This window comes from Balaenoptera acutorostrata, chromosome 15 (assembly GCF_949987535.1).
Source record: "Balaenoptera acutorostrata chromosome 15, mBalAcu1.1, whole genome shotgun sequence".
Taxonomy (NCBI): Eukaryota; Metazoa; Chordata; class Mammalia; order Artiodactyla; family Balaenopteridae; genus Balaenoptera; species Balaenoptera acutorostrata.
In genome coordinates, this window is record NC_080078.1 from 76,843,644 (window position 1) to 76,915,085 (window position 71,442).

At 50.0% G+C, this 71,442-nt stretch overlaps 1 long non-coding RNA gene across 2 annotated transcripts; it reads right to left on the reverse strand.

Moving 5' to 3' along the window:
• Positions 1-247: 247 nt before the first annotated feature.
• Positions 248-22,838, reverse strand: LOC130704812 (uncharacterized). 2 transcript variants are annotated; one of them, XR_009005287.1, is made up of 4 exons: positions 21,547-22,838; positions 19,263-20,712; positions 14,017-14,088; positions 248-1,962 (listed from the first exon to the last, which is right to left on the reverse strand). It is a non-coding gene; the product is annotated as an uncharacterized LOC130704812 (long non-coding RNA). The 2 variants fall into 2 exon arrangements; XR_009005288.1 differs by having other exon boundaries at positions 19,263-21,101.
• Between the last annotated feature and the right edge of the window lie 48,604 nt (positions 22,839-71,442).

Consider the following 71,442-nt stretch of genomic DNA (forward strand, 5'->3'; position numbering starts at 1 on the left):
ATTGTGGGAGTGTAAAATGGTACAACCACTTTGACAAACTCTTTGGAAGTTTAAAAAAATTACCTGTACCTCTGTCCCCGACCCAGTAATTCCACTCCTATGTATGATACAAGAGAAATGAAAACACAAAAAGATGTGAACAAGAATACTTATAGCAGCTTCATTCATAATAGCCCCAAATAGAAACACTCCAAGTGTCCATCAACAGGTAAATGAATAAACAAACCATAGGATATTAGTACAATGGAATACTACTCAGCTATAAAAAGGGACCCACTACTGACGCACGCCACAACGTGGATAAGGGCTATTATTAATTAGAAGTCTTGCTTTCAGAAGTACCAAAGTTCAGAAGCCATCAAAAGTGGTTGATCCCGGATGTGGACTGAAAGTCAGGAGGCGGGACCAAGGACAAGTTGCTACATTTTCAGCCTTTCTGTACTTTTGGTAATTTGAAAAATCATGTACTATTTAATTTACTCACACTAAAAGGGTCTGTTTCCTCTCTCTGCCCATGGACCCTCAGTCAAAGTTTGGTTAAGGAACTGGAAGCTCCACTCACTCAAGTTCAGCTTGGAAATTTTGAGTCCAGTTTGGAAAAGATGGAGATCAAATATGTAGAATTGCAAAACTCAGTTCAAAGCCAAGGACATTCATCATCTAAGTGACCAGGACTTGGTGGCTCTATTCCAAGAGAGGCTCGGCAGAGATGGCTCATTTCTGGGAGGGACAAGCTGGGGGCATCTCACGGGAGAACGGCCTTGAGAATGAAGCCCACCCCCACAGGTCGTGTGTGCCCCCTGAAGGATGCTACTATCAGCCTTGACAGAGCCCCAGCCTGGAGCCTGTAAATGAACTAAAAAAGAGGAGTAGAGGACGTGTGCTGTCTTTCATAAATGAAGGACCCTCTAAGCAAATTGTTCCGCATGCTGATGGGCACTGCGGTGTCTGAAGGACTTCAAAATGCAAATGAAAACAAACTTTGCTGAACCAGGGCTCTCCGCTTTTGGAAAGCTTCAGATAGTGAATCCAGAACTTAACAAGAAAAGAGACCGAAAAAAAAAAAAAATAGGGGTTTGCCATTCACATTACATAAGTATTTATCATTTTACAAAGAAGCAGACCTTAGGATGTGATTTGTTTTACACAAATTCTATTTAGACACCTCCTTCCATAAATATCCTAAGGCCTGTCTGCAGGATTTAACCTGCCCGTTGTCTGTGTCCAGCCCACATCCTGGAGGGGGATGGGGTCCTCCCCTGGTTGGTCACTGTTTTATCCCCACTGCTCAGGCAGGGCCTGCCACATACAGGAGTCCAGCAGATGATTCTTGTGTGAAAGAATGAATGAAAGGGTTTTTTTTTTTTTTGCCCCAAATTAGTTTTTTTTTAAGTGCTATATTATTAATACTTTGGGTATACATTTGGTAAGACTTGGGTAATTTTTTACTGGTTTTCTGCTTGTTTGTTTACTTTGTTTTGTTTTGTTTTGGGGTCAGAACTCTTTGTAAGTAATAAGAACTGACTCTGGTTGCCAGGATAAGCCTGCTTCAAGCGCTTTTGATGTTGTGGTCTCACTGCTTAAGACTTTGCTTCAAAACATGGCTTTTTTTTTTTTTTTTTAAGATTTTTTTTGATGTGGACCATTTTTTAAAGTGTTTATTGAATTTGTTACAATATTGCTTCTGTTTTATGTTTTGGTTTTTTTGGCCACGAGGCATGTGGGATTTCAGCTCCCAGACCAGGGATTGAACCTGCATCCCCTGAATTGGAAGGCGAAGTCTCAACCTCTGGACCACGAGGGAAGTACCGAAACATGGCTTCTGAGAAGAGATGGCAGATTGTCCAGGCCTGGGTCAGTGCCCACCCCTCAAGGGGGACGGGGCGTCTTGACTGGCAGGTCCTCCAGACTGTATCCAGTGGGGAAAGCTTTGTTCCCCCAAAGAGAAGTGGGATGTTGTTACTGGAGAAAGAGAAATAACATTATTGCCTGAAAACAGTGTTTCTCAACCCAACTGACTAACTCAGCACTTCCTTTTATGACCAATATTGTCTAATGCTGCCTTATACTCCTGAAATGAAATTCATGAATAATATGACTTACCTATATGCATACTTTAAAAAAAATCAGAATATTGTCCTAGATGTAATATCAAGGAGAAATAAAAGGAAACTAACTTGTAGAATATTGCTTAGAATAAAAAATAACAAAACAATAGAATTATACAAAATTCAAGGATAATAAATACGCGCTTAGGAGTGGCTACCCTATGAGATTTAAAGAATCAGTGAGATGTTTGCTTCTGCTGTTGAAGAATAAGTCTGGATTTAAAAGCAGCGAGATGATCAGAAGCCAACTCGTACAAGAAATAAGGGAAATGAAAGAACAGATGTGGAGTGGACCCTGAGGTAAAAACTATTCAAGGTACATTAACAGTTGCCAAGAAACGCTTTGTGATCTTATGGAGTTGGGTTTGAGTTACGATGAATTATCCACAGTGTTTTTACTTGAAGGAATATCTAGAGGGGAATTAAAAAGTCATGGGGGACACAGTGGGACTCTCTTGTATGTTGCAGGAGTTGGAGCATTCCTGGGGTCCTGATCACTAAATGTCAGTGGCCTCTGTAAGAAAAAAATTGGGAAAGATTTTGAAATTCAGAGGGTATTCTGACTACCTCATCAACCCAGGTAGTTTTTGCCTCCCATTGGCTTTGACTAGGCTATCCTTTAAAGCTACAAGTTAATCTGTAGCAAACTGATAGTAATGCAAACAATTCCTGTCCATAGAAATGCACATTATATCCAGTAGGGGTTTATGGACTACCCTCCCCCATTATGGAAGAAGCCAGTTCTGCATCCATTAATCAAATTCATTTCGGCCTAGAAATGTGTCTACACTTCGGATTTTCCTTCGAATTGGTTTTAAAACCTTGCCAGTTCCCTCCTTCATAACTGAGTTAAATAAAACCTTTGACATATTCACTTCATGTTTGTAGGACATTCATGATTTTACCTTTTTTAAAAAAAATATTCTTTAACAATCTCTATCATTGTGCAACCAAAGACTAACTTCTTAACTTTGCAAACTCCCCAGATTATATGCATTGTGGGTCACTGCATTCACACACACACACACACACACACACACACACACACACACACACACGGCAAACCTAAAGAGTCTTAACCCATTTTCTTTTATCTCTACCTTGTGCCCTTGTGGGGTACTAGTTGACTGATCACTACATTGTCCCTACTTTACAAGTGTCCCACTTGGAGCTTTTAGGGTTTGAGACCCCAACCTCAAATTGGGGTCCTTGAGATCACACTATATTCAGAGCTAATATTTTTATTTAACCAAAATCCTCAGCTTTTTGCCTCTTCTGTGAAGAAAATCACAACTCCAGAGATGACCCGCCACCCCTCCACATTTATGCGAAGGGGAATTACATCCTGTGTAATTCCAATCTTCTCTGTCACGGTTGTTTCTTTGGTCTCGTGGGGTATTTTTAAGCATCAAAAGGAAAAAGAAAGAGAAAATCCAAAGAGACCACCCCCGAAGTCTGAAATCCTGTTAAACCTCAAACAAAAACAAACCCACCAGTGCTTGACAGAGTAAGCTCCTAAACAGAAAAGACCACGGTCTTAGTGGTGAGATTCTGTGGGTTCCTTTGTAACCCCGATTCCTTCCGTCTGACAGCAGGGGATGGGGAGAGTCTCGATTTTCCTGGTATTCTGGTCAGGCTACTTGGAATGGAAGGAACCCTCCCTTTGATCTTTTTAGTGCTTGTTTGTATAGCCCTGGTCCTTTTAAGGGGAAGAGGCAGAAAATCATCACCAAAAGCAAAGAGCAGAAGAGGGAAAGGTGCGTGGACATTTCTGTGCTCTGCTACTTAAAATCAGCATCCTGACAAGTTAGGGTCGTGCCAATAGATCAGGAGGTCAGGGTGAGGAGAATGAGATATCCTTCAAATCTTTACGCCCTCCTCAATGTAGGACATATTTCCAATACAGAGAAGAGTGTCTCTCGAAAGCACTTTGCTGGAGGGCTTTACGATACCAGAATAGTAATAATTGCTGTCAAAGACTCAAATATTAAAAAATACTAAAATATAACCCAAAGTGTAATCTGAATGCAAGACAGCGTATGACCAAGGCGTTAGTTCCCATATATTGTGTCTGTGGGCCTGTCTGTGCTCCTGGCACACCTCTCAGACTGCATCTGCTTCCCCTCCCCCTCTCCTCCACTCCACTCAGCTGCATGCCCCGCCCCTCATTCACTCAGGTCTCCTCTCTAACATCTAACATCCTCTCCCTTGCGAGACGGGCCACCCATCTAAAATAACATCTCCATCCCTCTCCATCTTCTTATTCCGCTTTATTTCCTCCATAACATTTTCACTTCTGACATTATATTGAATTTCTATTTTTTTTATTGGTTTTTATTGGTTTATTTTTTTATTGGTTCTTGTCATTCTTCCCATTCAAAGGTCAGGTCCAAGAGGTCAGGGATTTTGTTTTGTTCACTGTGGTAGCTCCAGTGCCTAGGACAGACCTTGGCACATGGTCCTCAACCAGTATTTGTTTTTACGCGGGTCCACTATTCTTTAAAGTACCAGCCTTGGACTCACATCCTTCTTGAGCCTCTGGGGATGGTCATCAGAGTCAGTCCCTCTTTCCTCAACGGCCTCACTGGCCTCATTGTATTCGTGCAGCCCACACATGCTTTTTCAGCCTCTGGGCATGAGGTTTTACATACACTCAGCCAGGGGACCAGATCAGGAAAGACAACAGAATCCCTGCCTCACGGAGCTGCCATCTTCCAGAAGGGCATTGGGGATGAAACATGTTACTTGTATCTCTGTCTAGTTCTTAGATGTCCTTCTAGCTCATCTTATAGTTGCTTTGATCATTTGTTCAAAAAACCATTTTTGTGGGGGAGGGGCTTACCATTTGCCAGAGACTGAGCTAGGCACTAAAAAATGAATAGATGATCAGAATTAATTTCAAAGGACTCACAGTATACTGAGTAGTGAAGTGGTAGAGGCAGACACGACAATGCAAACAGTAGTAAAGTGGGATGTGTGCTATAATAGAGATGGAGGCATTAACTTTTGGGCCAAGGATGGTAGTAGAACAATGAGGGAGAAATCAGAGAAGCCTTCACAGAAGAAGTGACAGATGCAGAGGGATGAGTAGGAGTTAGCAGGGAGAAGTGCGACTGAGAGGGAAAGCCATTTGGGCAGAGGGAAGAGTTTATGCAAAGTCTATGGAGATCAAAGAGCCACTATTGATGAAACAGTATGATGTCTGGGAAAGCGACCAAGCGTTTTAAATGATGCCTCAACTTCCCATGGCCCTCTCCAATCCAAATCAATCCAATACTGAGTTATCTTTTAAGAGTCGGCCAAGTGCCATATATACACTACCAAATATAAAATAGATAGCTAGTGGGAAGCAGCCACACAGCACAGGGATATCAGCTCGGTGCTTTGTGACCACCTAGAGGGGTGGGATAAGGAGGGTGGGAGGGAGACGCAAGAGGGAGGAGATATGGGGATATATGTATATGTACAGCTGATTCACTTTGTTATAAAGCAGAAACTAACACACCATTGTAAAGCAATTATACTACAATAAAGATGTTAAAAAAAAAAGAATAAAGGGGGTGACTTAAAAAAAAAAAGAGTTGGTCAAGTGCAAGGCACTGGGGAGGCTGCAGACCAGCACAAATCACATCCCCTGCCCTCAGGGGCCTCTGAGTCTAGCCAGGAAGGCAGGCAGGCCTGTAAAAGGAAGGGAGAGTCAAAAGAAATGATTTGTGTTCCAGGCATCACTAGATGAGCACTGAGCACACATGGTGTGGATTTGTGCCCAATTCACTTGGTAAGGAAAGACGAGCAAACCTCTTTAGATAGTGACCAGGTCATTCATTCATTCATTCATTCATCCATTCATTTACCCAACAAAGATTTATTGAGCACTTAACATTATGTGCCTGGCACAGTTTAGTTATTTGGGAGAGAGAGGTGAATAGGAAAGGTGAGATCCCTGCTTTCACGGGCTCACACTGAAAATTCACTCCAAATACGGGTGAACAGATGAGTAAGTAGACCTTTCCATCTGGTGACAAGGCTACGAGGAAATCCAACAGGGCGGTGGACCAGCAGAGGGCGGGGGCAGCATCGGGGCCCCTAAGACACTGTGTCCCTCTGAGCCGCTGTTAGAGCCGAGGCCGAGAGTGGAGGTGGAGGCCGGCGTGTGAAGATGGGGTGGAGGCAGCAGCAAGGACAAAGTCTGGGGAGGGGACATCACCTGGCTGTGTCTCGGGGAACAGCAGGGCCCGCGTGGTTGGCAGCAGGGCGTGCAGAGTAAGATGGGGAGGCGGCAGGGCCGGGGTCAGGCTCGCAGCCCTGGTGGGGAGACACTCTGCCACCAAAGGGAAAACAAAGGACCGAATCCTTCGTTTTCAACTCACCGCTGGGGGGTGCCCACTCCTCCTCTGACTGGAAACTTCTCACAAGAAGGAAGCACTCCCTGCATTTAATTTAATTTGGGCCCTTGGAGCCTATCAGGTTATTCTGTTCCCATCCCCTCGGGTCCTCCTCCTTCTTGCCCTTGACCCTCCGTCTTCCACCTGGTCTGTCCACACGGTGACAGCTCGCCCCCTGATGCCGCATCCCTAAGCCACCCAATTTCCTGTGCGTTATTAAAATTGTGAAAACACAAGATCCAGGTGCAGCTGTTATCTTACTGTTGATCTGGACAGGAAAGGAACAGGCAAAGGAAAGAAAAGAATAAAATCCCTTGACGTTGGGTCATGTCAGCCCAGTGCAGGGAGACAAAGGCTGGCGAGTCTCTGGTTGTGACCATTCACTGGGCTTTTGGAGCCAGGACGCTGTGAAACAATGACACCAGCGTGACTCTCCTTCAGGAAGGCAGGCAGTGGAGTCGGGGAGGGGCCCGCTTATCCTTGGGGCAAAAATTATATCAGCCAGCAGGTATTGAGCGCCTACTGTGTGCCAGGCCTGGCTCTAGCCACTCACGGGTGTCATTTCATTTAATCCGCACAACAGCTCTTGGCAGGGAGGATGCTCGTTAGCCCCATTTCACAGATGAGGACACTGAGGCCCAGAATGGTGAAATGTTTTGCTGTGTGTCACAGAGCTGGTTAAGAGATGGAACCTGGATTTAGCTGCAGTCTGCTTACTGCACACACTGAAACTGAAAAGCCCAGCACTGGCAGAATAAAGCAGATGATGTGCTGGAATTATCAAAGTCAGGATTCCAAGCTCCCTTAGCCGCTCCTTACATAGGCAGAAGTCAGAGGGCTCTGAGCAGGCGAGTAGCATGATTTTATTGACTTTAAAAGGGCACGCTTGTCTTAGTCTACAGTTTACATTTATTTGCATGGCTGTTTGGTTAATATCTGCCCTCCCCACCTCTACCTCAAATGATATGCCCCAAATAGGGACCATGACTGTATTCTTCTCAGCAGCATTTGTCCAGCTTCCAGCACATTGCTGGGCACATGGCAGACACTCAGAAATGATTTGTTACGGAAGGAAAGAAGGAAGGGATAGAAAGTTTCATGTAGACACTAGGGCAGCTCTTTCTTTGCCTGTTTCCTGCTTTCATACATGCAAACCTGGGTGGACCCCGTGATCTCCCAGGCTGTGTCTATGTCTGATGTTTAGCATATAAAACTCTTTCAGGCACAACCACATTGACCCTGAGGTTTACTCCCGGCTGAGCAAGAATAAGTAATGATCAGAGCCATGCTGACAACAATTCGACCTTCTCCTTGGTGCTTCAAAGGAAAGAGGCTAAAAAGACAAAGGCCTTTGGGGGAAGTCGTTATAGCACAGTCTGTCACTGCAGAGGAGAGAGATAACCAGAGGATGATTTATTACAACCTTCTGGTGTGGTAAGGGCCAGCGGCTTAAAGGAGAAAATAGCTCTGCCATGGCCACCTGCCTGAAGAGTTTAGTGGGCATTTGTACTTTGTTCAGCTGTACAGAAACTGTGAACGACTTTATTGTGTTCAACAAACTTTACACCTTATAAATTGCTGCATCTTACCGTGACTCCAATTACTCAGCTACCCAGACTCCCTTGCAGCTAGGGTGAGGGCAAGTGACTCTGATTGCACTTGTCATCTGCACCAGTATACGTACATTTTGAATTGGAATCTTGTCACTTTAAGAAATGGGAACCTCATGAAGTCAATTCAGGGGATGGCCCGTGAATGGGAGGAGCTATATATTAGGGCTTTGAGTAATGGAAGCCATTGAGTCTCCAGGGTACCAGAGGTATCTTCATGTGAAGAACTCTGTGGGATGATTTTTGGACCAAGTTCTTAGCTATGTGGCCTCTAAGTTTGATTATCTGGCCCTTCTGGGAAATCTCCTAGCCACTCACTATGTTTTAGTAAATTTCTTTTTGGCTTAAATGTACTTGTGTGAGTTCTGTTGTTTTCAACGAACCGCCCTGACTCATACATGGTACAGATGTACGGAGCTGCCTGCCAAGTACCAGAGAGGCAGATGGTAAATAAGAGGGTGTGTGTGCTCTGGACTGGGCACCTGGAAACAGGAACCAGGTAAACAAGGCAGGCTGTCCACAACTGATCACACTTACTTTCTCTTAGTCATTCAACAAATACCTATTAAGCTCTGACGATACCAGGCACTGTGCTGGCTGGTGGGGATAAATCACTGAACAAGACAGATGAGGTCTCTGTCCTCATGGAGTTTCCATTCTGGTTGAAGAGACAGCAAGAGATAACAAACAAATGAATAGATGAGATATTTTCAGAGTGTGATAAGTGCTATGAAGAAAACGGGATGAGGAGAGAGAAAATGATGACCATGGAAGGCTACCTTCTCCAGGGTGGTGAAGGTAGGGCTCTCTGGGGAGGTGACCTTAGGGATGAGATTCAGCCAGCCAGGACGGAAGCTGGGGAGCACTTGTCTCGGGGGTGGGGTGGGGGGAGAAGTAGTGAATGCAATGGCATTGAGCAAGAAAGGACTTGTCTGTTAAAGGAGCATTAAGGGATCAGATCATGCAGGGCCTCACGGGCTACAGTACAGAGCTGGATTTTATTTAGTGGGAAATCATTGGAGAAATTGAAGCAAAGGAGTGACATGATTTGATACGTACAAGTTGGGGTTGCCGGCAGCAGGGAGATCCAGCACACATGAAGTGTTATCTACCAGGGAAGCTCATTAGAGACTCAGCACCCAGGGTGTTTATTGGGGGCTGGTCACATAGGCACCCCCTGCTCAGCCAGGATTCCAAACATGAGGAAGGAAAGCAGATGTTTGGCATAAAGCACCTCATGTGCAGTGCAGAAGCTGTTGTACTTTTCCTTCCACCCGAGATGATGGTGGCTTGGGAAAGGTGGGGAGGGGTTGAGAGAGAGAAGTGAGTGGACCCAGAATCTACTCAGGAGGTAGAGCTGTCAGGAGGTGCTGACGGATAGGGTGTGGTGGTGTAAGAAAGGGAGGTGCCAGACTTAGATCATCATCAGAGGAAGAATCGACTATTATCACTAAGCACTTCAGAGTTTAGAAAACAGTGCTGCATCCCTCTCTCACTTAATCACAGAAATTTCACAATGGAAAGGATCTTAAGGAAAAGATGCTCCACATGGCTATTAGAGAAATGCAAATGAAAACTATAATGAGGTACCACCTCACGCTGGTCAGAATGGCCATCATTAAAAAATCTACAGGGACTTCCCTGATGGCGCAGTGGTTAAGAATCCGCCTGCCAGTGCAGGGGACACGGGTTCGATCCCTGGTCTGGGAAGATCCCACATGCCGTGGAGCAACTAGGTCCGTGTGCCACAATTACTGAGCCCGTGTGCCACAACTACTGAAGCCCATGGGCCTAGAGCCCGTGCTCTGCAACAAGAGAAGCCAGTGCAATGAGAGGCCCGTGAACTGCAACAAAGAGTAGCCTCCGCTCGCTGCAACTAGAGGAAGCCCGTGCGTAGCAACAGAGACCCAATGCAGCCAAAAATAAATAAATAAATAAATAAATAAATAAACAAACAAATAAATAAAATTTTAAAAGTCTACAAATAACAAATGTTGGAGAGGGTGTGGAGAAAAGGGAACTCTCCTACACTGTTGGTGGGAATGTAGATTGGTGCAGCCACTATGGAGAATAGTGTGGAGATTCCTTAAAAAACTAAAAATAGAACTATCATATGATCCTGTAATCCCACTCCTGGGCATATATCCAGAGAAAACCATAATTCAAAAAGATACATGCACCCCAGTGTTCATTGCAGCACTATTTACAATAGCCAAGACATGGAAACAACCTAAATATCCATTGACAGATGAATGGATAAAGAAGATGTGGTACATATATACAATGGAATACTACTCAGCCATAAAAAAGAATGAAATAATGCCATTTGCAACAACATGGATGGACATAGAGATTATCATACTAAGTGAAGTCAGAAAGAGAAAGACAAATACCATATGATATCACTTATATGTGGAATCTAAAATATGACACAAATGAGCTTATCTATGAAACAGGCTCACAGACATAGAGAACAGACTTGTGGTTGCCAAGGGGGAGAGGGGTGGTGGAGAGATGGAGTGGGAGTTTGGGGTTAGCAGATGCAAACTATTATATAGAGAATGGATAAACCAGGTCCTACTGTATAGCACAGGGAAGTATATTCAATATCCTGTGATAAGCCATAATGGAAAAGAATATGAAAAAGAATGTGTGTATATGCATACCTGAATCACTTTGTTGTACAGCAGAAATTAACACAACATTGTAAATCAACTATACTTCAATAAAATAAATTTCAAAAAATGAACAAATAAAAAAAAAGAAGAAGAAAGGACCTTAAGGAGCACGTAGTATACCTGCTTGCTTTGATAGATGAGGAAACTGAGGCCCAGGGAAAGGAAGTGATTCACTCAAGGTTATCTAGAGAGTTAGTTGTAGACACAAGACTGGAATCTATGTTCTTGATTTCCAAGGAAGCAATCTTTCAATATGCCATTTTGATGGGATGACTTGGAAGATCAGAAGTAATATAATGTTAAAGCTTGAAATGATCCTGTGAGGTTATTAAGTTACTATTTTTTAGCCTCAAACCCAACCTTCTCAACTCTGTTTTGTAATGCTGGGGTTGAGACTCTACAAACTCCAATGATACTTTATCTGTGGGCTTCTTGCTGGGTTCCACCTACTGGGGATGGTTCCACCATCTTGGGCTCAGTCAAGAGACAGAAACCATATAGTGATTTAAACAGGGGCAATGTTATATAAAGAATTATTAAACTATGATAAAAGAGTAACTATATGGTATAAGAAAAGTCTGTATGGTTCCCTAGGGCTAAAGGAGATTGCCCAAGGAACGACAAACTTGGAGGGGGGCCCCTTCCCCAGACTAGGGTTCAGATCTCTTTGTAGAAGGTAGTTGGCTGACCCCTGACTTAGCTCACTGGTATCCTGGAGTAGCACCTAATGAAGTCACCAACAGTCTGAAGTCACCAATTCCTTCTCTCCACCTTAACTGTTGCCACTTTGGTCCAAGCCACCGTCATCTCACCTGATTATTGCAATAGTCTCCTAACTGGTCTTTCTTTTGGTTTCCATCTTGACCCTATGTTAGGTCAGGTCCCCTAGAAGCACAGCCTATGATGGAGATCCTTACACATGTGATTTACTGAGGAGATGCTCGTAAGTGAAGGGAGTGAGGGTGCAGAACGGGGCAAGGGAGGGAAGCTAAGCACGGAAGGACAGTAACTTCAGCCTGACCCCACGGAGAGTCCGGGAGCATGATCTATATCCCAGCGTTGGTCCCGACTTGGGGCAAGGGGGCTTGCATTTACATCTCTGTGTCACTCCATCATTGCCTATGGGCTGCCCTAGGATGTGCAAGTGGGTTATTATCTCCTGGGCAAGGAAGATCCCACTTGGCCTAGGGAAGGGGGCTCCTGTGAGCCTTTATCAGCCTTGACTCAAAGCAGCTGGCGCATGAGGTCAGGAAAGGGGTCCAGGCAGGGCACCAACAGCATCACTCCTTCTCCTAACGGTCTGCTAAGAGGTGGGTGGTCAAGGTGGTCCTCCTCTTCAGTTTCAGGGAAAAGGCAGAGATGGAATCTGTCGGTCTCCTGCTGGGGGCTTCAGGGTTTCCTGGGCTGCTGCAGCGTGTGCCAAGAGGTGTGACCGAAAATGCAGGAAATTACCCTGGAGGTAGAATTAGACGTCCATTCCAATAGCATTCCATCGAAGCCCCGACCTTGCCTCTCTCCAGCTGTGGGAACTTGGGTGAGTTTGTTCCTCTCTCTGGATTCCTTTCCTGGTCTGAAAATGGGAGACGGACACCTGCCTTAGGGACTAATTCTGGGATCATCCCCTGCGCACACCCCTGCTTGTTCTTCATGCACTGGCACTGATTTTGAATGCCCCACTGGATGTTCGTGTAGGTTAAAAAGCTCCTTCACATGACATGATCCTGAACCAAATTCCATTTGACTTAGACACAAAAGTATGCTTTTCATTGTTTTGAAATATACCGAGTTTTTCAGGGATGAAGCCATCGTGTTAAGTAAAGGAAGATTGTAGTGCTTTGTTTTGCTCAGGGCTCATGGAGGTTGGTCACCAGTTAGAAACTTGCATTGCTAATAGCAAAGCCTCTCTTGGCACCTGAATCGCCCCAAACAGCACAGCTGTCACCGCTCTGCGTTTGTAGTTTCTTTCACTGGGATTCTACATCCAGGTCCAAGCATGTGATGGCTTTATTACATCTTCTAGTTGAGTTGTGCCAGAGCATTTCCATGTTGAAATGTTTTATTTTACTATGAATTCCTTTCCTTTTCCCTTTATATTATAGTTGGGATTTTATGCTGATGAAAAATATATGTGCGTAGGTAGGTTATATTATCTCTGAATTTCATTCCAGTTGAGAAGAGGGGAAATGATAAAATATTTGTTTTAAAAATCAGGCAGTGGCTCTGACTGAGTCGCGAAACACATGTCTGAACAGAATCAGCAACGTCTTCTCTTTCCCCAGGGAAACTGCAGCCTCATTTAGAGACAGCTTTGAGCTATTCGTTAGTTTGTGCCGAATTTTATAATGAAGGGGTTCTCTCCCATCTAGTGCTCCTTTGCAAGGATCAACACCCCTTTCTAAACGAGTCCGCTGGAGACCAGTGTAATTTTTACCCCCACATCCCTGGGCCACGTAAACTCTCCTGGAATGGTACCTACTAACAGCAGTAGGGCTGTCTGGCTCCCGTTGGCCGGAGGTGCAGACCTGAGCAGGTGCCACATTTACATCCCTGCCTGGTGAGCAAGCAATTGCTTTCCTTCATAGGAGACAGAGCAACAATCAAGAAACAAACAAACACATCTTTAAAAAAGGCAAAAAAGCTTAGTCATGCAAATCAGGGCGGAGGAGGGAGGGTAAAGAAAAGGACCTCATTCGTATTCTGCAGCTTCAGCAGGGCCCTGGCCCATCCACCGGTTTCTATTAAAGCACTGGGCCCAGGACAGCCAACGCGCTGGCAAACTAATGCACAGTAATGAAGGTTTGTCCCAACTGGAGTAAACACCACCCGTTCCCAGGACACCGAGAAGCAGAAAATGAACCAGAGGTTAACTGGGTCATTGGCTGCGGCACAATGTGGGTCATTCTAGATGTAATTTAGTTCCCTTCAGTTGGACGCTCCAATACGGCCACCGGTTCTCACAGCGGGGACGGTGACTTAGCAGCAAGCCGAGGTCTCTTGGATACCAGGCCTGGAGCTGTTGCTGTGATTCACGGCACCTCTGACATCACTGGGCATTTTTGTCATGCAAAGTGACACGTTGTCTAAACACACAAGGGGACCAGTGAGTCTGTGTGGTGCTGTATGGCCGTGCCTGCCAGTGGGACATGCAGAGGCTTACTGTCAGGTAGCTGGAATTTGTTTTAATCAGGTAGACACAGAAATGACTCTCACAAAGGAAAAAGTTTACTATACTCACAGATCCATAGAAATAGGAGGCATGACCTTCCATGCAGGGCCACGTGGGGAAGCACCAGGGTCAGTCAGGAGGCTGGGGGAGGAGAGAACAGTGACAAGAGTCTGTATTGTGGATTCTGTGGAAGGAACAGGTGAGGCAGGGTACGTAGGCTTAGGATTGGCTGTTTGAATGGTTTCAGCAGGCTCTGGGGCATAGGGGCTGTTCCTAGCTGTCTGGTGCATGGCCCTCCGGTGATTAGAGCAGGTAGATACTGGCCTGGAGCGTGAAAGCCTGATAAAGGAGGTGGTTGGGGGTGTGGGCTCTGGATTGGTTGGTTTACAGGAGAAAAGCACACACACAGGTGAGTTGTTTATTATCTCTCAAAACTGGCTAACTCTGGGAGAGACAGTCCCTCCAGGGGCAGCAAGATTGTCAGTGTCACTGCCACCGGCACAGGGAAGCCCGTCACAGGCTGCTACCTGAGTCAGGAAATTTGGAGGCAGGTATTCACAGTGATAGTCACACTTCCTGTGCCTCATTCTCTCCAACCAGAGGGTGGAGGCCTGATGAGGAAAGACCCAGCCTGGGCTGAGGCGGGCAGCTTAGGTGGCCTGGGCTTCCCCCAGGGTCATCAGAGGCATGTCCTCTACGTCCCCCACTCCCTCCCCGTCCACACAGTGAGCCCTCCCTGCCCCACGTGGGAGTGTTCTCTGCCTGGAAAATACGCTTGAAGACACAGAGATGCTTCCAGAAGCGCAGGCCCTGAGGTCGAAGCGCAGGGGGGCCTGTCCACCCTTCCCCCCTCCTTCTCCTGGACTCACTGCCCTTCCTTCTGTGCCACGAACATGCCAGGTTCATCCCCACCCAGGGCCTTTGTCCCGGCCATTCGTCCTGCTGGGAGGCTGTCCCTCGGCGAGCCCCTCCCGACCACCCTGCCCACAGCAGCCCCCTCCCCACTTAAGTGTGAGCTCCAAGGAGGCAGGGGCCTGCCTGTTCTAAGCCCCATGTGCCCAGCACCTCCAGCTGCCCCTGGCACGGGGCTCTGCCCAGCAAGTGACTGGGGACGACTCAGTGGGTGAGCCTGGCCTCCGGAGTCCTGAGCTCACATCCCGGCCTGGCGGTTTACTGACCGCGTGACTGTGGTCAGCGGTCCGCCACAGTCCTCCTCTCTGGGTCCAGGTTTCCTCCTCCGTGAGATAGGGCTGTTGCCAGAGTACTCACCTCTCATGACTGTTGGGAGGCTCAGAGACAGAGAGACGTGCATCAAAGTGCTTTGCCACTCAGAGAGCTAAGGAAGTGAAGCCACTGAACCACAGTTGCTGCTCACACCGGACAGGAGTCAGGGCTTAGGAAGAGCCCAGGGCGGCCGCCCCCAGGAGCGCTCAGCACATGTATGCGCATGTGCACATAGGCGTAACTGCCACTTGGGCCCCGTAAATAGTAACAGCTAATGCTGACTACCTGCCGAGCGTGTATTCACTCACTTAATCCTCGCAAGCACCTGTAGGTAAGTATTGCTATAATCATCATCATTGCTGCTCTGCAGAGAAAGAGAGCGAGGCACAGGGAGGCTGGATTACCTGCCTAATGTCAGGCAGGTGGAGAGGCTTTGGATTTGAAGCCAGGCACCTGGCTGCAGAGCTGCACTCCCCCGTTTCTATTCTCTGTGTCTTCTTTATTTGTTCTTCTTCCTCCCCCAACGGGGCTGTGGGTGGAGTAGGCTGCACCCCTGCAAGAACCAGGCAGAGGAACACACTTCATCCTCGTGTTCATCCGTAGAGGCTCTGTGTCTCTGGCCCACCGTAAAATCTGTGTGAAAGTAGTCTTTGTAAGCCACGTCATTCCTCCCAGGTAAATCCTTTGACTTTGCAGTGAATAAGGATGTATTTGAGAAAGATTTCACCGCCTATGAAACAGGGAGCATGGAATGTTCCAGACTGATGTCCTGCGTGGGAGGGGAGACCAGTTGGACTCCACTGGGAAAGGCTAACCCCTCCACAGGGTAACATTTGCTGAATTTTCCCCTCACTCTGGCAGGGCCAAGCTTCCTGTAGTTCAACCAGTCAGAAGCTTCTGTTCTGAAGACTGCTGGCTATTCCCCAATATCCATTCCCCCTTCTTTAAGAGGAACAGAATCTGGCTTTGGGGACCGGGCATCGAGCCACTCAGGATAAAGCCTACATTTCCCAGCCTCCCTTGCAGCAGTCTGTGGTCATGTGACCAAGTCCTTTCCAGGGGGATGGACAGAGGAGGGAGATGTGCATTTTTCCAGGCTGAGCCCTTAAAGGTGAGGATCTTCTCCTTTTACCCACTTGCTGATGGCCAGATGCAAACATGGCGCTGAGTCATGGTGGACCATGTGGATGGGAGCAGACCCACGGGGATGGTGAACCGCCTGGACCTTGACACTGTAGAGCTGCCATGCCAGCCCTGGGCTGCCTGCTCTCAGATGATTCCACGAGAGAGAAAGAAACTGCAGCTGACCAATATCTAATTCACAGAGATGGATTCCTCACCATAGACACTCACATCCCAGACTCCAAGAGAGGGGTGGCTCAGTCCTGTGTCCTTGTTAGGGCAGCCCCTCCCGCATTAGGCTTTAGCATAAACCGTATTTTGAGCTTTGTTGATGATGCCCCATTACCAGCTGCCTTTGTTCTTCAGGCTCTAGAAGAGAATTTAGGCACTGGAAGATAAAACTCTGCTCTCTCTAGATTTTATTTCTAAGCCACAAATGAAATCTCCATGTATGATCACATTGTAATTGCTGAAAATATTTCTGTTATCATCTTATACAAGACAAGTAAGAAAAAAATATTATAGCAGACTGACCTAGATAAGACTTCCCCCTCTTCCCTGTGCGCGGGTGCACACACACACACACACACCCAGTCTCATGCTCCCCACCCTGACTCTTTCACCCCAGAACACAGTAGCGAGGGGCAGGATTCTGTTCAGGGCTTTAAATTCGGCCTCTGTACCTGGTTCACCGTCTGGACTGAGCCCCTCCCTCCTCCCTGGCATCCTCCCCTGCCGCCCCGCCCCAGGGTTAAAGCCCTGCCTCCTGCCCCCCTCCCCGCCATTTGTCCTCTGAACCACCATGGTCCCTGCTCCAGGGGAGTGTCCAGCCTGTGTGCAGCCTGTGGCCCGAGAGCCCTAGAAGAAGCCTGGGTGTTCCCTCCTGCCCCTTCCCTGGCCATGCCCGTGGCCCCCAATCTGGGACAGGAACCCAAAAGGGACCTTCGCCCCGATCTGCAGGAGCCCGCACCTCACCCTCCAGGGGTCTGGGGCTGGAGAGACACCTGAGGGTCCAGGCATCTCCGCCCCGGCCTGAGCGCAGTGCCCACGACCCCAAGGGCGGCTCTCAGGCCTCCGCGGGGCAGGTTTGTAAGGTTCGCTGCCCACTTCGATGAGGACATGATTTGTGGGGGACACGACAGGCAGAGCTACTGCAAACCACCCAGCGGCCGCGCGTGGGAAGCCGGGCTGCACGGTGGGGGGAGGGGTGACCCCGAGGGCGGACGCGGCTCGACGCAGAGGAGGGTGGGCTCCGCGAAGGCAGCGGGCTCGGCTCCTCCCTGCGCCCCGCTCTCCTGGCCAGCCGACCGGGGCCCATCGGCTAATGACCGCCCGGGGCACGGGGCCCCGGAAGCAGCTGGGGGCTGCCCTCGAGATCTGCATACGGGATGGAGGGTTGCCTGTCCTCGTCAGGGCCGATGGGCTCGGGGGTCGGTGCCAGCCCGGGGGTCACAGTTCTCGGAGCCCAGATGATGGCCGGAAGCTGCGGGCAGTGCAGCTCCAGGATTTCTCTAGGGCTGAGGCTGGGGGCGGGCAGTCCCACCGGAGGGGGGTCCGGGGTCCTGCAGAGGCTGCCCCCATAGCAAGCCCCCTGTTTGACAAGGATTCCGGGCTCATCTGGGTGGCCGGGAAGGGGAGTAGAGATCATGACTGCGCCTAAAACGCCCTCCCACACCTTGGTCCCTCCCTGGTGTAGGCAGTGGCCAGGGGGGAGGACTTGAAAGTCCCTGTAGCCTGGGTGTCTGGGGTCCTTTCACCATGACGTGGCCTCCAAGATGGCAAAGCCCCCAAAGAAAGATCCACGCCCACCACACAGGGCTCAGTGCAATGCACACAGCAGTCACTCGATAAATGCTCGTGGAGGACAGGACAGTGTTTCCCTGTGGCCCCGTTTATCCCGTCAGACACCACGATGCTCACGTTGGTCCTGGTGAGGGGGTGACGGTGGGGCAGTGGGGATTAGACTCAGCAGAGCAGGGAATTACCCACTTCCTGTGCTTCCAGACCCCTCTCCGCGTTTACAAAGAACATGCACCACTTTTAGTTTTGTTCAATTATAAAACTAACAAGCAAGTAAATGACTGTAAAAAACTGCCCAGCAGAGCATGGTGTAAAGGAAAAGTGAAATTCTTCCTTTCCCAAAGGCTGTTTATTTCCTTATAACTTCTGCTGTTTCGGGGCTGTCTGGCGGTTATTACCACTATTCTAGATGATACGTATGCTGATTTCTAGGGTTGCCATCACTAGATAATATATATTGGCTCCCCTGCTATGAAAAATGGAAATTTCTGTTCCTTTGTGGCAGCTCACCTTTCTTTCAGCATCCTGAGATGTATTAAGTGCACTTTTATTCTAAATTCTTCTGTTGACCAACTTTACAACCTCGGTAAACGGAACCTCCTCTTTCCCCTTCCATTAAGCTTAGACGTGAGGACCATGTGCCCACAGCTCTCAGTGGAGAAACTGGCATCTCCACGCTGTTCTTGGTCTTTCTTCAAATCCTCCCTCCGTGCCCCGCCCCCACCATTGTCGGCTACATGTTACTTTTAAGTCACCCAGGTTTATAAAATGCACACAACACAGGGTGTCTCTGTGCTCTGACCACAGGCTCCACGAAGGGAAAACCAGAAAGTGCATCGATGGGGCCGGGATCATCTGGGTGTGGGGCTCCCGCTCACCTCCCTCCCTCCACTGTGAGCCTGGAGAGGTTGGGGCCGTGCTGTCGGTCACTTCCCCATCTCCAGGGCCATTGCAGCCCAGCAGCAGCTCAATAAATACCTGCGGAAGGAGTGGGAGGACACAGGAGGGGTTTAGAGAAGTGAGGGAGGTCATGTTGGGGCACCATGTAAAGGCGCCCACGTTTGACCACTCTGACCTTCAAAGTCCATTTGCTGTAAGTAAAGCCTGGAGCACAGAACTTGGCTCTTGGAGGCCCTGGAAACATGAACACCCCTGCTTCTCACTCTCACCTGGGCTGTGAAGTGACCAGGGGCCTCAGATTGGCTTGGACATAAACACGCTGCCTCCTGAGAGCTGTTAGGATGAGACCATCTTTCTCCCAACAGGTGGCAAGAACCACCCGTGAACTGTTGGCAGAAGTGCCTTTGGGTGGAAACATCCTCATGGCTGCGCCCTCCTTGTGTCCGCTGTGGTCAGGACGACGGCACCAGTCCTACGGAGGGAGGGCAGGGGAGCAGGAGACGAAGAACAGGAGGAGGGATGTTTACCATCAGGAGGTGGGTCTGTGAGCCCAGCTTGTCTGATCTGAGTCAGTCCCAGGACTTTTGCTGGAATACTGGGAAAGAGGCCTTTCTTTTTACTGTCCTTGCTGGACCAGTGGGATGGGACTCTGTTGCGCTGGGGCATCTTTGCCCCCTCATGAGAAACATGTGACCAAGAATGGAGCCGACCCAGGAGGAAGGGACCTGAAGGATGGGAGAGCCCACTTCCCGATGAAGTCATTTCGCCCCAGGACCCAGCCGCACCTGCAGCCAGGTAGCGCTGGACCATGCCGTTTCTGCAGTGAGTAGATTTTTATTTCAGCTCATGTCAGTTTGCACGGTGTTCTGTCCCTTGTGATCCAGAGTCTTGGCTGACACACCTCAGCCCCCCTTTTAGTCTCAGAGATTTCTAGAGCTTTTGGGGTCTTCTGTGGGGAAGCCCAGACTGGCAGAAGGAGGTTCCTGTGTGTCCTGTATTCTCGGGAAACCTCTGACCTGAGTCCAGACTGAGATGGCCTCGGAGGCTCTTGTCAGCTTGCGGCCTGGTGCCAAGCCCCATGGGCACCCGAACCGGCCCTGAACCAAAGGTGAATGAGGGGCCCGCCTGGCAGGAGGCTGGCGACCCCCAGGCTGAGGATGGGGGATGAGAGCTGGGAGTCTGGACGGGCCAGGCAGGCAGACAGAAGGACAAGATCTAGAGAACACGGCCAGGAATGACCCCGAGGATGGAGTCCTGTGCCATCCTCCACGGTAGCCACTGGCCACTTGTGGCTATTTAAGTTCATATGACTAAAACTAAGTAAATTTAAAAATTCAGCTCCTGAGTCACACTGGCCACATTTCAAGTGCCCTTAGTCACACGTGATGAATGGTCACATATTGGACAGCACGGATATGCGGCATTTTCATCATCACAGAAAGCTCTCAGGGACAGCGCTGGCCAGACAGAGCAGGTGTGAGTCCAGCAAGTTATCAGGTTGGAAGGAGGCGCCAGGCAAGAAGGAAATGAGAAATAAACACCAGAGCTTTGACCAAAGGTCCACGCTCACCCACTCGTGTGTTCACTCCTTCTGTCAGTCGTCTGAGTCATCCCACACTCGCTGAGCTCCTTCTGGGTACCGACCGCTGCCGTGGGCTCCAGGGAAACGAGAGAGAAGGAGGCAGAGGCAGCCCGACCCCAGGGAGCTCGTGTTCTAGTCTGGGAGGCGGGCAATAGAGAAAGAGGTAAATAACTCAACACCCAAGACAATTGCAGAAAATAACAAATGCCACAAGCAAAGAGAGCAGGTAATATAACAGTCGCAGGGTCTGCAGGGGGAGGGCCAGGCCTTAGTTCAGGGCAACATGTCATCTTTGGGCGACCCTAAATTACAGGGCCTGGAATAAGGTGAGGCCGCCCAAAAGGGAGGAGTGTGCTGCTCTAGGGACCCCTTGCTGCCAGGCTGGGAGAGGCCTGGTGCCCGTGGAGCACCGAGTTCTACAATTAGAACGTGGACCCCGCCCCAAGGCCTGAAGTGGACAGGGGCCCCCAGAAAGCAGAGAAGCAGCAACTGCAGAAGCGGCCACGGGCTGTCAGTGGAGGTTATTCTGTGGACAGAAACAGAGGGGCTGTTAGGAGCAAGCCCACCCAGCCTCGGCCGGGACCTGACACGCACAGTTTGTGCGGGTCGGTCCTTGAGGCAAGTCCCAGAGGCGTTTGCATCTCTCCCGTTGGCGCCCCTGCAGGGGACCATGTCTGGGCTCTCAGCTCATTTTTCCCCTTCAAGGAGGCAGCAGCTTCCATTTAACAAAGAGACAACCAAGACCCCTGCTCCTCGGAGCTCTGCAGACGGAGCTGCCCCGTCATCGCTGCCTTTTTAATCCCCAGAAATAGAGCTTTGGTGGTGGCGCAGGGGGAGCTGAGAGACCCGGGGAAGGGACGGGGCAGAGCCCTGGATGCTGGGATGCAGGGAAGGGCCCCACGGAGCAGCTGCGACCGCAGCGTCTGACCTCCCGGCACAGGGGTCCGAGGTAGGCTTGCTTGCTTACAAACCTCAAAAATCAAGGTGCCTACAATTCCCTCTTCAAGTAAGAACACTCCATTTCTGCACACAGAGGGCACGATGATATTATCCAGGTTTTAAAACAGACCCGAGTGTGTTCTCCCGGCAAGAAGTGGGCAGAGCCAACCCCACTTACGGTTCCCTGACAGTTCCCTGAATTCAGCCAATGTATGACTCCACGTGGCAGAGGGCAAGCCTCGCAGAGGAAAAGACTGAGCAGGTGTAAATGTCCTCCTGGTTTCTGGGCAGATTGGAGGTTTCCCAAGCAGCCAGGGAAGTCCCTGCCCCAAACGGAATCTTTTCCTGCAGGATTCTCTCGGTGACAAGGGACAGAGACCTGACTCGGGTGGCTCAGGCCGAGGGCATCAACAGGCTGGTGCACGGTGCTTGGTCTTCAGGCAGAGCCGGGTCTGCATGTCACACGCCGCCCCCTGGACTCGGCTGAGTGTCCCCGACCCCCACCATGGTGCCGGCTCCCGCCAGGCTCCGCTGGGGCCCGGGGGCTGCAGGTGCCCCGTGCGGCTCCAACACAGGTCCTGCCCCGCACTCGCTCAGGTTCAAGTCCAGGGACAAGAGCAGGTGCCACGAGAGCCTCAAGTCACTGAGAGGCCAGTTTAGGTCCCATCACTGAGTCCCCCGCTGGCCAGGCCTGGGGTCCTGCATCAGCCCACCCCAAACACGCGGACTGAGGTGAGAAGGCGAATTCTCAAATCATGATCAGGTTCTGTTCATTCAAGAAGGGGAAGGGGACGCTGGAGGATGCACGGGGGATGCTCTCTCCACGAAGGGCACGTGCAGGTATCACGCTTCCAGAGAGTCTTGAAGGATTCAGATGGCGGGCGCAGAAGAAGTTTCCCTAATTCTGGGTTTATTTTTGAAAGCTTCGGCTGACCCGGGAATTTATGCCTGTGAAGGGGGTCGCCGGGTGTCCCGTGGTGCTGCATTCTGTCTCCATCCTAGGACAAGTGAGTTTGGGGACCCCCACTGCTGTGAGCCCAGTTTCCAGGTGAGCGGACCTCAGGGCCGCGGTTCTCAAGGGCCAGCTGTGACCGCTTCCAGCCAGGACTGCGCTCGGCTCTAACCCGCCAGTTCCAGTGGCGTAACCCAGGGTGACTGGCCTGTTTCCGGCTCAGTGAGGCCAGGGGTAGGCGGTCCGAGCCTGGTGCAGGGCTGCACGATACACCAAGCGCGTCTCCTTCTGCCTCCCCCCTCGGCTTGTGCCTCTGCTGCAGGGTCCCTGTGGCTGGAGATGCCGCCGCTCCTCAGCGTCTTGTCTGCCCCCCGCCAGGAGGGAAGGCGGGGCGGCGAGAGGAGGAAGAGGCTGAACCGGGGCAGCCGTGCTTTCCCAGGGTTCCCAGCGGCCGCCGGCCTCCACCTCGGGGCGAGAACGGGGTCACACGGGCACAGCGGCTGGGGGGCTGGACAAGGCTTGGGGAGCGCGTGGCCATCAGGGTCCTGTTAGTGAGAAAGAAGGGCCCTGGGTGCACACCTGGCGGTGTCGGTACAGTCCAGTTAACTGGCGAAAAGGGCTTGCATTTGTGTGCAGCTGTTTTCAATCAAAGGTACGTCACTTGCATCTTCGCAAACACACATTCCTGCTCTAGAGAAATGAAGACGCCCAAACCACGTGATTCTGCTTGCAGACGTTCCACCTGGCCTCTGAGTCACCCATTCACCATCATGTGGCTCAAATTCAACAGAAATTTCCCAAATCTCCGCCCTCCGTGGGGTGCGTTTCTCTGCCCGGCGCCGGTCACCCCAACTCCCGGTTACCCCAACTCCCGGTCACCCCGGCAGGCAGAGCCTCGCTGTCCCCCCTCTGCAGAGAGGCCGCCAAGGCATGAACAACGTCCCCCCGGCCAGAGCCTGGGCTTGTCCTCCAGAAGCTCCGGCCTGGATGCCGTCCCGGAGATAAATCACATCTCTTTAAAAAGCTGCAGCAGCCCATTATTTCTGCTTGCAAATACCCCTGGATCTTCACTTGAGAGCTGGGTGACAGGCCCCGGCTGTCGTGCTCAGCTCTGCATTAAATCACCGTCAGCCGGTGGACTCTGTGATGCGCAAGCTGCTAGCTTCAGATGGAGGGTGAGTAAAATCCCTTCCCGGCGGGCGGGGCTTGGTGGAAGGTTCCAGAGTCCTGTCTGTGGAAGGAGCGGGAACGTGTACAGTCACGGCTCAGGCCTGGGGGAAATGCCCTGTTCCCACGAGTTAACGTGGGGAGGAGCCAAAATGACAGAACGGAGATTCCTGTTGTGCGTTTTGCAGTATCGTGCAATTCTTCCCCAAGTAAACAGCAATCACATAATAAACTGGGTACAATTAAACAATTATTATGGATATTTCAATCAGAATATGATGCACCGCCGCGTACCCATCACCTAGATTCCACAATTACCGGGACCCGCCCCACCCCCTCCAGCTCTCCCCTCTTTCCCGAAACGTATTTAAAGCAAATCCCGGGATGACATGTGGATGTTTTCTAAGGCGGCTGCAACTTCCTCATCACCTCTGAAGTTCAAGTCCCTCCAGTTGTCTCACAGATGCCGTTTTCTCATTGCTTTTCTAGAATCAGGATTCAAACAAGGGCTGCCAGGCATGTGGTGAGGTCTGTAAAGTTTCTTGGTTGACGTGGCCCGCTTCCTTCAGTTGACTTTTCATGCCCCTCCCTTGCTGATTCCAGGATCGGTGGTCCCGTGGGTGCCCCCCTTTCTGGATTTGTCTGTCTGCTGCCTCACGTGTCACATCCGAATTCCCTCCACCTGGAAGAAGAAGTGGCTGCTACTGGGCGGCCTTGGGGGTGGGGGTTAGGTTTCAACTAAACCCAGCCTGGGGTGTGGGAGCAACGGAGCCAGCTTCAAGCAATTGCTTGAGAAAGTGAATGTGTGTGATGTAAGAACATTTCACAGGTTATTGTTGAACTAGCAAAGCGGGTGTTTGCTCCCAGGCATCACCAGCTCGGTTGACATCAGCTCTGTTCCCGGTTGAGTCACATGAATTAGCTGCCTGCCTTTCCCAGGTGAGACGTGAATTGGAACTCAAGTCCCAAAGCCATGGCCCCATGCTCAAGAGTGCCTGTGAGGAATTGCGAACAGCTGTGATGGAATGAAGGCCTCATGAAAGGGGCTGTGTTACACAAGCACATGTACTTAGTCAACCCAAGGGCATGTTATCCTGGCATCAGTTACCTTCTGGGTCCTGGGCGTGAGTCTGGGAAGGTCAATGTCCACTTGCCTTAGTTACCGAAAGACACAGACACTGTGGGCTGGGCTCCACCACGGGCAGCACCTTATAAAATCCTGGATCATGATTCCTTTATTCCACAGATGAAGATATTGAGGCTCAGAGAAGATAAATTTGCTCAAGATCACACACATCTTAGAGATCTGGGGATCAGCCTATCACCTCACCACGGGTTCCGCCCAGCAGCCAATCAACGGCTGTTCAGTAATGAAATCAGCCGTGATGTGTCACGCTGTGTAAACTCCCCCAATCACTCCCCACGGTTGCTCCCATTTCTTGGCCTCTTCTCTGTTCCTTGCACTTGTCTAGCCCCGTCCTGCCTCCAGGCCTTTTTGCACATGCTGTACCCTTGGCCTGGAATGCTCTCCTGACGGCCTCTGCCTGCTGGAATCTTCTGTGTTCATCTCAGTTCAGATGTCACCTCTTCAGAGCGGCCATCCCCGACCTCCCCGTGTAGCTCGGCCTCTATTCCCTTCTTTCCCAACTCCCAGCTTATTTTCTGTCGAGCAGTTTCACCTTCTTTATCAATCTTGTTTATTACTTCCTTGTAAATGTGTCTCCTTTACTAGAAAGTTTCCCTCTGAGGGCAAGGACCAGGTCTGCCCGTTCAAACCTCTATCCCCAGCACTAAGAAAAAGTGATCAATAAATATTTACTCAGAAAACAGTGGATAAATAAATGAAACAGGTTCGAATAAACGAATAAAATTCACAGTAAATGTAAATGATCTTTCTCAAGAAGTCATTAAGGAAAAAAAGAAAAAGAAAAAAGGACAGAAAAGAAAAGAGAGAGGCTGCTCACAATAAGCTGGGCTGTATGTTTACTTCATTCTATTTGAAGAAGCAGAAATGGGACGTGAGGATTTTAACAGGAAAGTGGCATCTCATAGATGGTCTCTCTTTCTGATCTGGTTGCTGGAGCAGTAATCCATGTTATAAGGGACAGGACCCCGCCTGCCCTGCTGGGAGCACGACCACCCGCTTTCTGGCCCTCGTGGGGCATCTGGACCCTTGGCTGTTTGTTCTCTTCTTTATTGTTAAATTCCAAAGGGCCTTGGAGAAACGCTATCTTATTTTTCTGCTCTTCATGTCAGGACCTTCCTTGTCCCCTGCCCACCCCGAGGGCACGTGCTCAGGACTAATTAAGTCACGGGGACACTGACCAGGGCTCTCATCCCTCGGAAGGAGTCGCAGGGGAGCCGGGGCCTGGGAGGTATTTTCTTTTCCTCCCGCCCCTGCGTTTGGAGGCAGATAAAGGCGGCCTTTTCTTCCTGCTTCACTTCAGGTGTCCCTTCTGTGAAGCCAGGTTCACCCGCTGCTTTGTGTCAGTGACCTCGCATCGTTTTCATGATGCTTTTATCCCAGAACCACCTCAGCACCCGAGAGAAAGGGGAACGGGTTATAAAAAGGATGCACTACTCTTAATTACTCTTAAACTGCAGAGTGACTCGCCCAAGGGCAGGGAGCCAGGCTGCGAGGTGTTTGTGAAAGGAGGGGCCGTAAATCCTGCTGGCCCTGCTGAGGCTAAGCTGCCCCTGGTGGCGTTTAATCAGCGGCCTTTGTGGGACCTCTGAGGGATGCTGTCTCCTATGAAATGAGAATCCACCTGCAGCTGCCTCTGGAGGGAATGTTCCAGAAGGCGGTGGCCCCAGGTTCTCCCTCTGCTGAGTCAGGGAAGAGGTTGAGGGAGATGCTTTGGCTTGTGGGGCATCCTTGGGATTCTTCAGACTCCGTGTATGCAGCAACACCACAGAATGTTCTGTAGACCAGACCCCCTCCAGGTGGGCAGAAGCGGGGTCGCTGACAAGACCCCCAGCTCCCTCCCTGTCCTCTCATGGTGCTGCTCTGCCATCACCTCCCTGCAGACCAGCAGGCTGTTCTCATTTCCCCCTTTGTCTCTGTTCAGGTCAGTCTTCAGAGGAAACCCAGGGCCCAAGTCCACCTCATCCCGACTCGAGCCCCCTCTTAGCCAGTGAGGAGCGCCCTCCCCCCTCCCCTCCCCTGAACCCCCCAGTCCCCGTCTCCATTTGCTCCTCTTCCTCCCCATCCCCTGACCCCTGCCCCCCTCCCCACTTTTTTTCTCCCCACCCCAAGTCCACCCCCACGCACACTCGGTAACTTACTCATTTACTCGTCTGGGTTCTGGAAGGCAAGCTCCTGCCCTCGGAGCTTTTGTCTGCAGGTTTTTATCTCATGTAAATGGGCAGCAGCTCCGGGAAGGGGAGCAGCCCCATTGCCCCCATTTACAAGCAGGGTTCGGAGTAGCCGGCGGCCTGCGTGGAAGAAAGGGCAGGCCCGGGGCGTGGCCGAGCTCTGCACGTCCTTGTCCTTGCTGACCGGGGATGGGAAGGGTGAGGGGACACTCATGGCCTGCAGTGCCGCTGGTCCCAAGAAGGGCCCTGCCCTGAGCACATGAGGACACCAGGTTTCCCTGCGATCGGGTCGCTCATTAATGCAAAATTCCATCATCCCCAGGAACCAGGACATCAGTGAGGGGAAAGGGCTCTGAACTCGCAACATGAAAGGTGATTGTAACCGCAACGCTGTCACAGGGCCTTGAAAGCACAAGCCTCCAGCGATCCGCGCTTTTGTCCACTCGATTCTGAGCAGCCGAGGGGCAGCCTCGCCCTGAGGAGGTGAGGGGGCGGCTGTGCCCTACGGTGTGGCCCTGCCACCCCTGCCACGTCCTGTGCCCTCGCAGCTCTGCACCCACCTGGAGGGCCTTGTTTCTGTGGCCCTGATGGCCCTGGAGATGCAGCAGAGGACGGTTTGCTCCCTTCATTGATAACATGAGTAAAGAAGACTCCAGCCCCCGGACTCTAGAGGAACAGATGGATGCTTTAGCTTTTTCTTTCTTTTTTCCCTTCTTTCTCTCTCCCTGTTTTCTTTTGTGGGTTTTTTTTTGGGGGAGGGTTCCTCCAAAGGAAAGCTCTACGTGGAAGGTTGCTCACTGGGTCCTATTTTCTAATAGCAAAAGGCCTGGAACAATCAGGATGGGAAACAAGGGGTGAGGCTCGAGCAGCTACTCAGTGGGCTTTATGTAAACTGTGAAGTGAAGTGAACTAATATGAAAACTGTAAAACACAAGCATGAGAAACAGGGTTGTTACGTGAGAAATAAGTATAACACGGTACGGACCTCCGTCAGTCTCCAGGCTGCACTGGGCTCCCCACCGGGTGCCTGGCCGCCTGGCCGCTGCCTCAGCGCTCAGCTTCTCACGCTCACGTGCACATGAGCCACCTGGGAGTCCTGTTAGAATCGGATTCGGACTTAGTGGGTCTCGGATGGGACTTGAGAGTCTGCATTTTTAGCTTCCAGGTGATGAAGACACTGCTGGCCTGCAGGCCACACTTGGAGAAGCAAGGGCTAAATTCATTTCGACTTTGAACCTTCATAACAATCCTCAAACTGACAGAAACTGGTTCGGAGGAGGTAAGTGACCTCTGAGGTGAGTGATATTGTCAGGTAAGTGATGTCTTTGTGTAGGTGTCCCCCCCAGGGTCACACAGCAGGTGCATGATGGAGCCAGGATTTGAATAGGCATCGCCCTGCTTCCAAAGCTCCCAGTTTTTTTGTTTTTTAAAAAAAAATTATTTATTTTTGGCTGCGTTGGGTCTTCATTGCTGCGCACAGGCTTTCTCTAGTTGCGGCGAGCGGGGGCTACTCTTTGTTGCAGTGCGCGGGCTTCTCAGTGCGGTGGCTTCTGTTGTTGCGGAGCACGGGCTCTAGGCACGCGGGCTTCAGTAGTTGTGGCTCGTGGGCTCAGTAGTTGTGGCTCACGGGCTTCAGTAGTTGCAGTGCACGGGCTCTAAAGCACAGGCTCAGTAGGTGTGGCACACGGGCTTAGTTGCTCCGTGGCACGTGGGATCTTCCCGGACCAGGGCTCGAACCCGTGTCCCCTGCATTGGCAGGCAGATTCTTAACCACTGAGCCACCAGGGAAGCCCCCAAAGCTCCCAGTTTTAATGACGCCCTCCTGTAACTGTAGCTACATGGATGATCTTTCTATAATTTTTCCTTAAAGTCAGTTTTGCATCATTGTCTTCTTAATTAAACATTGGTTATAAGATGACTTCCCCTCCCCCAAGGACTCGACTATGAAAATTGCTTTCCGTCTTAAACTGCTCTGGCTGGATTCAGAGGTGAGGGAAAGTCCAGGTCGCTTCGGAAGGAGGGTAAAGGCTGAACATCTCTCACGTAAGTTCTTACTGTCAATAGCTCAGCAGAAACCAAAAGGCATTTACAGTGGCCTAAAGTTGTAGTCGTTTTTACCATAAAAATTCAACACAGAATCTGTACTTTAAGAGCCGCACAGACTTGAAGGGACTGCTGTTACCTTGATGAGCGTTTTCAACCAGGAGAAACCCTGAGAGAGAGAACTGTCACCCGGATGAGACATGGACCTCAGCAAAGCTGCAGCCTCTCGCCTGGTTCCTGGCTTCTTTGTCCCCAAGTGCTGCACAGTGACCACGCCCCACAGAATCCAATTTGGGGTCTGCCTCTCACGGTCACCAAGAGAGTAAACGTCAGTCCACGTGTCCCTGCCTTAGGAGAAATTAGGAGAGAGGCGATTACCAAAACAAACAGATAACAGCAACGGAAAGAAAACCCCAATCAGAGTCTGAAAGGGAGTGAGGAGAGAATAAAATGTATGTTCATAATCTATTCTCCATTTGTGTCCCCTTTAAAAATTTTTTTGTGTATGTGGGAACAAGTGCTTAGCCAAACCCTGCAGATCTATACCCAAGCAACACAGTATCAAATAAAAAAAAGATTAACTCATCTGATTTAGCAGAGAAAAGAAAAAATACCAGGTAGGCAAATACTAGAGTCACCCTCCAGTTTATAATCGGGACTGTCAGGTCTGTGGGGCAGAGGAGGATTTCTTGCTAAACGGGCTAGGGTTGTGGACATTTGTCACTTCATTTTGGGAGTGCAGATGTGAACTTCGGGTTGACAGATGGAGTCCAGGCTGTCTTGTGTCAGGCGGTCTCTTGTACTGTGCTCACCTAGACACACAGGCAGCAGCGGCAGAAGGCCCAGCCCTGCCGCCCCCTCTCTTGTGACCTGGGCTGGTTACTTCTTCCCGCCCTTCCTTGGCCTACGGGGCTGTGCTAGGTGACCTTTAGGGATCTTTACTCTGACGTTTTGATTTCAAGAACCAGGCTGGCTTTGAGGAGGTGTGCCTTGCACACAAAGAATCAGCAAGGGAAGGCCTTGGTTTAATCATCTACCACTTACTATTGTGTGACTCTGAGCAAATAGACAGATGGCTTGGCATTGCAAGGAACAGAGGATTCGATGCAAACAGGCTTGAACAATAAAGGGGTTTATGGGCTCAAGCCTTAGAAAATCCCAGAGATAAAAGGATTCTGGAATGACTGGATCAGGTTGTGGCTCAGTTTCCCTTAAGTTTTCTTGGTTCCTCCCTCTCTCTCAAGGGTCAATGCTGATTTCAGACTGCCTTCCCTCCCGGTAGCAGGGGAAGGCTGCCGTGGTTCTGAGAGCTGCCTCCACAGCCCCCTTGTCCAGAGAGAACCTCAGAGGATCCCAGGAGTCCAGGCAAACATCTCCTCACAGCCCACTGCCCACCTGGGCAGGTGCCTCCCCTTGAGCCAATCAAGGTAGGGGGAGTGCGATGAGCTGACTGGTTAGACCAATCACGGGGCTCTGCTAGAGCCGGGGCCGGGGTAGCAGGCCCCTGGGGCTACTGCACTGAGCAATTCAGGGTCACATGAAGAAGGGGGTGGTGAAAAGTGGCCTGTAATCCCTTGACAGGTGCCCATGGCAAAGTCACTGGATTTCCTTCTTCGGCAAAACAGGAATAACGATAATGACGTTAATCATAACTTCTTCCAACTTTTTCCAATGTTGTCAAATAATCATAGGAGGTCACGGGAGGAAAGTCCTTTGGAATCAGCAAAGCTCCGTATAACTTAGCAGGAGGAGCAGGTGTCGTGGTTATTACTGTTACTTTTATTAATGCACCAAAATTTGTTTGTTTACTGTGAAATTGGTTCTTTTGGGATGACAGAGTGCTTGATAGCAGATATCTCAATCAAGGAAGCTGAAAATTCTGTTTCTCTATTGTAAAATCGATATTGCATGACATTGATTTTTAATTAAAATTAATTTTCATTACACAACCAGTACAAAAGTATATTCCCTCTGTAAGAAAATCAGAATATCAGAGACAAGCCCAAGTCCCTATTTACCTGTTGGCGTCCAGCCACTCACACGTAACCACTGTTATCAGTAAGTGTGATGAAAGCCCTTACAGGGTTTTTTTCTATGCAATTGTCCATATGGACACCCAGATAAAATATGTAAATATTCATTCCTTCAACAAACGCTTATTGAGTTCCCACCCTGTGCCAAGCACAACGTCCATGGAGCACACATTCTACCGAATGAGGCAGAAAATGAACAGATAGATACAGAGCAGGGTAAAGAAATGGAGGGAACTGGCGGGTGGATGGCAAGGGAAGGCCTCCGGAGGAGGTGGCGTTTCAGCAGAGGGAGGGGGTCATGAGGCCACCGGAGGAGGACTGGTCCAGCAGAGGGAAAGGCAGGACAAGAGACCTTGGGACAGAACATGCTGCATTTCCAGGGAGCAGAGACAGAGAGGGTGAGAGGGGTGGGAGGGGATTAGGGAGTAGTGGGAGGGGCCGGGTCAGAGGGGCTCTGGGCTGGTAGATGAACTCTAAAGGCTTTTGGGAAATAAATGTTTTTACCTAGATGTGTATAGGTCATAGAACTGTGGGTTTTAAAATACATACATATATGTACGTGTATATATGTACGTGTATGTGTTTATATATCGTTTGTACCCTTCTGCACTTTCCCTTTTCCCACGGGCTCTGTCCACGTCCGTTCTGTGTCACCCCGTTCTGCCTCATTCCTCCCTGTGCGCAGTGTTTCTCAGGCACGTCTACCGCACTGGTTTAGCCCCTCTGTGTTGATGGGCGATTCGGTGGGTTCGGTATTTCTGCCATTAGTCTGTTCTTCACCCACGTGCTCTTGTCCCGGGAATCCCTGAGACAGGCCACCAGGCAGTCATCTCAGAAAGAGGGAGCTTTGAGAGCTTCCTTCACCGCCGGGGGTCCACAGCCCAGAGCTCCCTGAAGAGCAGGCGTCAGCAGGCCTCCGTGAACCCCTAAAGAACCCGCCTGTCCCGACTACACTGGACAGTGGGCAGGAGGTGAGGTGGCTATGGCAGAAACTAAGGAACAGGGGTCTGGACCGATTATCTGCTCATAACAGGAGATCAAAATGCTCTCTGAAGGCTTTGGAAACTGACAGGGTTTGCGATAGCTAAAAATAGGTGCTCCGAGTCCCGGATGGGACCTGAATAGAGGCGGGGCCGTGCTATGTGCGGGGCCAAGTTAGGGGCGGGGCCAGAGCTGCAAGTGGGGCCAGTTTAGGGTGTGTGGCAAGGTGGGGCGGGGCCAACCTGGGACTGGGGCCAAGACAGGGGCGGGGCCAAGCTGGGGGCAGATCCGTTTAGGACGTGGGGCCGTGGCAGTGGGGGGGAGGGGGCTTACTGTAGGCTGGTGAAGGGCTGAGTCCAGGGTCTCGCGTTTCCTCTACCGCTCTGCTGATAATTTTCATCATAGTCTTAACAATTGTCATGACAACACGTTTCTTTAAAAAAACAGAATTGAAAAGGCGGCGCCACTTTAGAGAATTTGCTCGGGAGAATAATCTGGCCCAGAAACTGCTTTTTTGTGTGTGTGGCTGTATTGGGTCTTTGTTGCTGTTCGCGGGCTTTCTCTAGTTGCGGCGAGCGGGGTTGGAGCACGGGCTCTAGGTGCATGGGCTTCAGTAGTTGCAGCACGCAGGCTTCAGTAGTTGTGGCTTGAAGGCTCTAGAGTGTAGGCTCAGTAGTTGTGGCGCACGGGCTTCGTTGCTCCGCGGCGTGTGGGATCTTCCCGGACCAGGGCTCGAACCCGTGTCCCCTGCGTTGGCAGGCGGATTCTTAACCACAGCGCCACCAGGCAAGTCCCCCAGAAACTGCTTCTATCCTTTGCTTCTTGTGAGGGCCTGACCTATGAGGCCCGTGAGTCCCCCGCATATCCATTATATAGTGAATAACAAACACCATGACAGCTCCAGAGAGAGACCGAAGAAGAAAAGAAAAAGCTTAATTTTAGGACTTTTAATGGCATTTGGGTCCTGCTTGTGAGCACATTTTCCCTTTGCCCGGGCCACACAAATTATGTAGTTGGACCTGTCTGGAGAGAAGTGCCACTCACTCACTCTGTCTTCTCTCCGCTCTGTTTCTCACAGTCAGCAGAGGAACTCTATGGAGGAACAATCTCCTCGCAGCCTGTCCCAGCTCCGTGCATATGGCAGCCCCATCCTCACGGCTCTCAGGCCAGCCCCTGGGAGTTGTCCTCCACTCCTTTCCTTCCCCCCTTCTCATCCAGCAGCACATCCTTCCTGCTCTACCTGTATCTACCTGTTTCACTAGCATCTGACCCCCTGTCACCTCCTCCACTGTGGTCACCTGGCTCAGGCCATCATCACCTCCTCCTGGCGTCCCGCAGTCCTCCTGCTCCAGCCCTCATCCCACACCCCCAACCTATTTTCAGCCAGACAATCCTGTTGAAATATAAACCAGATCCTGTTCCAATGACTCTCACTTCCCTCAGAGGAAAAGCTGACCTTCACAGTGGTCCACAGGCCTGAGATGATCTGTCTCCACTCCCGGCCACCACCTGTCACCTTTCTAGACTTATCTTCCCCTTCGCTCCCCTTCACCCACTTGGCTCCTGCTGCACTGGCCTCCTCACTGTTCCTCAAACGTACCCCTCCTCTCCCCTCCGGGAGGCCCTTGCTGTTCCCTCTGCCTGCAACACCCTGTCCCCACAAACCCCAGGCAGCCCCCTCCCCTCCTTCCAGCTTCAGCTCAGATGTCACCTCATCAGCCAGGCCTTCCCTGGCCTCCTGGCCAACCTGGAACCCACCCCTGCGCCCCCTCTCCTGTTATTCTGCTTCGTCGTCTCCATGACATCGACCTGCATCGGGTGTGGTGCCTGTTCCCCCTGTGATCTGTCACCGTCCCTCGTCCTGCCACAGTGTCAGCTCCACGGGACCAGGGCCACCTGCTCTGCTCAGGGCTGAGTCCCCAGTGCTCAGAGTGGGCACCAGGCGCACGCGTGCTGCGTGTTTGGGTGAATGAATGAATGAGATCGTGTGCGCACAGCAGGGCCACACTGCTCCCAGGGGGGCAAACTTGGTTCTAGGGTGTGACAAGATCTTACTCTCTTTATATAAACACACAGATGTACCTACAGTACATAAACCATTGTCTAGTATTTCTGTGGTATTAAACTTTCATGAGGGGCAATTGAGAAAAAAATGTCTGAAGTGGCTCCTTAGGGGGTGAGAATGAAGTAGAATTTGAGGAACACTGAATTAAAGGAAAATCAGTTGAAACTGCAGCCTTCTCCTCCCACATTTTGCCAAGGCCCTGGTAGGAACTCGGAAGGCAAATTAAGATAAGTAAAAGTATGTAAAACAGTCACGGGCATTTTCCTGGTGGGGAAAAGTATAGAATGAGGGCCTCCTTGCTTTGGGGAAACATTTTTTTTTTTTTCCTGCCAAGGGACAGACTTACAAAGGATGATATTTACATTTTCCTGAAGCCTCTAATTTTCTCATTTATCATTTGTCAGAGCCTGAGGCCCTTCCACAGCATGTGGAATGTTTGCACACATCTATTGATCCCTTCTACCAAACAAACGTCACAGTCACTGGGAGAAATTCGTTACTGTTGCTGAGTGCTAATTTCATCCATGAATGCCACACTGTACTGTCCTCGCAGGTGGGATCTTGGGGCGTCTCCTACCACCCTGAGCTCTGCGGCTCTTGGCGAACGTGTTTCCCCCGACCTCGGGCTCCTGTAAGACAAGGGAACCGTGGAAACCTTCCCGCAGCCTGTTCCTGAGAATGTGAGCAGAGCGGATTGCATGAGGGTGGATGTGGACCAGGGCTTCGGGAGTGAGGCCGGGGCTTCTGAACTCCTGAGCCCGCTTGCTGGACTCACCCCATGGGGACCTTTACGGAGGGGCTTTAGCCAGCCAGAGGGAAGGCAGAGCTGGCTGGTGCCTCTGTCCCTAGGAGAGGTCTCAGGGCGCCAGGGAGGGCTTCCCCAGGGTCCCTGAGAACCCTCTTTCCTTTCCTCACCATCAGCTCACCCCAAGCTGCTGATGAAACACCAGCCTCTTTAGAGAAATTCAGTTCGACCCGCAGGGCAGTGGTTCCCGGGTTCCAGCTGCCCCTGTGGCACTGTCCCCACTTTACAGGTGAAGGACATGAGTGAGAGAACCCCCCGAGGTCACGCGGAGCCGGATGTAACACACGCTTTGGTGCCTGCAGATTTGAGGATGTACAGGAAGGGGTTTAAAATCTCCAGCCAGAATGAAGGTGGAGATCACTGCCTCTGGCGAACCTCCCTTTGCTCCCTAGAAAGTGTCAGACACAGTCAGTAAAGACACCATGTCCCCTTAAGTTTGGGGAGAGAGCACAGTTTAGTAAAAAGGAGTAGTTCATCCTCCCCACTGTTCTGAGATGTCATCCTCTCACGATCTACAATCTACGGAGCATCTGGTCCACTTCTGGACCCTCTCGGGTTCTGTGGGGCGCAGGCTTCCTGGGGGCTGCTGGATCGCATAGGAATTCGGGGTCACTGGAGCGCACCCACCGCCCCAGACTCAGTGGATGCTTGGGATGACCTCTGACCCAAAGCCGGAGGTGGGCATTTGCAGAAACCAAAAGCCAGTGTGCATCTGAGTCAGGCAGTAGGGGACAATGAAGCTTTTGTGCAGATGCAACAGGGGGAGGGGCCAGGGCGGAGGGGGTGGGGCTACAGGGCTTCCCTGCAGGGTCTGCAGCACAGGCCTTAGTGAGCAGTTTCAGAAAGGGACCCCCGGAGGTCGGGCCGCAGCACAGCAAAGTGGGTGCTGCAATAGGCACCTACCTAATGCGGCAGGTGGTCAGAGATGCTGCTCTAGGAGTCAGGCCAGCCCAGCATCTGGCGGCTTCGTGCTGTGCCCCCCACGGTGTCAGGAGCTGAGCCTGCGGGGGCCGCAGTGCTTCCTGGGCTGATGTAGGTTGACTCGTGCTGTCCTGAGAGCACATCTGCACTCTGACCCCTCACCCGGCTGCTCTGCTGCTCCCAGGTGCCTCACGTCACCTTTCCCAAGTGGACGTGGATTCCCGGGACAGGCCACCCACAGAGCCGCCAAACAGAAGTCAGGTTCTGTAGGGCATGGTGTTTCCCAAGCTTGGGTCACTCAAGGGCACCTTCACAGTCGTTGCTCACTGTGGTGTCCACGCTGTTATCTTATTTAATATTTACCTTTAAGCCAGACCAACTCCTAGCTTTCTTAAATAAATCCATTCATTTTCGTGCTACCTACTTTAACCGAATCCCCCATCTTAATGGAATCACAAGTTTGAGGAACAAGCTGGAATTTTCCCCCTAAATCACATTTAAGTGAAAAAATAACAATTAAGGCAAAAATGTACTCTCTCACTTATCGCTGTATAAGCTCACTGGCCATTGCCGATACCACCAAATACCAGTGGCTTAAATGAGGCAGAAGTTTGTTTCTCTCCCGAGGCATGGCCTTGGCATCGAGGCCTAGGGCTGGGTGGCAGCTCCAACGGGATTGACCGTGACCTTCTTCTGTCTTGCTGCTCTGTCTCCTTTGGACCCTATTTATGTCCACCTGGTCTAAGGGGGCGCAGGTCACATCAGGCAGGAGGGGAGGAGAGAAGGGTGGGGGGGTGCATTCATTGTTTGAAGGGGCACTGGGAGGACACACCTGCAAGATGGGATAAGAGATTCAGTTTCCGCCTAGGTGGCCACGTGCGCAGCTGAAAATGGGGATTTCTAATATTCCAGGAAGGGGATGATGGATACCGAGGGACAGCCAGCTGCCTCTGCCCCTTCTGTGGGCTCCTAAGATCATCTCTTCTACCAGCAGGGGCGTGAAAACCAGCCTTTTAGGAGAGCGTCCTTTCTGACACTGCTCTGGGGGTGGGGATCAGCAATCCCGTGAGTCGTGGCTACAGGACCCCACTCAGCACGGGGAGCAGAGGCTGCCCATGATTCCACCGGCACCGATGGAAACCCACACACATTTCCTGACGCCTGCTCTGTGCCTCGTGCTCGTGGCGTCGACATTACCTGACACAGAGACAACGTGAGTCATGCTCAGAATCCTGGGCTACTTCACAGCAAGATGCAGACCACAGGGCTGAAGGAAAGGTCAACATAATTTGGCCTGACCTCTAGAGACTGGTCACCTGGAGTCAAAAGCTGGGAAGGGACGTGTTTGAGGTTACACAGCTGTAAGTGATGGAACCAAAAGCCACCTCGGTCCCCAGACTCTTTTCAGAGACCCCATCACACCCTCACTGGTCCTGTTCCCCTGCCTGTGCAGCCCCCTTTAAAATAAATAGATACATGATCACCAAATCAAACACTGTTGAATCTGTCTGTTCCCTGCCGGTCTCTTTCCAGAGACATCTACAGTATTCCTTTAGCTGTTTCTGCAAGTTTCTTCCAGATCTTGTAAGAGTGAGCTATTGGTGGAGCTTTCAAGCTGTGCTGGTCTCTTTCAAATGTCTGCACCCTTGATGAGGGGTCAGCTCCCCTCCTCCACCCGCACCCCACCTCCCACCACCCTCCACAGGCTAATCATGATTTAAATTATGTCATAACCAGCGTTTATGTCATGTGACCAGGTAGATGTTATTCACTGCCGAACCCATTTTTGTGATATGGCTGCATTTTCTTTCTTCTGCATCTTCTGTTTCCCCAGAGTTAATAATTTCCTTTTTCTTTTTACTTGCAAAATTGCTTACAGACACTTCATTCTCTCCAGATCCTCCATCATTCCTTCCAGCCCAGTGTTTTTCAAGCTGTTTTGACCACAACCCATGATAAGAAATCTATTTTACAATGAGGCTGGCGTGCACACACACACACACACACACACATATAATATAGGAAGCTAGAATTTCACAAAACAATATTCACTTTCACTGTAAGTGATACCCTTTGATAGTTTCTACTCAATTCTGTTATTTCACGTTTTAAAATGCTGGTTGAGACTCATGGAATTGATGTCAGGCCCTGCTAAGTTGCCTCGATCTGCCCTTTGGGAAGCTCTGCACTAGCCCAGCTCAGCCCCGCTCTTCCCGGGCCCCCAGCTCCTCTCTGGCAGGGGTGACTCTCCTGTGACCGACCAGCTCTCATCTGGAGACTTTTCTTTGCTTCTCTCCACTATTTGATGACTACTTTTTCATCAGTTTTCTGCTTTCCACAAGTCACTTCCAAATTATTTCTTTTTAACTGAGGAAAATAACATTTGGAGTGACTCTTCAGCCTATTTGATTTTTTTTTTCACCTTTTCTCCAGTAACAGAAAAATAAAAGTGGGAAGGAGAAAATTATAACAGGAAGAAGTCAGAGAGCAAACTGGGGAATGGATTTCTGCATGGTTTTGGTTCTGCACGAAGCCAAGGATACTCAGATGAAAAGCCAGGCCTCCAGCCATGTATCATTTCTGGCGACACGCAGACGACGGAATGAAATGTTCACTGTGGCTGGAAAAGCAGTGTCTCACCCTCAGCAAGCGTGACTGTCTGGGCAGGACGGGTCTTTGCGGTGGAGACTGTCCTGAGCGTTGTGGGATGTTTAGCAGCATCCCTGACCTCTACCCATGAGATCCCAGTAGCCTCCCTCCCTTAGTTGTGACAACCAAGAGTGTTTCCAGAAATTGCCCAATACGCCCTGAGGGCAAAGTCACCCCTGGCTGGAATCTCTGCTCTGAAGGTCTGGGCCCCGCCCGTGCCTGTGATTCCAGGCAGCATCATGGCCTATTGACGATGCATCAGGCGGAGCCTGAATTGGTCGATCGCATCCTCCAGAAGCCGCAGCAGGTGTAATGAGCAGACGCCTGTCATTTACCGCCTTGGTTGTGTGGGGGACGCCACGGGGACTCGTGCAAACCGGCAGCCCAGGGCCTGTTCCAGGCCAGCTCTCCACTGACTCAGCGCTCCTGAGGACTGATCTCGGCCTCCTCTGAGTTATTATAAAGTTATTAAAAACTAAAATCACTGATGGCGCAGAACTGACTCTGCCTCTTCTTAATAGACTCACTAGCAAATTACAATAAAAATAACCTGGGGCTTATGAAGCTATTAGTAAAATGGGCCATTTACTGCTGAAACAATACAGTACATGTTACTGTACTGTTTCAGCATCAATATCTGAGATGAGGTCCATGGGAAAAGGTGACCAGAGATGCCACTGAGACAGTTAATTGGTCAAGATGTGTCACTCACCGAGTTGAAAGCATAGTCACAACTACGGGTCTAACGTTGACCTAGGAATTCCTTGCAAAAGAGGCAGGAGTGGTTTACTGCAGTGCCGACTGTCCCCTGGGTTCAGAGCAGGCCTGTCCCCACCCAACAGGCTGAGGCATGGGGAGAGCAGCGGGGGAAGCCGTCTCTCTTCAAGCCAGTGCTGCTGGGACTGAGTCTGGAACCCCAGCGGAGGGACCAAGTCATTCACTCTAATGACTGGATTTCAGCATCATAGACCAGCAGGAGGGCCGATCCGGTGCAGCTCAGCGCAAGTGGCATAAAAACATCCGGCAGCTGCTTAGCAGGGATGCACGGATGTTTGTTTTCTCCTCCTGAGAACTGCCTCTCCGCCTCCTCAAAACAGCGTTCCTGCATTTCCTTTGTCAGCCTGGGGGTGGGTCCCTGGGCTGGAGGCCAGCTTTGGGCCCCTCCATGTGTCACAGTCCCGCTGCCCCTGGTCGGTAATCCCCGGGGGTAAATCCCGAGTCTTCCCCAGATCAGGAAACACACCTGAGACCTGGTTACACAAGATGCAGGAGGAACTCTGAGCAGAGATGAAATCTGGGGATCGTCCACGTTGTCATTCGTCATCCTGTCTCAGCAAGTTTGTTTTCAGAGAGTAACTTGACAGCCCTTTCAGAATTTGGAGCAGCTCAACGTCATGTGCCCTAGAGGGAGGTATTAATGGATGAGGCGTCAGCCCTGTGGTTCATTTAATTAAAATCACTTGTTCCCGCAATACTTACGGGTTAAACACTCATCCTGCAATTCCTGCGCCCGGAGCAGGGCTGGAGGGGGTCCTGGGCTCTCTCTGCAGGAGCTGTTTCACACTTGGGCTCCCCACATACTCGGGGCACGTGGTGCTTCAAGTCTCCGTGTTCACGCTTGCACGTGAGTGTGTTGTGCGCTGGGAGAGGATTCACAGGTACGTGCCGGCGGGGGGGTGGGGTGCTGGCAGGGGGGTGGGCGGCGGGCGGGCTGGGAGGGTGCGGTGGCCTGAGTTCACGTGGTTCTCAACTCTAAGCCCTGAGGCTGGGAGACGATAATGTTCCTTCTCTGCCATCGAGCAGAGCTCAAAGCCAGGCCCACGGACCTGGTCGTTCAGCTTTCCAATCCTTCCCTGTCCGGATTGGCAGAGAGAACTCCGTTCATGGAGGCGGCACGAGGAAGCCCGTTTGTGGCCCCAGGTCAAGCTGCCTTGTCCAAACCAGCCTCGGGAGAGACACCGTGTGTCCTCGTCCCCCATGCGACCCTCGCATCTCTCCTTCTGGCTTCCGGACCAGGCGCGGGGGAGGCACGTGATTCCTTAGCGTCCACAGATCGCAAAACACATTTTAAAAAGTTAAACACGATTCCCAGGTTCTTCTTAGAAGAGTTATTTATGTGATCAGTCCGAGTGCAGTCTAGTGAGTGTCCGTGGTGTTCACAATGTGGGTGGCGGGATCTGGGAGGAGAGGCGTCTTATAGAGACAGTCCTCGCTGGGGAGGCGGAGACCCGGGGCGGCGGGAGCCCGTCTCTGGGGCGGGAGAGCCTTTCTGGCGGGGTTGGGGGGAGCCATCGCTGCCTGGCTGGCTCCGCTCCCCGTCCCGGTGGGATGTGGGGTCCTTGGGGACGTCACTCAGGGGAGGGCAGCCCCCGAGCGGCAGGACAGAGGAAGAGAGGCTGCACCACAGCTGAGCTTGACCCTCCCGTTTGTTCTCCGAGAGGCCCTTGCAGGCAGAGGTCTGAACACCCGCCTGCAGGCGGAGAGAGGGAGGCGCTCAGTGAAGAAAGAAACCCCTTGGAAATGTTGTCTGCGAAACTCAGCCTTTGTTGCAGAAATGCGTCCAGGCCTGAGCTAAACGTGGCCGCCCCTGGGCCCTGGGGGAGCCTGGCCCCGGCCCAGCGTCTGTCCTTCACTGAACACAGTGGGCCGTGCCCAGATCGCGAAATAAGAGGCCACAGGGGAGGGCTTCCCTGGTGGCGCCGTGGTTGAGAATCCGCCTGCCAATGCAGGGGACACGGGTTCGAGCCCTGGTCTGGGAGGATCCCACGTGCCGCGGAGGAGCTGGGCCCCTGAGCCACAACTACTGAGCCTGCGCATCTGGAGCCTGTGCCCCGCAACAAGAGAGGCCGCGATAGTGAAAGGCCCGCGCACGGCGATGAAGAGTGGCCCCCGCTTGCCGCAACTAGAGAAAGCCCTCACACAGAAACGAAGACCCAACACAGCCAAAAATAAATAAATAAATAAATAAGTTTATTGAAAAAAAAAAAAAAAAAGAGGCCACAGGGGAGATGCAGGACATCCGACTGGTCCAGCCACCTCCTTGCATGTGGGGCAGGTGAGGCTCAGGGGGCAGAGGGACTCCTCCAGGCCCGCGGGGGACGGGTGGCAGAGCCGAGGCCCGAGGTCCCAGCTCCAACTCCTCCCTCAGCGCTCTCTCTGCCGCCGGCATCACTCATCACAGGCCAGGCCTGCGCTGAGCACTTTCTGCCTCAGCGAGTTTCATCCTGACACAGGAGCCCGAGATGATCCCCATTCTACAGACGAGGAAGTGAGGCTCTGAACGGCCACGTGACTCGCTAAGATCCACAGCTGCTCGTGGCAGGGGTGGGACTGCAACGCAGGACCGTGTGACTCCACAGGCCCCGCCTTCCTCTACACCCTCCTCAGAGGGAGTATTCCACCCCGTGACAATTAGGTTTTCCTCACATTAAAGAAAGGAACATGTAAATTGTCAGGAGAATGATTCTCTAATGAGATGCTCAAGGGAATTTCTACAACTTTGAGCATTAACAGAAATGCTAATAGCTAATGTTAACATCTGCCCCTCTGTTGTAAGCACTTTGCTGGGATTCACTGTTTAAACTTTAAACAAACCTATGTGATATGATGTTATGTGACATCATTACCCCTGTTTTACAGATGTGGAAATTTCATCAGGGAGAAAAGAAATCACTTGCTCCAAAACCCTGCGTCCAGAATTCTGTTTCCCTGGAAATACGCCCAGGATGGGGATTTTCACACCTGTGGGAAGTTGCATTGTTGGGCATCACTGTCCTAACTCTTCACCCTCCCTTCCCTGGATCCTTGCCCTTTGTCATGTGACTTTGTAGTTTTCCCCTCTAGATGTGGAGTCTCTTGTCTCGTTGAGGTTGGATTTGGTTATGTGATTTGCTCTGCCTGATGGGATGTGGGCAGAGGGTTGAATGTGCTTGCCCAGCTGGTCCTGACCTCCTGTGCTCTGCCTTCTCTATGAGAAGAATATGCCTCTGGTGTCACTGGTCCTGGGAAGATGAGAGACTCGTGGACAGACACGGACTCAACCCTTAGCTTGAAGCCAAGTAAAGCCAGGCCCGGCCTAGATGTGATGAACCCCAGCAGACGTGTAGACATGAGAATGAGAAATAAATGCTTATTGTTGTTTGCAACTGAGTTTGGGGGCGGTTTGTTATGCAGCTTAATTGGGACGATAGCTAACAGATACAAACCCCTGTGAGTGAACACACTGCAGCCCTCGGACCATCCACGCCACTTGCCCTCAGCACCAGGGAAAGAGCCCATCTTCTCCCCCCGACGCCACATGTCCCACTGCCCCCGAGCATCTTCATGTTAGTCGGCACGTCCCTGACCGCTGTCTTGTGTTGGCACACATTCCAGGGGACAGGCACCAGGACCTTCTTGTCTCTGTTCAAAGAACTTTACTGTCATGCACATGTGATTTATGTCCAGTGTGGGCTTGGGTTTTTCCTCTTCCCCATTCGGACCTTAAATCATCACAAGAGTGATTCAAGATTCCTAACGAAGGATGTTCATGGCAATATTATTTATACTATCCAAAAACAAAGAGAAAAAGAAGGGAAAACAACCTTACAGTCCAACAATAGAGGAATCATTGTACATCTATAGGATGGACTATTTCATAGCTGTTAACATTTATGTTTCTGAAGACTATGGTACTGAGAAATGCATACAATATACTGTGAAGTAACAATCAAGGCAGGATCTGAAGACTGCATATTCAAACTAAATCATAATTTTATAAACTACGTAGATTTTTATATATGCAGTAGAATACTGGAGTTGGATTTTATTTTTTCTCTATTTTGTAGGAATATTTTATAAACTTTGTTACCTTTTGGATCAGAAAATAAATGAACATCATTAAAAATAAAAATATAATAAAGGCATAGAGAAGCCTTGAGCCATGACGTGTCACTTTCCTTTCAGCTGGAACACTTTTTTAGCCTACAAACTGTCCCTTCCTCCCTGGCAAGCCCCCAGGGCAGGGACCCTGTCTCCTTTCTGTCTTGGTGGCGCCGGAAACATAATCAGGGCTCAATTAATAATTGATAATCACAAAGACCCCAAAAGGAGCCCATTCACTACACCCGGGTGGGCTGGTAACTCCTCAAGGCATTCTCTTAAGTGCATTTCATTTCTTTTTAATTTTTCTCCAACTTAAATGGATGGAAACGAAAGTCAGGAGAGAGCTGCTGGCTTGCTGAGAGCCGGAAAAGGGAAGAATAAATGAATGAGAGCAGTCACTGCAGGGCCCCGCGTGGAGCCTGAACCCCAGGCAACTGCAGGGCTGAATGTCCCTTCTCAGGAGGGGGAGGGGCCTTTCAGGCCCGTCCCCCCGCAAGTGAAGCCTAGTTTCCTTTTTTTTTTTTTAAACATCTTTATTGGAGTATAATTGCTTTACAATGGTGTGTTAGTTTCTGCTTTATAACAAAGTGAATCAGTTATACATATACATATGTTCCCATATCTCTTCCCTCTTGCATCTCCCTCCCTCCCACCCTCCCTATCCCACCCCTCTAGGTGGTCACAAAGCACCGAGCTGATCTCCCTGTGCTATGCGGCTGCTTCCCACTAGCTATCTATTTTACGTTTGGTAGTGTATATATGTCCATGCCACTCTCTCACTTTGTCACATCTTACCCTTCCCCCTCCCCATATCCTCAAGTCCATTCTCTAGTAGGTCTGTGTCTTTATTCCCGTCTTGCCCCTAGGTTCTTCATGACCTTTTTTATTTTTTATTTTTTTCCTTAGATTCCATATATTTGTGTTAGCATACGGTATTTGTTTTTCTCTTTCTGACTTACTTCACTCTGTATGACAGACTCTAACTCCATCCACCTCACTACAAATATTTTGCCCAGCAGTTCTCCGAGGCTCTATGATCTAAGAATCAATAAAGAAGTGGGTGATGTAGGAAAAACTGTTCAAAATCAACAGGAGCAAGAGGGACCTATGAAATTAGAGGGAAGGGCTCTGCCTCTGAGTCACTTAATAGGTATTTACTGAGCACCCATCCCTGCTGGGCACTGCTCTGGATGCCGGGACAGGGTAGGGAACCAAACAAAGTCCCCACTCTCACGGAGGTCACTTCCTAGTCTGGAGGACAAGCAATAGCCATTGGACCAACCATTGTATGACATGTAGGGAGGTGACAGTTGCTAGTCAGGAAATAGAACTGATGGCCAAAGTCGTATAAGTGGGCAGGGATGGCCTCTCGGAGGAGGTGAGCAAGCCCTGGGAAGAGCACCCCAAGCAGAGGGAACAGCAGGTGCAAAGGGCCTGAGGCAGGAGAGACCTTGGTGGTCCTTGGTGAGGAGCAGCAAGGAGGCAGTGCAGCTGGAGCTGCGAAAGGGGAGGTGAGGGCAGAGGAGCCGGGGCATCACGTCTACCCCACCCTGCAGGGCCCTGCAGGCAGAAGGGGGTCCTGAGTGAGGCAGAGAGGGACTCATGCCCCTGTCTCAGGTGGGCAGGCTTAGTGGAGAGCTGTGGTTCTCGGGGTGTCATTCCAAGGTTAGCAGCATCAGCCTCCCGGGACCCTGTTAGAATTGCTAATTCTCACGCGTCACCCCAAACCCGCTGAATCAGAACCTCTGAGCTGGGACCAGCATCTGCGTTTTAACAAGCCCTCCAGGGGGTCCAGAGTCTCACTAGAGTCTGAGAAGCCCCATTAGTGCTGGACCCCTGGCTCCAGTCTTCCCCCAGGAGACTGGGGGAGTTAGTGTTGAACCGCAGGAGGGGCCAAGGGTCACCCATGAGCAGGATGGAAAACGGTCCCAGGAAAACAGTCAGGCGGAGGCTGCGCATTTGCTTGTCCTGAAATCTCCTTTAGGGGTTTCTCGGGTGGGAAGTGATGCTCTGGGTGGGGGCGCCTGATTAGAGCTTCTTAGTGACAGAAACTTGGAAAATCAACACAGAGTGAACCCCCGCCTGGGGCTGAAGGGCAGGATGAACGAGAGGGTGGAGCCCAGGCACGTCCTGCGGGACCCCTGTCATCACTCCCCCAGCCCAGGGCCGTGTCCCCACCCCTCCATCCTCGGTCCCTCAGCTTGGACCCCCCGAGCCCTGCCATGTACTGGGTGTGGGCAACGCAGTGGGGAAGGGGCCCTGTCCCCTGGGTTTGTCCACAATGGAGTGTGACCCAGGGTGATGGTCCAGAGCCCCCAGGACGGTGTCCCCAACCTTGAGGAGCCCGAAAAGGGGTCTCTGAGGAGGTGACATCTGAGCTGAGACCTGAGGGATGAGCAGCGATGAGCTGGGGACTTCAGGGGCTCTGGGACAGGAAATAAAGACCCAATCAAAGGAGCCCTTGTCCTGGGTCAGAAGTTCAGATAGATGCAGGAGGGTTTCGGGGCAGCTTGGCCGTGTCAGGGCCCATGGCCAGCTTCCCAGCCTCGCCCTCGGTTTCCACCTCCTGTCACAGAGGCGGCCTCAGCCTCAGGCACCAGGCGTCCCATGGGACCCTCTCACCAGGAAGGGGGGCCTGCATGATGTCACCCTCACCGGGAGAGCTTCCCAGCTGCCCCCTGACTTCCCCTGGGTCTCGTCCCCACCCTGAGAGACCCTTCAGGTGTGCCCGGGCGCCCTGCCCTCGCTGTCCCTGTGCCAGGCCACCCTCTCCAGCCGCTGGGGCTGCCTGTCCTCCCGAGGGTCTGCTCTGGCCGCCTGTGTCCACCCCCCACGGCCAGTGGCTGCGAGTGTGGGAGCACCTGCCCCAGCCCCACGGTGAGGGGGACCCTGGGTGTGTCTTCTGCCCAGACCCCCCAGTTCCAGGGGATTAAGTTGGGGTGGGGTCCAGAGGAGGGACCACAAGACCAGAGGCAGGGGAAGCTGGGTGCTCAGGGAACTGCACAGGCTTCCACGTGGCCAGAGTGCAGGCTTGGGGAAGGAGAAGGTGTGACACATCGGGGTGTGACAAGTGTTGACTTGGGTTGCCCCATGAAGAAGCCTCCAGCAAGGCCCTTAGGAAGCAGCTCTCACCCAGCCTTCCTTCTCAGCGAGCCTGGGAGCTGGGAAACCCTCACCAGGAAGGAATAGCACTTTCCCTGATTCAGTGTCAAGGGCGTGAGGCCGGAAGCTCAGCAGCTCACCCGCAGAAGCATCTGCTCAGCTTCTGCGTCTCCGGAGCCTGTGGGGCAGGACAGACCCGACAGCAGTGTCACTTTAAAAGGAAGCGTGACGAAAGCTCTCTTGTTGGCTCTGGATTGAACACACCAGGGGCCCAAATAGCTACACGTGACTCTGGGTCAGAGCAAGTGCTTCTAAACACGCGAGCAAATATCCGCAGACAACATTGAATTAAAGACGTATTGTTCCTCCTCCTTTCTCTTCTCCAACTTTCTCATCAGTCCCAGACTTGTCACAGCAGCTTCCAGCTGCCATGTGCCGAGCCCGGTGTCAGGTGGAGGCAGGGTCACATTGGAGACCTCTTGGTGCCTATCTCTGCCCATGGTCCCCTCCTTCCTCCTCATCCCAGGGAGGGAACCAGGGGTGGCCCCTCCTTGTGGAAGTTACCTTCCCGGGACAGGAGCAACAGCCCTTCCTGTCTGGGAAAGACTTTGCTCACTGGAGAGTTTAGGGAGCCTGTTGGGAGGGGAGAGAGAGAGAAAGCCAGGATGAAAGAAGATTCTGGAAGAACAGAAAGGGGATGTTCACTGATTCCTAGAGGAAGTGCCAACCACAGAGGGCGGCTGCGAGGTCCCCATGTTTGCAAGAGGGAATCCTTTGGGTCCTACAGTTGGCTGACTTGCTGAACAGTGGTGCAAGCTCAATTTCTTTGGTAGAATTGGGTCTGGTCATGGCTCTCAAGCCGGGTTGTACGTTAGTTAGTCCTGGGAAGCTTGAAAACTTCCTGATGCCCAAGTCAGACCCCAGACTCATTAGATCACCTCTGGGAGGGGGACCCAGACTTTGATAAGTATCCTTAATGCCCCTCAGGTCACTGGAATGTATAGTCAAGACAGAGAGCCCTGATCTGAACTGACGCCCACCATCCCAGGAGCCATTATGAGAATCTCAGGACCACAGGCTCCAGAGCAGGAGGGCCCTGAGAATCACCAGCCTAACTCCTGCTCCTCACAGAGGAGGAAGATGGTTTCCAGAGAGGTCATGTTGTTTGCCCAATGCCTCACAGCACACGAGTGGCAGAGCCATTTCAAATATTTCCTCCACTACTCAACCTCCCTCAAAGATCAGGTGAAGCTCTAGACTTCTCGGGAACTTTGGGTATGAGTGGCAATGGGATCTGTGACTTCCAGGAAGGAATCCAGGGCATCCTGATGGCTCAGCAAGTCATCCTATTGCAGAGGCCTTGAGGCCCTTCCTTTGTAGGAAAATTCCAGGATGCTTGGAATGCTTTCCAAGATGTAGAAAATGGAGATGTGCCTGGAAACCCAGGAAAAGATTGGGCAACAGATGACAATTTGGGTTTTGTGGCCTTTTCCCCCAAAAAAGAAATAAACATGGCAAAAATGCTCTTCATAGAAAGGGCATCTGGGTTTCATAAATAGACCATAAAGAGGCAACAGAAGAACCAGAATAGCCCCAAATCAACATCCGTCCCCATCATCTGGCTCGCCCCCCATCATCGACATTCTCTCTCTCACCTCAGCTCAAAACAAGCATCCTTGCCTTTTGGAAGGAGGACCAGTGTCTCCTCCCCCATATGCCTGTCTCTTGGCTCCTCCCACAGGTGGAGGAGGGTGTATCCAATTGGTGGGAAGGTGAGGCCCGATCTCCATCCAGTGGGCAGGACTAATATGCAAATGGTTATGAGTCAGGATACTTTTGGCAGCAAACAACAGAACACCCATCTAAACGTGGCTTTCACGCTTGCTACCCAAAGTGGGGTCCATGCATCAGCACCATCAGCCTGGAGAAATCTGGAATCTCAGGTTCTACCTCAAACCTCCTGAATAAGAATCTGCACTCTCATGAGAGCCCCAGATAACTCACGTGCACATTAAAGTTTGAGAAGCACTGACTTAAGTTACAAAGACATATTTTTGCTCACTTAACGAGAAGCCCAGAAAAGGCAATTCTGATCTGTTCACCTAAGTATCTCAAGGATCTCAGGTCTTGTCTCACTGCACGTCTCTCTGCATCTCTGAGATTCTCTGGTTTTCACCTCAGGGTTTCAAGATGGCTGCTGTGACTCCGGTATCATCAGATCATGTCCAAATCAGAGGATGGGAAGAAGCACCGGGGGATTTTCCCGGGGGGTGGGTGGGCATCAGGGCAGCTCCTGGGGTCTCCTGTGCCCCCATCACAGTGAATCTGTTCCAAACTTTTAGGACCTTGTATCACTCTGCTCATGATTCAGATTCCCAGAGAAGAACCTGACTGGTCTGTGTGGGTCACATGTCGGCCCCTGGGCTGGGGAGGACGTGCTTGTTTGCTGAGAGTCCCACCTGGACCACGGCAACAGGGAGGGCGAGTTCCTCCGTGGAAGCCTGAGGACCTGGGGTCAGGAAAGGGAATGATGCCAGCAGAGGAAACACCCAGCCCTCTGCCCATCCTCACCTGCCTCACTGCCCGTTCAGCTGAGGCCCCCGCCCTCCTTCACACTCCCACCTCTTCATTCTCGCTGGTGCTGTGATCCCCTCCCTCCTGGAAGGCCTCCCTCTCCTGAAAGTTGAAAGACTTCCATTATCTTTCATTATCTTTGAAAGACTTCCATTACCTTTCAGTATGATCCACCGCCCTCTCCAATAAGCACCAGCCATTTCTGCTTCTCTTGTCTGAGGGCTTCTGAACCTCAGCGCTGTTGGCGTTTGGGCTTGGATAACCCTCTGCGATGAGGGGCTGTCTTGTGAGTTGTAGGATTTTAGCAGCATACCCGGTCTCTGCCCAGCAGATACCAGGAGCATCCTCTCCAGTTGTGACAACCAAAAATGTCCCCAGACATTGCCCAGCGTCCCCTGTTTGGGGAGAGGAGGAGCAAATCTGTCCCTGAGAAACGGCGAAACTCTGCCTTTTCTGAGCACAGGTCACTAAGATTTCCTGCCGCAGCATTTAGCGCCATTTTAACATTTATTTGACTTTTCCTGTCCGCTCATTGCCTTCACAAAGGGACTGTGGCCAGCCAGGAGGACAGCCACGCGGCACCCCCCTCTGCACTTGGAGTTGCCCTCACACCGCGCGGTGATGGTCAGGGAGAGGAGGGTACTGTGACCCCGCATTGTGGCTGGTTGGCTTTGAAACCACAGCTAGACTGGGCGCGGGGGGGCACTCACGGTCTGGTGTTGCGTCTGCATGCATTGCCAAGTCCCTGCCCCAGGACGGTCCTTCTCAGGATGGCATCGTTGACCGCGGCATACGACAGAGTTATCAATAGAACCAGTGGAAACCCACACCTGCCGTGACCCTGCGGTAGTGACGGCCACCACTGTCCCCTCTGTGCTCCAGACACAGCTCTCTCTGTGCTCTATCCACAGCTGTGGATACACGCTGTCTCATTTACAACGAATTAGGTACGAGTGCCCGGTTATCCGAGATCAGGAAACTGAGGCACGGAGTGTTCCTTTGTCCTGTGCATGTGCAGAGTGAGTAGGGGGCAGAGCCGGCTTTGTGCCGAGGGCTCTGAACCCAGGGGCAGTGTTCACCCCACGATTCTCACACCAGGACCCCAGTCTCCTTGAGTCAACTTGCAGGAAATGAAGGCATTTCCCATCTTCGCCTGCGTCCAATGCTACCTCATCTCCTAATTAGCACAAAGCCTTTATTAAATTAAGTTGCTTAGTGGATGCACTACTTTGCTCCATCATCCCTACGGTGATCAGATCTGCGTGTGTCTCAGAGTCTACAGGATTCTTGATGCGTGGCAGGAACTTGTCATTATTTGCCTCATTTAATGGAATCGCATTATATATCTTTGCACACTTCATCACATCTAACAGTGTTTTGCACAGAGTAGTTGTTCAAAAAAATACTTAAGTGGTTAAATGTTTGATCAATCAATAGGTTTTCAACTGAGCATCCTTACAAGTGAATATCATACAGTGACAATAAAAGCGCTTTTATTACCATATGTTGATGACTCCAATTAAATGCTTTTCTGAGTGCTGGAGAACAGGATGATTCAGTTCTTCTGCTTTTAAGCTCAGGCCTTTTCATTTTTGATATATGCATGTTTGAAAACCTGTAAAATTTATACTATAGATGCTGTTAAACTGTGTTGCTAGTGGCCAAATTAAAAAATCCTTATGGAGATTTACATTCATTAGAAATGATGGCCAGTTGTGGAATGGGATTCTGCAGAGTCAATTTAAGGAAATTTGTTTCAGGGACAGCGGCAAGCTGAGCGGCCAACTTGGATGTGACTCCCGAGAAACAGGCTCGCCTTGCTGAATGGTGTCGAGTTCCCGTCCCAGAGGCGCCACCTATTTTCTGACAATTGGCAGCTCTATCTGTGTAGTGGGACAGCGAGGAAAATTGTCTTCAGCCTTTAGAGAATAAGGCAGTTGTCCTCTTCATTTCCACACGATCCTGCTTCTAAGCGACACTTGGGGATCTATCAGGGTGAGATCCTTGGGTGTTCATTCGGGTCCACCACCCCAACCAGGGCTGTGATGTCCAGAGGGGAAATATAGATGGGAGGCAGGGAGAAAGGAAGCTGGGAGATTGTTTTGCCCTGGGCACATTCTCCAAAAAGGGTACCTTTGCAGCAACGATCTTCTTGAAGTATTATGTTGACGTGAGTGGTATTAATAGGATGATCAAAAGACTTTCAAGAAAGCTTTCTGAAATATGCCATTACGGCAGGAATGGTCAGGCTGGGAGACTCTCCGTGAAGGAGTCAAAGGTCAGCAGCTCTGTGCGTGCATGTGCTCACTCACCCACCTCCCAAATGACACAGATCCCGTCCAGGTCCACGCTGAGGTTCCCTGACCCAGGAGTAGAACCAGTTTCTGGCTCTGAGACTGGCAAGGGGAAAATGCTGGAAAAATCACCCCCCCCGGAGGAGGAGGAAGGTTTAGGGACGGGAGAGCTGCAGGCAGGTTCCCCTCTGGGGCTCCACTGATGCTGTTCATGCCACAGCCTGCAGTGACTTTCAGAGCCCAAGCTTGCGACTGCTTAGTCCCTAGAGCTGAGGTTTCTTTGCAAGGGGTCACCTCTCCTGCTGGGAGTGCAAATACATCACACCACCCTCCAGGCAGGGAGTGAGAGGATTAATAGCTGCAGTTGTGGCTGCAAATCACTTCACACAGGCGACAGAACCACAGAAAAGTGCTTTGAAAGTGGAAATGAATGTCACGCCCACATCACAGAGAAAGTCCTTCCTCGTCCTGGGCAGTCTCATCTCTGTGCCGGGGCAATCAGCCAGCTAGGACAAGCCTTTGTCATTGTCTCATTCTGCATTGGGCATCAGCCATGCTCTAACACCATCCTCAAGTTCACGGGCAGCTGGCTCTGCAAGGGTGAGCTGAGCTGGAGCTGGAAAAGCACGTAGTTACGGAGCTTAGTCATTTTCTTTGTAGAGGGAAGTTTGAATTTAGAGGCAAGGTGACTCTAGGGACAGAGACCTCAAACTTTAAAAGGTAGGTGATTCCTCATTCCAAGCCTCTATTTACTCATAGAACCACTAAAAAAGGGTGGGGGGGGGGAGGGCAGATTGGAGAAGGAACACAGTATTTTCTTCAGGCTCCAAGAGTGAAGACCCCCCCCCCACAAAGAGCGTTGAAGCCCCTCAGGTCATACTTGGAAGCTGGACCACAGGGTAGGTGGGCCCAGGCCCACAGCATCAGGCCTCATCCCCTCCCATCTGCCTGGGGCCCTCCAGGTACATTTCCCCCGACCCTGCGCCCCTGCTGTAAGAGTGAATCTTCTTTTAAGATGAATTTCTCACTGGACACCATCTCAGCTTCCAGTGTTTGTCCAAAAGTTTAGGAACTCCATCTCTTATAAAGTTTTCAGAAGTGGACTAATCCACATACAAGATTGTCACCCCACAGCTGAACCAGCGGTGGAGACATTACAAGTTATTGTGGGGCTGGGGTCCCAGGAAGTAGAGGATTATCATCCAGACCCTCCTTACCCAGGTGCGTGTGTGCACTTGTGCGTGTGTATTGAGATATGTGTGTGTGTGTGTGTGTGTGCATGCGCGCATGTGTCCTGGGGTGCGTGTGCCTGAAGATACTGGGGCCAGGCCTCTGCATCCATTTCCTCCCTGAATTCTGTTAGCTACGAAACCAGCTGACAAAAGGATTAATATCCCATCACTGAAAACTTTTAATAACCTGGAGATAGGTCCACAGCGGGGCACATTCCCGCCATCACTGTGATTGGTCCAGGGGCAATCGATAACACAGCGCTAAGCCAATGAATGTGTGGCATTCCTCTCGGCCAACAGAACTGGTTCAGAACTGGGCATGTGACCAGGTTGGTCCAATCAGAATGAAGATTGGACATTTAAAAAAATAGACTTTTTTTTTTTTGAGCAGTTTTATGTTCACAGCAAAACTGAGCGGAAGGTACAGAGATCCTGACTCCACACACGCACAGCCTCCTTCATTATCCACCTCCCCCACCAGGCTGGTACCCTCGTTACAACTGATGAGCCTGCACTGACACATCATTGTCCCCCAGAGTCCATAGTTTACATTAGGGGTCACCCTTGGTGTTGTAAAATCTATAGGTCTGGGCAAATGTATAATACCATGTATCCATTATTATAGTATCGTACAGAGTATTTTCACTGCCCTGCAATCCTCTGTGCTCTACCTAATTCATCTCTCCTCTACCCAATCCCTGGCAATTACTTTCTTCATAGTTTTGCCTTTTCCAGAATATCATATGATTGGAATCATCCAGTATGCAACCTTTCAGATGGGCTTCTTTCACTTAGTAATATGCATTTAAGCGTCATTCCTGTCTTTTCATGGCCTGAGAGCTCATTTCTTTTTTAGCACTGAATATTATGCCACTATCTGGATGTACCACAATCTATTTACCCATCTACCTACTAAAGGACATCTTGGTTGTTTCCAAGGTTTGCCAGTTATGAATAAAGCTACTATAAACAGCTATGTGCAGGTTTTTGTGTGGATATGTTTTCAACTTCTTTGGGTAACTACCAAAGAGTGCAATTGCTGGGACTTCCCTGGTGGCCCAGGGGTTAAGAATCCGCCTGCCGGGCTTCCCTGGTGGCGCAGTGGTTGAGAGTCTGCCTGCTAATGCAGGGGACACGGGTTCGAGCCCTGGTCTGGGAAGATCCCACATGCCACGGAGCAGCTGGGCCCGTGAGCCACAGCTACTGAGCCTGCGCGTCTGGAGCCTGTGCCCCGCAACGGGAGGGGCCGCGATAGTGAAAGGCCCGCGCACCGCGATGAAGAGCGGTCCCCGCACCGCGATGAAGAGTGGCCCCCACTTGCCGTAACCAGAGAAAGCCCTCGCACGAACCGAAGACCCAACACAGCCAAAAATAAATAAATAAATAAATAAAGTAGCTATAAAATTAAAAAAAAAAAAAAAAGAATCCGCCTGCCAATGCAGGGGACATGGGTTCGAGCCCTAGTCTGGGAAGATCCCACATGCCACGGAGTGACTAAGCCCGTGTGCCACAACTACTGAGCCTGTGCTCTAGAGCCTGCGAGCCACAACTACTGAGCCCGCATGCCACAACTACTGAAGCCCATGCGCCTAGAGCCCATGCTCCGCAACAAGAGAAGCCACTGCAGTGAGAGGCCCGTGCACCACAACGAAGACCCAACACAGCCAAAAATAAATAAATAAAATAAATTTAAAAAAAAAAGTGCAATTGCTGAATCATAAGAGTATGTTTGCTTTTGTGAGAAACTGCTAAACTGTCTTCCAAAGTGCTATACTATTTTGCATTCCCACCAACAATGAGGGAGAGTTCCTATTGCTCCACATCCCTGTCAGCATTTGATGTTGTTGGTGTTCTGGATTTTGGCCATTCTACTAGGTATGTAGTGATACTTCATTGTTCTTTTAACGTGCATTTCCCTGATGACATATGATGTGGGGCATTTTTTCATATGCTTATTTTCCATCTGTATATCTTCTTTGATGAGGCATCTGTTAAGGTTTTGACCATTTTTTAGTTGGGTTCTTTTCTTACTGTTGAACTTTAAGAGTTCTTTATATATTTTAGGGCTTCCCTGGTGGCGCAGTGGTTGAGAATCTGCCTGCCAATGCAGGGGACACGGGTTCGAGCCCTGGTCTGTGAAGATCCCACATGCCGCGGAGCAACTAGGCCCGTGAGCCACAACTACTGAGCCTGCGCGTCCGGAGCCTGTGCTCCGCAAGAAGTAGAGGCCGCGATAGTGAGAGGCCCGCGCACCGCGATGAAGAGTGGCCCCCGCTTGCCACAACTAGAGAAAGCCCTCGCACAGAAACAAAGACCCAACACAGCCAAAAATAAATAAATAAATAAATTAAAAAAATTAAAAAAAAAAAAAAAAAAAGAGTTCTTTATATATTTTAAATAACAGTCCTTTATCAGCTATGTCTTTTGCAAAATTTTCTCCCAGTCAGTGACTTATCTTTTCATTCTCTTGACTGTGCTTTCACAGAGCAGAAATTTTTTATTTTAATAAAGTCCAGCTTATCAACCCTTTTGTTCATAGATCATGGCTTTGGTGTTGTATCTAAAAAGCCATTGCCAAACACAAGGTCATCTAGATTTTCTCCTGTGTTATCTTCTAGGAGTTTTATAGTTTTGCATTTTACATTTAGGTCTGTGATCCATTTTTGGTTAATTTTTGTGAAGGGTGTAAAGTCTGTGTCTAGATGGATGTCCAGTTGTTCCAGCACCATTTGTTGCAAAGACTATTTTTGCTTCATTGTATTGCCTTTGCTCCTTTGTCAAAGATCAGTTGACTATATTTATGTAGGTTTACTTTTGGGCTCTTCTGTTCCATTGATCTATTTGTCTACTCTTTTGCCACTGAAGCATTGTCTTGACTACTGTAGTTTTATAATGTCTTGAAGTAGTATCAGTCGTCCAATTTTGTTCTTCTCCTTCAATATTGAGATAGCTATCCTGGGCCTTTTGCCTCCCGTAAAAACTGTAGAATCAGTTTAGTGATATTCACAAAATAACTTGCTGGGATTTTGATTGAGATTTCACTGAATCTATGGGTCAAGTTGAGAAAAATTGATACCTTGACAATATTTAGTCTTTCTATCCATAAACATGGAATATCTCTCCATGTATTCAGTTCCTCTTTGATTTCTTTTACCAGAGTTTTGTAGCTTTTCTCAGAAAAATCTCATACATATTTTTAGATTTATACCTAAGTATTTCATTTTGGGGAGTGCTAATGTAAACAGTATTGTGTTTTTAATTTCAAATTTCACTCGTTCATTGCTGATATATTATAGGAAGGTGATTGACTTTTGTATACTATTAATCTTGTAACCTACAACCTTCCTATAATTGCTTATTAGTTCCAGGTTTGTTTCTTTGTTGTTTTTACTTTTTCTATGCTTTTGGATTTTTCTACAAAGAGAATCATGTCAGCTGTGAATGAAGACAATTTTATTTCTTCCTTCCAAATCTGTATATTTTTATTTCCCTTTTTTGTTTGATTGCATTAGGTGTTGAAAAGGAGTGGTGAGAGGAGGCATCCTTGCGTTGTTCCTGATCTTAGTGAGAAAGCTTCTAATTTCTCACCATTAAGTGTGATTTAGCTGTACGGTTTTTGTAGCTCTTCTTTATCAAATTGAGAAAGCTGCCCTCTATTCCTAGTTTACTGAGAGGTTTTTTTTTTTTTATCATGACTAGATGTTAAATTTTGTACAATGTTTTTTCTGAAGCTATTGATGTGATCTTATGATTTTTCTTCTTTCACCTGTTGATGTGATAGATTACATTAATTGATTTCGAAGATAGGACTTTTGATTAATGGTTGGGGAATAGGAATGTTTTCCCTTCTAGAGAGTGAGGATGCAGACAGCAGTCTGTGACCATGAGAAAAGCCAGAGAGAATGAAGACTCCAGAGGACAGAGCAGGACCATCACAAAGAAGTAGAACTGAAGGCTGGTCAAACTTGCCCGAGGTCCATGCTACCCAATTGAAGAAGCCAATGCCATCCCTTTAATGTTTAATTCAATTTGACTTTTCAGTTATTATTTTCAACCCCAAACGTGCTAAGTGATACACTCCCAGGATGCTCAAGGAGAGAGAGACTGAGAAGATGTCAGGGATATTGAGGAAGGGATTTCTGCTGTGGGTAGAAGATGGCCTGTGAAAAGCTGTATAAAATTCCTCCAGTGACATTCCTCAATGACATGACAAATGACACGTGTTCTCTGGAAAATGTGCTTGCATGTGCATGTGTGTGAAGGTGGGAGACTAGATGTCATTTCTTAGAGGAATAAAAGAAACACTAATGTGGTTTTAAAATGTCCATCAAGCTGGTTGGGAGAGGAGCTCAGATACTGCTTCTTGCTGTAGGATGGGGCACACCTGTGGTTTATGGGAAAGCTCCTGGCCTCCTGCCAACCAGAGGAAAGCTCTCCAGGCTGCAACTTGACCAAGGTACAGAGGAGGCAAAGCAACTGCTTCAGTATCTCTGCTTCACTGTGTTTGGGCTTGCCCTTGAAGTGGGCAGTGTAGAATTCAGGACCACAAGCACATCCCCAGGACCAGAGAAGCTGCTGTGTTCTCTCTCCTGACCCCATCATGTCCGGTTGTCACTGGGGCAACCACAGGGGCCCATAGGTCTGGCCTGGATGGCATGTGTCTGTAGTAGTGCCTCCTTGGGATTCTAGAGCATCCTGGGTCCACGCCATCTTGCCTGCAGCCACCACAATGTGCCCCAGAGCTTATTCCACCCAGAAGCACATCCAAATTATCCACGCTGGAGACCTTGATGCTGGCATAAATTGGCAGCTGTGATTTGCTAAGAAGCATTATTATATTTTTTTACCATCATTATTCTTCAGCCCAGTTCCTCTGTTTGTCTTCATGAAACTTAAAAATGCCCCTTGTTGCATCAGACACTGGGGTACAGAGACAAACCATCCTGCTCCACTCAGTCTGAATTCCTGACCCACAGAATCCGTGAGATAATAAAATGGTGATTTTAAGCCCTGACATTTTGGAATAATTTTTTGTGCATTTGTAGTAAGTGGATCACCAGGCTTATCTTCTACCAGCTTCACAGCCCTACCAGAAAGAAGTTCATTTTCCCAACTGTTCTGAGGCAGGACAGTCATTGGACCAGGCTGGGTCACATGTCATCCTAGGCCAATTGCTACGGTCAGGAAATGTGGTGCTTTGATGGGCCAGACCTGGATCACATGCCCTCTGGGAGTGGGGTCAGCCTCAAGGTTTGGGAATGGGGAGAGAGGCTTCCCCAAGGAAAATGGAATGATATGGGAAAAAAATGGTGGTTGGAAGCTGGGCAGGCAGAAACAACAGTTGCTCTTTCAGCAATTTATTATGATAAATGAGCTTAATTTGTAGAATTAATAAAAGCCATCTTACCACGTGGCTTTGCAGGACACAGCCAGCTGGAGCTCTGGGGGCTCAACACTTTGCACCTTCACCATCATTTCCTCCATGGATCCTACTGCTGGGATCTTATGTTTCCATCCACTGTTCTCTGAGATAACCCAGGGGATGCATGCTAATCTACCCATTTGTTTGATGGGGAGACTGAGCTCCAGGGACAGGAGAAGGTTTGAGTCTACTCCAAGTGGGAGCTGAGCTGCAGGTCCTGAGCACCAGGATGTCTGCAATTATCCACTGCCTTCGTGCTCACCTGCCCACTAGGCCAGTCCTTGCCCCCATCTGCGGGGAGGGCCCCTGACGGGCCGAGGAAGACCCCAGGCCCAGATTTCAGCAGGTCCCTGGAGCAGTCAGAGCCACACCAGGACACTAAAGGCGGCTCATGTTAATCCCTCTGGAGTCAGGGCTCCGAGTCCCAGCACATCAGCCGGAGGAGAAATCAATACCCATCGCCTCCAGGACTTGAGTGACTAATATTTTTTTTTCAAGTTCTATGCAGTTATTTATTTTTTATTAAATTTTTCCATTGAAGCATATTTCATTTATTGGATTAGTTTCAGGTATACAGCTTAGTGATTCAGTATTTCTACAGGTTATACTCCATTAAAAGTAAAAATACCATATGCTAACACATATATATGGAATCTAAAAAAAAAAAAATGGTTCTGATGAACCTAGGGGCAGGACAGGAATAAAGACGCAGATGTGGAGAATGGACTTGAGGATGTGGGGAGGGGGAAGGGTAAGCTGGGATGAAGTGAGAGAGTAGCATTGACATACATTCACTACCAAATGTAAAATAGCTAGCTAGTGGGAAGCAGCTGCATAGCACAGGGAGATCAGCTTGGTACTAATATGTTTTTGAAGAGGTCTTGGGCTCGGCTGACTTTTGGCCCTCTCCCCGCTCCTCTCCACGGCACAATCATCTCTTCATAATCCAGTCAAGACTGGAGAAGATGGAGAGAGGGGCAGCAAGCGTTTTTCTCTCTGATTGGGCTGCCTGGCTGTGACCCGCTTCAGAAAGGCAGCCTCTCCCCCTTTCTGGAGCGTTGCCTTGAGAGAAATATCCACAGGTTGAGACATTTGCTCAGATGCCCTCAACTCATTAAATCATTTTCAATTTTGACAGGATTCGATGATGACATGGGGCTGTGATCACAGTTTGCTCAGCTGTCTGTCCCCTGAGTAAGAGATGGAGTAGGAGTAGTTCAAATATTAGTAAAAGAAGAATGTCACTTCCTTTTTTTCATTCTTGAAGATTATAAATCATTTGGAACTCTTTGGGGACAAGGCATTTTATAGACGCTCTATCTGACCAGGTGCACATCGAACATTTACACTCAAATTCAAATGTCTCTCATCCTTGACTTTGACATAAAACCGTGTCATATTTCGCCCATGGGCTGCATGCCTATAAGCAATGTCAGCTTTCGGAGAATAGAACCCCAGTTAAAGGCAAGATAGCTGTTGTGTTAGTTTGCTCGGGCTGCCATAACAAAGTACCACAAATTGGGTGGCTTAAACAGCAGAAATTTATTGTCTCACAGTTGTGGAGGCTGGAAGTCCAAGATCAAGGTGTCAGCAGAGCTGTTTCTTTGGAGGCCTCTCTTTTCGGCTTGTAGATGGCCGTCTTCTCCCTGTGTCCTTACATGGTCTTCCCTTTGTGCATGTCTTAACCTCTTATAAGGACACCAGTCACATTGGATTAGGGCCTGCCCTAATGACTTCATTTACCATTGATTACCTCTTTAAAGACTCTGTCTTTAAATACAGTCCTATTCTGAGGTATTGGAGGTTAGGACTTCAACATATGAATTTTTGGGGGTGGGGGTGGGGCACAATCCGGCCCATAATAGCTATTTCTTTTTTCACAAAAGCAAACTTTTCCTTCTTTTTCAGCCATCCCAGCCTGCACTCAGATTTGTCATCTCCAGATTCTTAGAGTTGTTAATCAAGCTCTCAGCAAGAATCTAGTGAGAACTTCTTGCTCTCAGGTTCAAGGAATAATGAATGACGCTAAGACCTTAAGAACAAGACACTGATTCTGATTCACAGCACATTTGGTCTACCTGGAAAGACAAAAGATATTTAATTGGAAAACCCCCCCAAACTCCCTTTTCCCATTGCCAGGAAAAACCTGCAAGAGAAAGACCATTCTTGGGGAGGAACAGAAATTCTTTTGGTCAACAGCATTTGTCATTTCTAGTCTCTTAAGGAAGATGCTGAATGTTGCCCGTATACCAGTTCCAGACTCCCCATTTTGCCCACATGTAATTGAAAATTTGGCCACTCCTATTCTCGTGACTCAGCACGAAAGAAGTCATCAATCTCAGGTTTAAAATCAGCTGCAAAATGTTGAAGAGACAATTCAGCAGAGGGGGAAGGTAAGCAGTAAGCTCATTTTGCAACCATAAAAGTATTTTGGAATAAAAGTCATACTTGGAAAGCTGGAAACTGGAGGAAAATTCTGCCAAGTTTGTTGTTTAAAAAAACCTCATTATGTATCTTGACATTCTTTAGGAATATTTTATCAAATGATCCATTCCCAGCAATGTTATTTTGGGGCTCCATTTGATACCAGCTGACATGCTTCTATTTAGTATTTTACTGACTTTGAAAATCACAGCACCCAAATTACAGTCGCTAACGAAAGAAGGGAGCAGGTCTGTGAGTGGAGACTGATTAATATATTCATTTCTCTACTCGTCTCATTCTTGCCTTAGATGATGGGTGAAAATGTTGCATGAGTTATTTATTTATTTTGGAAGGAAAAAAAAAAAGGAAAATAAGGTGCAGTGGTTCCCGGGTTAGCTGAGTCTTCATCTATGTCTTCCTCCTGGTCACCCATGTAAATGCAGGTCACTGGTTACTGGTCTGGCTCATGGAGATGGCTTGTGAACTTAGCTGATACACTTTTGATGAAAGCCCTGTAGTCCAAGAGATTCTGTTGTCCCTCCCACAGATGGCAAGAGCAGGCCTCCACCTGGTGAGCCCACTTTGAGATGCTTTTGGAAGGCTGATGTCTATTCATGATGTGGTGAGCCCCTTAGGATTTAATTTCCACTGAGAGAAGATAAAGAAGGGCTTATTTTTTAAGTAGGGGATTCACCTACATGGTGTGCCTTTAGGCAGACTTCTTTCCCCAAAAGTTTCACAGTTGACCCAACTTGGGAATTCCTAATGATTCCCTTTGGGCTGAGGCGATGCTTTTCCCAGAGCCCTCCCTGACAACCACTTCTGAAACGCCATTCAAGGACACCCTGACCCAGTAACGTGACCTCCATGTTGGGTTGTAGGACCCATCTGGGTTCAGGTGTTTCTGGTTCGTTAAGGTTCTCGAATTAGGTTCTTATGGGATTAACCTATAAATACCACGTGCACTGGGGAATTAAAATGTGAAGGGAGTATTTTGTATTAAACCATCTACAGCTAATGCCTTCCATCTTCAACCGTGTATCCTAACGTGTGGGGACCACCAGTCATCAGCACCTCCCTCCTCTTCATCCCTACCATCCCCACCTTCGGCAGCATCAGCATCACCTCCATCATCATTGTTTCAGCCACAGTCGGAATCAACAACTGTTACTCTGAGTTGGAGGATGTAGGAAAATTTCTTTGTAAAGCAGACTTCAAATGGAAAAAAAAAAAAATACTGGTAACAAACCGACCAGTGGATTTCTTGGAAATAATTTCTCAATCAGTGAAGATTTAAAGCATGCTAACTTCTCTTTATTATAAAAATGCTGCAGGCTGCTTATAGGAAAGTGCAGGAACACGAGGCCTGGAAACGGCCCTAGTTAATGGAAAATACTTGGAAGTGAGTTGGTGCTCTGTTTGACATATTCTGGATTTTATATGTTCAGAGTGGATGAGCGAAAAGTCGTAGGCAGAGGGGGTAGGGGCTCCCCAGGGAAAGAGAACCAGGCATGGCTTTCTTGACATAAGAGAAGCCATTTTAGGCTGAAGCCGTTTTGTGATCTAAGTCTGGCCACAATGCTCACCCTCGCAGAATAGGTCTCAGTAGTTAATGATTTTAAGGGGACAAAAGAATGTAAAAACAAACAACTCTTACCAAGCCAGGGAGATAATTTAACCATTTTGGAGACAATGTATCAGTTACAGAGACTCTCAGTTCTGTTTTGAAGGTAAAGATTAGCCTGAAACACATTCTTGAGCTGTTTTGCAGGATCCAACCCCCCTCTGCGTGCTCAACCACCAGATTAACTGGAACCTGAGGAATGATGATGCTGACCTTTGCTGACCCTTGTGACTTCAGTCGACTAGAGCCTGGACTCTGTCAACCTTTGCCCCAGTTCTTTTTTTATTTTCAATTTTTCTTTTTATTATTGGTTTCTTTTTTTTAAAATTAACTTATTCTTTTGGCTGCATTGGGTCTTCGTTGCTGCACGCGGGCTTTCTCTAGTTGCGGCGAGCGGGGACTACTCTTCGTTGCAGTGTGCAGGCTTCTCATTGCGGTGGCTTCTCTCGTTGCGGAGCACAGGCTCTAGCTGTGCGGGCTTCAGTAGTTGCAACATGCGGGCTCACTAGTTGCGGCACGTGGGCTCTGGGGCAGGCGGACTCAGTAGTTGTGGCTCGCGGGCTCTAGATCCCAGGCTCAGTAGTTGTGGCGCATGGGCTTAGCTGCTCCGCGGCATGTGGGATCTTCCCAGACCAGGGCTCGAACCCATGTCCCCTGCATTGGCAGGTGGATTCTTAACCACTGCACCACCAAGGAAGTCCTTGCCCCAGTTCTATGCAGAATTCTCCTCTTCATGAATATGCATGCACCCTTGCCCCTTCATGAATATTTATGCACCCTTAGTTTAAAGGTTCCCCAATTTTGCTGTTCGGGGAGATACTGCTTTGGAAAAGACCCCTGGTGTTCTTACTTGCTGCAAGTAATAAATCCTTCTTTCTCCCGCTCTTTGGCTTGGTTGTGTTTTTTGGCTCAACTGCCTACTAAGAGGTGAACGCAGTTTTTGGGTAACAAAGTGAATCTCTTTCAGAGAAAACAAACATAAATTCCCAGAGGATTTTTTTTTTTTTAAATGGGGCCACTCATGCATTTTGAGTCAATCCCAATCCTGCCATGTCGATGCAGGACGTATGACGCCAAATCAAAGGAGGGAGGCATCTTTTACCTCTGTTAATACTCAAGTGTACATCATTGTTCTTTCTCTTCACAAAATAGAGAATTTAAGTTATTATAAAGCTCTCCCATGCCTTGTGCTGTCCAGGGATAGCAGACAGGACAAGTAGACTCCCAAGGGGGAGAGAAATAAAACTGGATGACCCAAGTAGTCCTATGAAAGAAAGTAGTCCAGGGTGTGTGATTATGTCGGCATATATCCTTGGGTGAGTTTCCTTTGCTCCCAGAGACCATCACAAATTCCAACTGAAGTGGGCTCAGTTGAGAATTCATTTCTAGCTAAACTCAATCGCATCTTATAAGCCATTTTCTTTTTGAGGCTGAAGCTATAAACAGTGTCTTTGCTTGGCTTCCCCCAGAGCAGAGCTGGAGACAAGGGTTTGTGTCAGGTAGATTGGGGAAATGAGTCTAGGAACTGAAATGGGATGGGGTTGGGGGTGGGGGTGAGGAAGAGTAAAAGAAAGAAAGAAGAGAAGCCAATCCATGGATGTGATCTGAGTTAGTTACTGTGTGTGGTGGTTTTAAAATACGGCTGCAAATTTTGGATGCTCTTTCAACTAAGAGGTGGGATCAATGTCCCGTCTCCTGGCTTGTGACTCTTTTGGCTAGTGGAAGTTATGCTATGTGACCTCCAAGGCTAGGTCAGAAGAGTCCATTCATCTTCCGCCTTGTTTGCTAGAACGCTTGCTCTTGGGACCCTGAGCCATCATGCCAGCAGTCTGACTCTGCTGAGGCTGCCATGCTGTGAGGAAGCCCAACTCACGTGGGGAGGCCACACGTAGGCCCTCTGGTGGGTAGTCCCACTAGTGACTTTGAGCCTTTCTAAGCAGGCATCAAATAGGTGAATGAAGAAGTCTCCAGACAATTCAATTCCTCAGCGATGTGAGTCACCTCCAGCACTTCAACTCTTCCTAGCAGAGGTCTTCAGACACCCTGGAGCTGTGTTTTATTTGAAGTCCTGACCCATATAATCAATGAACGTAATAAACTGGCTGTTGTTTTATGTCAGTAATTTTCAGGGTGGTTTGCTGTGCAGCAAAGCATAACTGGGACATGTGTGTGAGTGACTAACTGGGACACGTGTGTCGGTCCCCCTGGAGTCTCAGGAACCATTCTTTCCCATTTTCTGCTGATATGCTGGGAGGGGAATGCTTACCTACTGACTCCAGGCTCACTCTCATCCCACGCTGGCACTAGTTGTATTTATCTTACACTCTGCATGGACTTTTTCTCCAGATAGTTGCATGATTGCATCTTCCATGCTATCAGATCTTTGCACAAATATCATCTTCTTAGGGAGGATTTTCTGCCTGTCCTTGTTATATTGTACCCCTTTGGCACTTTTCTGTCCTTCCTGCTTTATTTAACTCCATGGCACTCAATACCCTTTAACAATTATTATTTGGGTTTCCCCTTTCTTCCCCTAATTAGAATGTAAACTCCATGAGGGCAGTAATGTTTGTCTGCTTGCTCAATGATTTACCTTTGGCTCCTAGAAAAGTGCCTGGCATATGGTATGCACTCCAGAAAAATTTATCAAAAGAAACAAACGTGATGTGAGATTGAAAATATTGGGGGTGGGGGACCAATGTTGGACACAGTTGTCAGGGAAGGTCTATTGCAGGAGGTGACAATAGAGTTGGACCTGGAAGGGCTAATTAGCTGGAGGTATGGAGTGTTCCATAGTCCACCTAGAGGTGTGGAAGGAGCAGCCTGTGCAAAGGCCCTGAGGTCACATTCAGGAATTTAAAACCAACATGGCTGGAGTGCCAAGAATGGGAGTCAGATGGCAGGGGCCATAGGGTGCAAAGCTTTGAGTCTATCCAAGATCCCTGAGAAATACACATTCTTCTTTATCACAAATATTCAAATAACATTTCCTGATTATCTTTATCACTCATCGAATGATAACTCCCCAGGTTATAGATCTGTTTTTCCTGCTATCCTGTGAGATCCTTGGGGACCAGAGACCAGGCCCGATGTACCTGTGCCTCTCGGACACTGAGCGCAATACGCAGCACCCACTCCTCACCCCGTGGGTTTGGCTGAATTGAATTGTGGGTTCACCTCTGAAGCATCCCTCCCAAAGGAGCAAAGAGAAGGTGAGTATCTGACAGCAGTGATAACATAACATGTTTGAGAGCTAGTGTGGTATCTGCTGTGTCTGCTTAGCATTTGTTCCCCCTTCTTCAAGCATCAGCGACCCAGCCCTCACTTGTCCTTCAGCAGGTGGCTCAGGTGGCCACTCTTCCCAAGGCCCTAGCCCTCCACAATCAATGCAATTTTAGGTCACATATTCTGCAAGTTAAAATCTCAACTAACAAGGATATTCCTAATTCTTTTTTCCCCTGGCCGAATACTGTGACCTTTTAATAGATCTTGAATGTTTTACTGAAAAATACTGTAAAACTCTTTCAACTGTTTATTGTCAGGGCCCTTTGAAAGCCTCTATAAAGATGCTAATCCATGACCAGGAGGTCCACTCTCCCCTCCCCTGCTTAGCTTCTGCCCCACCTGAGAGCTGCAGTTTCTCTTTTCCAGGCGAACCTTGGAGGGGTCTCAGGTAGACTCAGGTCTAGAAGGAAGCTTGAGGTTTTGCTGTACTGGGGAACTGGGGAGAGTTTCCCTCCTTCCTGTAACACAGCTCTCATAAGGAGCCAAGTCTTGCTTTAGAATTCCGCGAGTGGAGACTTGTCTGCAACATGAAGAGCGTGCCGTTCTCTTGGCCACTGATATTGGCTCAAAGATGGACAAGGGACCCAATTAGAGCTGATGAGACTCTAGTTTTCCATGGAAACCGGGGACTACAAAAGTCATGTTTCTACTGGGGTTGCTGAATTGTGAACCTGGATCTGCCAGGAGACAGGCCAGGAGGAAGGGCTGCCCAAAGGAGATCAACAGGCAGGAAGGCAGTGCCAAGGATGGAGAGAGATGCTGCCTGGAGCTGAGGACTGGAATTAGTCATGCCTGAAGCTGGATCGAGATCTGGACTTCTTAAAAGATATGAGCTAGTGAATCTCCATTTTCTCGAGCCATCTGATTTGATTTCTGATACTTGGAATCAAGAGTCTTGATTAATACTGAGACCAACCTGAAAAAGTTCTGAGATGCACTGACAGATGCTAGTCTACTGCTTGAGGACTTCAGCTGTAAGACTTCAAGGAGAATGTCTTCTTTGATAAAAAGAAAATGTTACTTTTTAATGGGGGCTGAGTTAGGCTTTCATCTTAATATTGTTCTCATTTCTGCAGGACTTGGTTTGGGTCCTGGCATGCTGGATGAGCCCCTGATGCTGTGGAAATCCAGCAGAGGCTTCCCGAGCACAGGGAGACTGTGAGGCTAAACCAAGCCTGAAATTCGTTGCTTCTTTACCATTTATCTTTTCCTGAAGGACAAAGGACAAGAAATACAGTGTGCATGTGATTGTTCATGTTTGGCAGGAAAAGATACATCATTGAAACTGAAGACACTTAATTTTTTAGAAACTTCAAATGAATCTTGTTTGAGCTGGATTTCCTTTTCTGTGTTGACACTTTTCGTTCTCATTATGAGCTCAAAATGGTAGCTCCGGTTTAACTTTTTATTCCTTCTCAAATACTTTAATTCCTGGTGGCCTCATTATCTACTAAAGACATTTGAACAGGATACCTTCAAAGTTACCAATTATGTTATAAAGATTTCCTTAAAAATTGTTTTGCTTTTGGCAAGAGTCAGGATCCAGAGACACAATTTGTTATGCATTCTCTTACTTGCTGTTTACATATTTCTTTAAAAAACAGTGATTTTCCTTCTGAGAGCTACGTACATACCCTTCCTTATTTGCCTCATAGTTTGCTGTCACATCACACAAAATTTGTTTAAAAGGAAAGAATAATTCATATCTGCTTCCCCAATGGCCCCTAAATAAGTACTTTCCAACCATTGATATATCTGCTATTAGCGTCTGAAATCTGCTTTTATCCAGAGGGACACAAATGAATCTTTGCAATACCTGTCTCAACGTGTGTATCTTAGGGGAAAAAAGAATTTCAAACATTCATATCTTTCCAACCAGTGGTTTTCATAAGCTGAAGTCACAAGGACCAGGATTGTCTTGAGAGGAAGATAAGGCAGGGTCTTGGCAAAGAGTGCAAGATGACTTCTTCATTGAAGCTGGGGCTCTGCTCAAAGTGAACAATGATGGTTCAGTGCTTTGTGGAAGTGCCCATGTGTAATAATCAAGGAAGCCCTACAGCATTGTCCATAATGGACTTTTTTGGTTGTAATTTTTTTTTTGCCAGGGAATGTGTACAATGACTCCACAGCAAGGAGGCCTGAGGTTCTTACACACAGGCTGACTTTGGCTCCTGGATGATGTTGGGATGCATCTTGAGGACCAGCTGCCTGTGGCTGTGAGGAAGGATGCACCGCCAGGAGCAGCGTCCATCCTCCGCGGCTCTGACCCCGAGGCTGCAGGGCGGGCGGCTGCCTGGGGACAGGGGGCGCGGCCCCCGAGGGGGCAGCATGTGTCTCACCTGCGGGACTCCGTCCAGAAGTTGGACTCAGCCAGGAAAGCCAGTCCCGCCCAACTTGCAAACCCTCTATTTATATCCAGGTCAGGTCCTCTGAAGGCTGAGGCCAATTCAGGAATGAATCACCTGTTTGCCCAGAACATGAAACAGCTGAGTCCTCCAGGCCGCCACTTTGGCGAGAGAGGGGCGGGTGGACGGGGAGGCACTGGGTTCCCATCCTGCTCCCCAGGCCACTGTCCGCCCGGGGAAGTCCTCCACATCCGGGCTTTCCTTCCCTGCCGGGAGCAGGGCCGAGGGCAGCTCCTCTGTCATGGGTCACCATCTGAACTTGATTTACTCGTTTTTATACCTTCTATGGTCATTTGCACCCACAGGAATGTCACCCACAGGAGAGAAGGAACATTGTCTGCTTGCTGTTGGACTCCTGCCCTAAGAACTGGCCCAACCACACAGTAAGTTCTTGATGTGCATTTGTTGAGTAACTGGATGAGTGAGAAGAATCAGAGAATGGACGCTTAAGAATTCTAAACTAAATATTTAAATCAGAGAACGTTCTAGTCAGATGGGGCCCTTGGAAATTGTTTAGTCAAGCCCATTCGTTTTGCGGGAGGGTAAACGGAGGCTCAGGAGGAAAGGGGGTTTACTCACACCTGAGGCTGAGGCCCCTGCGGTATTAGGAGGGGGACCCGCTTAGCGTGGTGTGTTTCGGGGTGATGGGTGGCTGTGGAAGCTTTCTACCCTTTGACGCATCGCTGAGGAAAGCAGGGACAGAAGGTGCAGACGTGCCGGAGGCTAAGTGACTCAGGGCAGCGGCTCAGAGGAGACAGAGCCGGCGGTGGGGCGGGCAGGGCCCCGGAAAGGCTCCCCCGAGGACGAGGAGGTCTGAAGGGCGGGAAGAGCAGGGAACCCCCGAATTTGACGTCACCTCACGGGAGGGCCTGAGGCAAGAACTGGGTGAGGCAGATCCCTCAGGAATTGAACTTGGGGACAGAAACGTTACTGACTGCCTGTCACAGCCAGAAGGTCTTTAAAATGCTCATCAGATCAGGTGCTCCCTGCTGAGAACCTTCTGGAGGCTTCAGGATGAGTTTCTCAGGTCTGCCTTAATGAATTACCGCAAACTGGGTGGCTTCAGACAATGGTAACCGGTTTCTCCCTGTTTAGGAGCCAGAAATCTGGAATCAAGGTGTGGGTGTGTTGGCTCCTTCTGGGGGCTCCGGGGAGCATCCGTCCCGCCTCCCTCCCAGCTTCCGATGGCTCCCGGCAGCCCTGGCCTTCCTTGGCTGGGAGCTGCATGCCTCCCGTCTCTGCCTCATGGGCACATGAAGTTCTCCCTGCGCGTCTTCCCATGGCCTTCGTACAAGGATGCTCGTCAGAGTATTCAGGGCCCGTGCTAAGCCGGCGGGACCTCATCTTAACTGATTACACTTGCAAGCGCTGTCTTTCCAAAGAAGGTCACATTCGGAGGTTCCGGGGGGACGTGAATATTGGGGGGAGAGGTTACTCAACCCCAGTACAGCTCCCCGTTGCTCCAACATTAAAACCCCTCCCCTCCCCAGACCGCGAGCCTGTGCAGGCTGCTGGTTAGAGCGAGGGCGCGGAGCTGGGCTTCCCGGGAGCGCGCGGCTCGGTCGGTCACCACCCCGACGTGCTCGTGCTCGGTGCGTCGTGGCTCCCAGCTCTTCAAAGGCCTCCCAACGATGCGGGGTGGCCAGGGGACCCGCTTTGGCCAGTGGGGCCCTTGTGGGCTCGATGCAGTGAGAGGCTGTAAGTGCATTTGTGAGGTCTGGCTTGGTTCTTGGCTTCTGGAAGGTCCTGCCCCAGGGAACTGCCCTTCTAAGGTGGGTGAGGGCTTTGCAGGGCTGACTCGACCCTGGTCCCCAGCCTGAGGTCCCGCCCAGTAGCTCAGTGATCCTCAGCAGAGACGCCCAAAGGAGCCCAACTCGGATTAGCTGAATGCAGAGGACCTGCAGCCCTGTGAACTGAGATGTGGGGAGTCACTGAGTTTGGGGGTTTAGTTGTGGATCATTATTGGGACGATGGCTGAGAAATACAGACACAGGGCACTGGGCACTGAACTGCCCTCTCAGTTTCCCCGTCTGTCAAAGGGGCTTATAGCAGTCAGGTGGTTGTGGAGAGTCAACGAGCTCCTGGGTGTGAAGCGGATCCTGGTGAATATCAATGAGCATCAGCTGTGTTATCATCGCGAGGCCCCTCCCAGCTCGTTCTGCCCTGCCCCCCACGTCGGGTCGCTGTGCTGGGAGGTCAGCCCTCCGCCCAGCTTCTGGAAAACTCTAAACCTTAGCCTCTTCCCCAGTCTTCACATGACGGGTTTTTCTTCACGTGATGGGTTTTCCTCGTTCTCCAGAGCTCAGCCCAGACGGCCCCCCCGCAGGAGTGCTTTCCCGAGGGCTCCACTGCGGCTGGTGCTGGTCCCCGCGTGCTGGCTGGTTCGGTGTCCGTCCAGGCGCTGGAGGTCAGGGCAGCCACGAGGCAGGGCTCTTTGTCTCTTGTTCTCTGGTGCATCCCAGGACCTGACCTGGCCCAGCGTATAGCAGCTGCTCTGTTAATACTGTGAACTTGCTTTAGAAAGCGTGGTCAGACCTTGCCCTTCGTGTGTGCATTCGTGCAGCCCGTCGTGTGGGACGCCTGCCCTGCGCGCAGCTCTCCTCTGGGCAGCGGGGAAGGACAGCCAGCCAGGTCCCTGTTCCTGGAGCTCACATGTCAGCGGGAGACAATGATTATGAAAAGTGACGGCGTGTGGGTTCTGGAGGTGATGATTGCTGAGCGGGAAGTGCAGCAGGACGAGGAGGGAGTGACGGGTGGGGTGCGGGTCACACAGGCTGCTGGGCGGACTCGCTGAGACGGCGGCAAGGGACAAGGGTCCTGGAGACAGGAGCCGGGGCTCGTGGATCGCGGGGGAGGGGGCTCCAGGCCGAGGGCACGGCCAGTGCGGGGCCTGCGTGTGAGGCGCAGCGAGGGCCGGAGTGGCTGCGAGGAGGTAACAAGGGGGCCGGCGGGGCTGCGGTCCGGGAGGGGACGGGCCACATCTGTGTACGACCTTGTAGGCCCCTGCAGGGACGCTGGGTGTCGCTGTGCGTGACCGGAGCCTGGACGGGCCTGAGCAGAGGAGGGCCGTGCTCTGAGTGTGTTTTACAAGGACCCTCAGGCCGTGTGGGGAGACAGACTCTGGGACTGAGGGCCCGGCAGCTGGACCCGTGAGGAAGCCATGCTGGGGGGGGCGGGAAGGTACAGGGCGGGATCATCATGGCCCGGCTTTGGGATTCATCTGTGAAGGTCGGGCTGATGGGATTCGCTGATGGAGGGAACAGAGCAGGTGAGAGGAAAGCAAACCAAGGTCAACTCCGAGGATTTGGCCTGAGCAGCTGGGAGAATGGAGGTGCTATAGAGTAAGGTGTGTGGGTCTCAGGAGGGGCAGATGGAGGCCAAGGAGGGGCTGAGATGCAGAGAAACTTTCTGGAAAGGACAGAGGGGCCTGAGCCAACTTGCCCTGGGCTCCCGCGCTTCCTCTGTGAGAGCTGCAAGGACGACCACCTGTGTCATCAGAGAGCTGGTGCAGCCAGACTCTGCACTGTGTCTCCCCCGGAGGCACAAAGGTCAATGTCACAGCCGTCTGCTCTGATGCTGGCTTCAAGCCAAGACCTTAATATTCAATGAGAAATCTGCATTGATGAAAATTTCATTAAAGAAACATTATCCCTTTCACTCCCCTCATTATTCTTGGCTTTGAGTATTGGGCTGATTTGGGTTTGATTACCTGATGATCTGAAGATTGGAGCATTATTAAAAATTTAGATGAGCAGTGATGTGTCTGGCCTCC